General features: G+C 46.4%; 3 protein-coding genes and 1 long non-coding RNA gene across 4 annotated transcripts in view; 1 reads left to right on the forward strand and 3 right to left on the reverse strand.

Moving 5' to 3' along the window:
• Window positions 1–6,165: 6,165 nt before the first annotated feature.
• SLPI (secretory leukocyte peptidase inhibitor) lies at window positions 6,166–8,449 on the forward strand. Its single transcript, XM_026502865.4, has 4 exons — window positions 6,166–6,252; window positions 6,901–7,062; window positions 7,551–7,700; window positions 8,285–8,449. The coding sequence occupies exons 1-3, from the start codon at window positions 6,171–6,173 to the stop codon at window positions 7,697–7,699; spliced, it is 393 nt and encodes a 130-aa protein (XP_026358650.2). The 5' UTR covers window positions 6,166–6,170; the 3' UTR covers window position 7,700; window positions 8,285–8,449.
• A 17,287-nt stretch (window positions 8,450–25,736) lies between these two features.
• On the reverse strand, window positions 25,737–31,539 carry LOC113258285 (antileukoproteinase-like). The gene is made up of 4 exons (XM_048222102.1): window positions 31,455–31,539; window positions 29,879–30,040; window positions 29,334–29,483; window positions 25,737–25,801 (listed from the first exon to the last, which is right to left on the reverse strand). Exons 1-4 carry the CDS (start codon window positions 31,537–31,539, stop codon window positions 25,737–25,739), a joined length of 462 nt encoding a protein of 153 aa, XP_048078059.1.
• Window positions 31,540–53,225: 21,686 nt separating this feature from the next.
• LOC130543913 (uncharacterized) lies at window positions 53,226–54,359 on the reverse strand. Its single transcript, XR_008959684.1, has 3 exons — window positions 54,267–54,359; window positions 53,998–54,156; window positions 53,226–53,400 (listed from the first exon to the last, which is right to left on the reverse strand). It is a non-coding gene; the product is annotated as an uncharacterized LOC130543913 (long non-coding RNA).
• A 16,369-nt stretch (window positions 54,360–70,728) lies between these two features.
• PI3 (peptidase inhibitor 3) overlaps window positions 70,729–71,106 on the reverse strand; it is a 2,001-nt gene continuing 1,623 nt past the window's right edge. The window contains exon 3 of the mRNA XM_026502863.4: window positions 70,729–71,106. This exon is cut by the window's right edge and continues 31 nt beyond it. The gene's annotated coding sequence lies outside the window, so the exon portion shown is untranslated.

A 71,106-nucleotide genomic window follows, 5' to 3' on the forward strand; every position in this document is an offset into this window, starting at 1 on the left:
CGCTGGCATCCAGGACAGTCACCCTACTGGACCACAGCCCTAGAGACCCTTCTGATGGATGGGGGGCTGGGGGTGGGGTTTTTGTTGTTGTTGTTGTTGTTAGCTCTGATTGACCTGTGTTCTCCTGGGTCAGACTTGAGCCATGCAGGGTGAGGAACAACATTTCTGGAGCAAATGGACGGCTCCTCTCACTTCCCCCATGAGCCCCTGAAGGGTTGGCTGCCTAAGTTGTAGGACCCAGGGCAAAGTGAGCATGTGGGTGCTTTGTTCAAAAGCGGGGGAAAAGTGCCAATAAAGACATTAAAATACCCCTACCCGACCAAAAACCCCACTTTTCCCTTTTTCCTGCGATTGGTCACGCTAGGTTTCATTTGTCATGTCGTATCGCTCCCCCTCAGGGGTATGCACAGGGAGAGTGCAGGGCCTCACAGGTGCCCTGGGTCCCTGTGGCACTTGCACATCCGCGGGCAGGACCCCCCAGCCACAAGGCCCCCTTCCCACCAGCTGCCCTGGTGGTGACAACAAAGACCAGCCTTCAGAGCACCAGTTGGAAGCCAGGAGCGAGGGGCGGCATGTTGGATGCTGCAGTCTCAGGGGCAGTGGTACAAGTGGCCTTGAAGAAACTGTGCTGGGAATGCAGGGGGAAGGGGCTTGGGTTGGCCAGGGCGCTGTAGTGAGACAGAAGCAATATAATATATGCATATATTAACATATATAATAGGACATAGTATACACATAATATACATGATACTATTATGTGATAGATGAGAGATAGATAGATAGATGAAGAGAGAGAGAGAGAGAATGAGACATTTTATTTCAAGGAATTGGCTTATGCAATCCTGAGACCAAACAAGTATGAAACCCACAGGGCAGTCCAGAAATTCAAGTAAGAGTTCAGGTTGCAGTCTTACACCTGAACTCTGCGGAGCAGCAGGCTGGAGAGTTAGCCAGGCTTTCTAGGTTTCTGTCTTAAGGAACATTCCTTTCTTCGGGAAACCTGCTTTTGCTCTTAAGGCCTTCAACTGATTGGATGAGGCCCACTCACGCTACGGAGGGAAATCTGCTGGGCTCAAAGTCTACTGATTCAAATGTTTAATCACATCTAAAAAATGCCTTCAGAGCGATACCTAGACTGGTGTTTGACCAAACAACGGGGCAAATTAATCATCACAAAGGTCTACATTGTTTTAATACAGATGATATAAAGTCTTGGCCCTCTGAGTCATAACAGGGCTGCCATCTTTTCTTCTGCTTGGAGATCTGAAACTCGTCACATCTAACCATAAGGATAGTGAAGAGCTGGTTTCTGGACCCGTGGAGGAAGAAATGACGCCTGGACACTGAGAGAAAATGTCACATGCTCTCATTGGACAGCAAGCCAATATCCTGGCACTCCCTTTCATTATTCCAAATCTTTCTGGTTAAATCACTGTGCCTGTCATGGGCACAGAGGAATTTTGTTATATATATATATATACATATAATAATACTAATTCATAATTATTATATTTATAATTTATACTATATTATATAGGCATATAATTATTAATCATTATTAATAGATAATTATTAATTAATTATATAATATGTAATAAATTATAATTATATATGTAACAAAATAGAATTACATATATATTTAAAATTAAAATTTAATTTATTATTAATTATATAAATTATAATTAGAAAGTACATATTACAAATATCTATTGTAAGAATGTATATTAGAAATATATATTTAATTAATATACTATATATAATTAATTATATTACAAATACATATATATTTATTTAAGTGGTTTTTAAAATTTTTAAGTAATCTCTACACCCAACGTGGGACTCGAACTCACAACCCCAAGATCAAGAGTCGCATGCTCCACCGACTGAGCCAGCCAGGTGCCCCTATAATATATTTTTTAATCAAATTGTTTCCATAGACAGAGGCCCCTCAAGCAATATTTGCTCAGGCCCCCAGGTGTCCTAGAAGCAGCTCTGTCCTTCAGTTAGGCATTTAATGGGGCAGAGCAGGCGGGGTCCAGGCCCAGGGTCAGGGGCTGTCTGTCGTTCAAGCCCGCAGCTCCCTGGGTACCCAGTGTACAATGTACTGACTCTGATGAGAACCATGTCTGCCCTTCTGAGTGGACCAGACTCTGTGCTGAGTGTTTGCCTAATGCCCCACAGCAGCCATGTGATATAGGAGAAACCAATACGACCCTGAGGAAACGGGCTCAGAGACGTTCAGCGCCTTTCTTCCAGCCCAGGGAACTCTGACTTGTTTAGGTTCTTAGTGACCCCGCGGTATTGACTCCATGTGTCTTCACTGCGCCTCAGGGCCTCACACAGCACCTGGCAGGAGGTGAGAATTCATTAAACAACTCTCCTGTGAATGAATTGAATGAACGAGTGAATCGTAGTATTTAGGAGAAGGTAACAGAGGGTGTGTGCCGCAGGCTTCTTGCATCAGTCTCAGGTTGAGATCAGGTTAGGAGGTGAAGTGTTCACCAACCAAGCAGGTTCTGGGGATCAGCATGGGAGTAACTGGCTTTAGTAAATCTCGGTCTGGTGCTGTGTAACCAACTCCTTAAGCAACTCTGGGCTTGTACCCGCTCCTGAGGGCCTCAGTTCCTTGCTGCAAGCTGGAGGTGTGGCCTAGATCAGGAGGCAGCAAACATTTTCTGTGAAGGACCAGAGAGTAAATATTTTAGGCTTTGCAGTAAGTGCAGGTCTCTGCTGTAACTGCCATTTGTAGTGGGGAAGTAGCCACAGAAATGCATAAATGGATGAATGTATGGCTGTGTTCCAATAAAACTTTATTTAGAAAAACAGTTGTCTGGATTTGCTCTGGGGGCGGTAGTTGGCAGACCCCTGGTCTAGATGACCTCTGAGATCCCTTTTAATCTTAACAGTCTATGATTTAAAGACTTAGGACCCATGGTGTGAAGGACAGAAATGATCACACAATGTTCTTATCCTCCTATGGCACCCATGGCAGACATTGCTAATCGGTCACAGGCTTCATTTCTGACTGGAAAGGAGTCGACTTTCAGAATCAATCACAGTTGGAGAATTCCAGCTGGAGCATTCCCCCTTCCACCCTTTAAGACGCAAATATTTGGAAGACTCCAGACACTCTTGAGTGTGGCATTGAGGAAGATAGGAAGCTGCAGAGAGTGAGAAGTGTGACAGCTTCTCCCACTCTTATCTCCCCCCCTCCTCCGTGAGAGGAGCCAAATTCTCCCCGGGGCGCCGAAGTGAGAGCCCAGATCCTGAACCTGAGCGAGGGCGTCTGAGCTGCCAGTGCTAGTACCCGCGGGTGGAAGTCAGACCCCCCATCTATCTCTCTCTCTCTCGCCCTACTGAGCTCGAGCTAGGAGCGGACACCTGGCGCTGGCTGGTCCCCCTGCGCGCACTAATTTTCTTCCTCTTCTTTTCCCACCAGAATGTTAGCCGTTGAGGGACTCCTGCGCAGCTGGGTCTGCGGGCGGTTGACTGTTGGAGAATACTTTACAAATTAGTTCCTGTGGAGCCGTGGTTGCGTGATAACGCACGGACCTTTCGCGTCTGTTTGAATTTCCACAAACCTTCACTTTGAGGAATGGGTGGGGAAATCCTAAGCATCTAGAAGTCACACGATATAAGGGCGTGGGCTGTGCAGTTAGACAAGTTTGGGTTGAATTTTAGACACATGATCACTCTTGATAATCAGAAGCCATCTCCGCAGGTGGGGTAACGCTCGGACTAAGTTTAATATATGGCAGCCCTATGTTAACTTAACATTAATTTGTTCTTTTTATTTTTTTTAAAAAGATTTTATTTATTTATTTGACAGAGATAGAGACAGGCAGCGAGAGAGGGAACACAAGCAGGGGCAGTGGGAGAGGAAGAAGCAGGCTCATAGCGCAGGAGCCTGATGTGGGGCTCGATCCCATAACGCCGGGATCATGCCCTGAGCTGAAGGCAGACGCTTAACCGCTGTGCCACCCAGGCGCCCCTAATTTTTTCTTTTTAAATCTCAGGAGCTCAGTGAGGGATTTTAGGGTAGGAAGTATCCCTCAAGCATCTCCAATTACACTCTATAACTACATGTTGAGTCTGGTGACCAGGAAGTTCTTTGCACCTTTATCCCTGATTCATTTCAACGTTCTTCAGTTCTAAGGGATAATATTCATTTGTTCTTTTTCTGCCTCTTCCACACCCTTAATCTCACAACTCTCTGCCAAGGGCTGAATTGTTAGTATCATCCCATCATGCAGTTGGGAAAACTGAGCTCCAAAGAGATGTGCTGTGGGCAGCGTTCTTCCTTCTGTACCTTTTTATTTGATAACTGTTTTCAAAATTTAATTTAATTTTAAATTTTTAAAAAAGTAATCTCTACAGCCATCATGGGGCTTGAACTCATGACCCTGAGATCAGGAATTGCATGCTCCACCGACTGAGTGGGCCAGGCGCCCCTATCTGACAATTGTTTAGTGAGCACTTTCATTGTATCGGGTATGGACTAGGCACTGGAGATAGAATGGTATCAATATTTCAGGGAAATAAATATCTGTTGCTTGACTGATCTGTCATCTGAACTTTTGAGAAGGAAATTGCATTGGGCAATTCAGTAGAGAGTTTCACAATCCCCGAGAGTCCAGGAATGTGAGAATTAGGGGGCCTTGCACAAGGTCTTAGCTGAGCACTCACGTCTGTGGTTTCAGCCCCACAGCTAAATAGCTTCTTTGCAACCTGCCGCCTCTTGCCCTCTCCTCCCAGCAGGCTAACGGGCTTGGGGCCTCCACAACATTCACCGTTCACATGGACACATGAGACAGCTTCCTTTTTTTTTTAAATTTAAATTCAATTTAATTAACATATACTGTATTATTCATTTCAGAGGTAGAATTTAGTGATTCATCAGTTGCGTATAACACCCAGTGCTCATTCCCTCAAGTGTCCTCCTTAAGGCCTATCACCCAGTTACCCCATCCCCCACCCACCTCCACCCCAACAACCCCCAGTTTGTTTCCTAGAGTTAAGAGTCTCTCATGGTTTGTCTCCCTCTCTGTTTTTGTCTTATTTTCTTTTTCCTTCCCTTCCCCTCTGTTCATCTGTTTTGTTTCTTAAATTCCACATAGGAGCGAAATCACCTGATTTTTGTCTTTCTCTGACTGACTTATTTCACTTAGCATAATACCCTCTAGTTCCATCCACATGGTTGCAAATGGCAAGATTTCATTCCTTTGGATGGCTAAGTAATATATATATATATTCCTATATATATATATCTATATTCCTATACATATATATCTATATTCCTATATATATATATATATATATATTCATATATATATATATATACCATACACACACACACACACACACCCCACATCTTCTTTATCCATTCATCTGTCCATGGACATCTGGGCTCTTTCCATAGTTTGGCTATTGTGGACATTGCTGTTATAAACATCGGGGTGCATGTGCCCCTTCGAATCATTATGTTTGAATCCTTTGGATAAATACCTAGTAGTACAATTGCTGGGTCGTAGGGTAGCTCTATTTTCAACTTTTTGAGGAACCTCCATACTTTTTCCAGAGTGGCTGCACCAGCTTGCATTCCCACCAACAGTGTAAGAGGGCTCCCCTTCCTCTGCATCCTCGCCAACATCAGTCATTTCCTGACTTGTTAATTTTAACCATTCTGACTAGTGCGAGGTGGTATCTCAGTGTGGTTTTGATTTGTATTTCCCTGATGCCGAGTGGTGTTGAACATTTTTTCGTGTGTCTGTTGGCCATTTGAATGTCTTCTTTGGAGAAATGTCTGTTCATGTCTTCTGCCCATTTCTTGGCTGGATTTTTTGTGTTTTGGGTGCTGAGTTTGATACATTCTTTATAGATTTTTTGGATACCAGCCCTTTACTGAGATGGCCTCCTTATTAGCCTGGTGACATCTTCCAGGCCAGCCTCTTCTGTTTCTTCCCTGGCAGTTACTGTTGGCCTCGCAGTCTTGCCTGGGACAGGAAAGAGCCGCTGTGTCCCTGGTAGTAGCATTGCTGGTCTCACCTAGCTTCCGTATGTGCAATCACAGCTGGGAGGGGCCAGGGAAATTCTGTTGGGGCCACACCCACTAGCAAAAGTATAAATAATGAGGTTTGGCATGGACCCTCAGAGCCACACCTCCTCTCATCATGCAGTCCAGCAGCCTCTTCCCTCTTGCGCTGCTTGTCCTGGGAAGTCTGGCACCTTGCATTGCACAAGGTGTTGGAAATGGTGAGTTGAAGCCATCCTGGCACAGTCTTGGCTGCAGGGCAGAGGTGGGGGCTCCTGGGGAGTGGGGGTGTCTCCTTCTAGAGGCTCTGATGTCTCAGCCTAGTTTCAAGAGACCTCCCTGAGGGTGGGTTCATGTCCATCTGGGCTCTGATGCATTGGGATGTGCTTTTATGAGAATCCAGTCAGCCCAGGCCCCACTCCCTCTGGTCTTACCTCTCTCTTGCTTCACCCTGTCTGTGAGCCTGCAGTCATCTATCTCTGGTTCCTCGTCTTTCTGTTTCTATCCTTTGGTCTCTGTGTCTCTGCCTCTGGCTCTAGCTTCCACCTGTCCTGTCGGCTCTATCTGCCTTGTCTCTCTCTCTCCATCTCCCTCACCCCCAGACTGCCTCTTTGCCTTTGTGGAGCCTTGTTTTCCCTGGGGGAGGAAACCTTGGCTGGGAGCCCTCTGCTCTTTTCCAGGATCTGCCCACATGTGTGGCTTAATCAAGCCTGTCACTCCTTGTGGAAGTCAGACAGGCATTTCCCTCTGGTCTGTGTGGACAGTCATCTGGGTGAGGGTCTCTGCTGGACAGCAGCGTTTTGTCCAGGAGTCATGATGGCTACTTCGCACCCAGCTCCGTCCTTGACTCTTGACATTCTCTCCAACAGCGTTGAAAGCTGGAGCTTGCCCTTCTATACGATCTCCGCGGTGCCTTTCTGGCTACGAGCAGCCTGAATGCCAGAGTGACTGGCAGTGTCCAGATAGGCAGATATGTTGCTCTGATGTTTGTGGATTCAGATGCCTGGACCCCGTTAAAATCTTCAACCCAAGTGAGGAGGTGGAAGGGCTGATGGGGAGGGAGTGAGCCTGAGAATGCAGCTCCTAGGGGGACAGGACTGGGTGCTGGGCCTGCCAGGTCTCCTCCTTTCCAGGAATAGTTGAGTCAAATTTGTTAGCTGGCCAGGGAGTCACACTGCCCCAGACAGGAACTTACTCACCTGGCTGGTGAAGCAGCCAGTCTGTCAGAAGTCAGTTTTTTGGGCAGTAGTCATCTGGCCATTCAGGTAAGCAGACAGATGACAGCCATCCATCCAGTCAGTGCTGGACAACTGGTCACCTCTGTGGACAGGGGGCCTGATGTGAGAGGAGACCTGGATCCTGCCTTGAGGGGGATATGGAAGCCCTGGGAAGCAAAAGGTGGTCATGGGGATGGAGAAGATATGATTCTCCCCACGTGGGCTGGGCTGGGGCTGGGTCCAGCAAGCAGGAATGGCACAGAAGATGCAAAGCCTCTGACCTGTGACTCTACTCTCACCAGATAGGGTGAAGCCTGGCAGGTGTCCGGTGGTCATTGGCCAGTGCCTGATGCTCAACCCCCCCAACCACTGTGAGACAGACCGTCAGTGCGTGAGTGACTTCAAGTGCTGTAGGGGCATGTGTGGGAAAGTCTGCGTGGCCCCTGAATAAGGTAAGGAGGGGCCCGGCCCACCCATCTCCCTCCTGCCAGTCCTCTCTGTCCCAAGCCTCTGGCAGCCGTGACCTATGAGCAGGGGGACTCCTGGTCTCTTCCCCTGAAACAGCCTCTGCCTGGCCCCCTTGTCCTTCAAGGGCACTGCTCCCCAGGCCCCAGGGCCAGGATTTCTGTAGGATCACTCATAGCTTTGATTATATTCCAACCCTTCTGGGTGAGGGCCTGGGTAAGGGGCTCTCTGAGTCTCAGTTTCCTTATCTGTAAAATGGACATAATGAAACTGAGAGTGCTTTGTAAAGCACCATGTGTGTTAAGTATTTCTTATTAAGATCATCTCCAGCATGTTGTCGAGGGTCAAAGCCCAAAAGATCAACGGATTTTGAGGCTAATCGAACTCAGTGCTCTGAGTGCAGAGTTCTACAGTAACATTGAGACGTGAACTCAGTCTCCTGACACCAAGACTTTTCCCACTATACCATCACCTTGCTATTTCCTCCGTCTTGGGGGCTTCTTGGGGGAAGAATGGGGAGATAATTTGGCTGGTTCCTGTATTGAAGCTCTGATCCGATTTTCTCTCATAGCCCAACTCCTGCCATTTGGAAGAGGCCCTGGATTCCTACTCTGTGGTCTGGGAACTCAGCTCTCTGCTCCCGGGTTTGGAGTGATGGGGCCGCACTCCACGGTCAAGACTTGGTTCTAACACCAATATCTCTTTTGGGGAAAGGCTTGGCACGCACTCGTCTTTCAGGAAATGCCTGTTGATTGGTGAATAAATAAACAAGCACATTTCTTTCTATCCATATGCTTCTGTGGTTTGCTGGTGCTGTGAATTGGGTGGGAGGTGATGAGGGAATGTGTGGCTGTGTGGCCTCCCTGCGATAGATACAGAGTGGAAGGGAAACGCTTCGGGGCCGGGCAGACATGAATCTACATCATGACTCTGAACATACTGGTCTGCAATTTTGCACAAATGACTTTATCTCGCATATCTCAACCTCTTTACCCACAAGTGGGACCGTGTTTGGAGCACTGGGGTATGCAACGTGTATGAACGAAGAGCAATGTTGCTAGGCCATAGCAGGCTCAGCAGACGGTGGATACTCGCCTTTTGGGGTGATTTTGAGCTTCTTACATTTCTTCCCTCTCCCAAGACACTCTTTCTTCCACCTGAAGATAAGCGTTGAGCCGAACCACATGCACTGATTATCGGTCCTGAGAGAGGACCCCAAACACGTCTGCCCATGGCATCTTGGTATCAGAGTCCCCAAGGAAAGCAGCGTTCAGTCAAGCACTGGGTAAAACAACGCTTTACTTACATAGACAAGAAACAAGATCAGCTTCCACTGGGGGCCTCTATTTCCCACGGCCTGCAAGTAGTCTCTCCCAGGAGCTGATGCGGGACAACTTACCCCCACACGCCCCTCTCAGGCCACAGTAGGAGGCCCCATCCCCTCCTCACGGAGGACAGACATGGCAGTGGGGTTGGTCAGAAGCCACAGGGCACGCACACCTACACGCAACAGAGGAGCACACGCTGAAGCTTCAAGTGCGGCCAGATACTCCCCCACACAGCCGTAACCCGGCGCAGGCTCGCGAGCTCTTCCTCCCTCAGTAAGTAGGGGTTCCAGGTCCGAGGCCTCAGGCGGCTGAGTGGGGGATGCGTGCACGAGGCTGCCTTTCCCCCCCATGAGAGGATTGCCAGGGTGGGTCTCGTTATGACACGCGGCTGGCCAGTAGCCACACGAGGACGATGTTGTTCTTGACCCCATGGAGCAGAAAGAGTGACAAGAGCTGGACTCCCAGAGCTCAGAGCAAGCGGGGAACCGGGCTCCCCATTTCTCTGTGCCCTTCAGACTCCAAGGGAAGCAGAGAACTTGAGTGGATAGTGACACAGAGAAAGGACAAAACACAACTGTAATTCAATCCTTTCCTGGAAAATATCATTGATCTAAAAAAAACATTCCACACACAGCATTCAACCAATGTTCCAAGAGCAACAACAGCCTGTATTCAATTAACTGCTTGAGGGAAGAGGGAGAAGAGGGAGCGCCATTTTATTGATGTTGTGAGTGGGGTAGCCGCCCTCCGAGCTGCCTCCCGGGGACCCTCACTTCTTGGGATTCCCGGCCTCGTGTGGCCCCTCCGATGGTTTAGCGCGGTGGAGTCTGTGGGACCAATGAACTATGGCAGAGTGAGAGGGAGCTGTGTCCTGATGAGAGGAGAGGAGTAGAGGATGGCGCCTTCCATCCGGGGAGCACGCGCCCTCTCTCGGATCACCTGCGCTGGCAGAACTCAGCTGTCATGTCAGGAGGGCGCTCAGCCATCTGTGGAGTGGCCCGTGGGGGAGGAGACAACGGTCCCGCCGACAGCCTGAGGGGAGCTGAGCCCCACCAACAACACGAGAGGGAGTGCGGAGGCAGAGTTTCAGCCCCAGTCTAGTCTTGAAAGGATTGCTGTCCCAGCACATGGCTTGATTCTGACCTTGTGACAGACCATGACCCAGAGCCATCCAGGGAAGCTGCTCCTGGCTTCGGGAGATGGTATTTATGATTTTAAGGTGCTAAGTTTGGGGGCCATATGTTATGCGGCAATAGACACCTGTTACAATGAGGCCAGCAAAAATCCACTACCAACCAAATATGGACAGTTCAAGGAAAGATAATTATAAGGCAATGTCTTTGTCTCTGAACAAAGTTGGGAACATCCTAAATAAAACGTTAAAATTAGAAATCATGAAGGCTTAAAAAGCTTTCATAGAAGTTCAACATGAATTTTTAAAAATATTTTATTTACTAATTTGAGAGAGAGAGAAAGAACATGAGCAGGGGCGGGGCAAAGGGAGAGGGAGAATCAGACTCCCCGCTGAGCAGGGAGCCTGACGCAACAAGGGGCTCAATCCCAGGACCCTGGGATCATGATCTGAGCCAAAGGCAGACACTTAACCGACTGAGCCACCCAAGTGCCCCCAACACGAGTTCTTTATTAAAATTAAGAATAGACACGAAAGTATAGAAATTAATGAAAAAAAAACACAACAGAAAATCTACCTGAAACTGTAACAAAACCTACATTAAGTTGAATTTTCAGAGGTATCATCACTAAAGTCAGAAACAGAATAAGGATAAACACTTTTTCAAGGGTGTATGAGCCAGTGAGATGAGATCTGGGGATAAGGTGTGTAAGAGTAGAAAGAAAGATACCATATTGTCATTATTTGCAGATAGTATCATTTCCTACATAATAACTGAACACATTCAATAAAGTTGATGAAGTAAGTTTCATCAGAGTTGCCGGGTATGCACAACTTTACAGCATTTCTATACATTATTCATAATGAATCAGAAATAATAGAAGGTAGAAATAATTGGTCAAAGAAACAAACGCTACAATACACCCAGGAAGGAACCTAAAAATTATGCCAGACCTTTGTGGATTAAAGAAGCAATTCGTTGAAGGTCTAAAATAAGAAATGAATAAACAAAGAAACAATGTTTATGTTTGTAAAGACTCAATAAGGTCAAGATTACAGCTCGTTAAAAAAATCATTTGTAAATTCAATGTAACTGTAATAAAAACCCCAACATCATTTTTAAAAAACAACTTGACAAAGTGATCCTATGTTAATATATTAATAGAAAGTTTGCAGAAGAACCCGGAACATCTTTGAAAAGTACAACAATAGGAGTTATCCAGACCAGGTATCAAAATCTAATTGATTATATGAATTATTAATTATAATAATGAATGGAATATGACGTTGGTACAAGAATAAACAAATAGTCTAATGGAACAGAACAGAATGTCTGAAAGGAAATCTGCATTTGTGGAAATCTGTTATGTAACAAAGACAAATTTTTTTAAGGTTTTATTTATTTGAGAGAGAGAGAGAAAGAGCATGAAGGGTGGGGAGGGGCAGAGGGAGAGGGAGAAGCAGACTCCCCCGCTGAGCAGGAAGCCTGACACCGGTGGGGCTCGATCCCAGGACCCTGAGATCAGGACCTGAGCTGAAGTCAGAGGCTAAATCAACTGAGCCACCCAGGTGCCCCAATAAGGAGGAATTTTTATAATTGTTTAGGGCAAAACTCAAACTAATAATGAAAGCAATTGGCTTTTTTTTAAAGTTCACACTAACACCTTTTACTGAGTTCAATAGTAATCATTAACATAAGGTTCTCCTGACTTATGCTTGCTTGCTTTCTCTCATTCATTCCTTTATGATGAGGAGTTTGCTTGCGCAGTTACAGAGGCTAAGTCCATCATCTGCTGTCGGTAAATTGGAGACTCAGAAAAGTCTGTGGCTTAATACAGTTCCTGTCTGAAGGCTTAAGAACTAGGGGAGCTGATGGTGTAAATTTCGATCCAAGGGCAGGAGAAAATGAGGTGAGATGTTCCAACGCAAAAAATGGAGGAGAAAAGGTGTGGATTCCTTCTTCCCCCACCTTTGGTTCTATTTAAGCCCTCAGCACTTTGGATGAGGGCTACCCACACTGGCGAGGGGATTCTGCTTGACTGAGTTCACAGATTCAAGTGCGAATCTCATCTGGAAACATCCTCACAGACACACCCAGATATAATGTTTAATCTGGGCATTTTGCAGCCAGGCAAGTTGGCACAGAAATTACCCACCCCAGAATGCAAGTTGGTACAGCCACTCTGGAAAACAGTGTGGAGGTCCCTTAAAAAGTTAAAAATTGAGCTACCCTATGATCCAGCCATTGCACTACTGGGTGTTTACCCCAAAGATACAGACGTAGTGAACAGAAGGGCCATATGCACCCCAATGTTCATAGCAGCAATGTCCACAATAGCTAAATCGTGGAAGGAGCCGAGATGCCCTTCAACAGATGACTGGATTAAGAAGTTGTGGTCCATATATACAATGGAATATTAGTCAGCTATCAGAAAGAACGAGTTCTCAACATTTGCTACAACATGGACGGCACTGGAGGAGATAATGCTAAGTGAAATAAGTCAAGCAGAGAAAGACAACTATCATATGCTTTCTCTCATCTATGGAACATAAGAACTAGGATGATCGGTAGGGGAAGAAAGGGATAAAGAAAGGGGGGGTAATCAGAAGGGGGAATGAAACATGAGAGACTATGGACTATGAGAAACAAACTGAGGACCTCAGAGGGGAGGGGAGTGGGGGAATGGGATAGACCGGTGATGGGTAGTAAGGAGGGCACGTATTGCATGGTGCACTGGGTGTTATACGCAACTAATGAATCATCGAGTCTTACATCGAAAACCGGGGATGTACTGTATGGTGACTAACATAATATAATAAAAAAATCATTAAAAAAATAAAAAAATAAAAAAAAAAGAAATTACCCACCCCAGGCCCAGCCCATGTCAACTTGGAACCCATCTGCATCTCCTTAAACCCCACTGACCCTCCAAAGAAAGACAATAACAAGGTCATAATTCTGCCAAACATGACACAGTTATTCTTTATACAACCAAAAACACACTCACTCCTTCCCAAAAGAGGAGCTAAAGTCCATGAGTGGTGTTTGATGTCCTCCTTGATATCCAGTAACTTAAATACAATAATGTAAAATTAACAAACACTATGGTATAAAGTCTATACAGCTCATGTTGCACGATAAGGCCGTAAGAGAGACAGAAGAAAGAACACACGCAAATGTATTCAGAGCAACATAAGGAGGAAATGTCATAACAATTACAGTCCTCATTTCTGTAACTGGTCATGTGGTTGTAGCTGTATTTATAACTACCCTCTTCCACTACCCATTGTATATTCCTTTGCCTTCAGCAAGGATCTCAGCCGGTTCTAGTTCTCCGTCACCCGATAGGGTGACCCAAACGTTCATTCCTGAAGAGTCTGGGCCATTAGCAGCCTTGCTTGGATTGGGTTGTTGTACTTTTCTAATGACCTTACTTACACAACATGACACTATCAGGACCCCTAAGGGATCTCCTGTCTTCCAGACATACCCTTCCTTACTTCCTTACTTCCAGAGTTCTCGAATTTCCCCTGGAAGTCAGGATCAATCACCCTGGCCAACACCATAACTCTCTTCTTCCCCCACTGATTTAGAGGCATGAGGAGCCCAAAGCGGCCAGGTGGTATCTAACTTCCTGCTCAATGGAATCATTGTGGTGTCTCCTAGTGGACACATTTCTCCCTCTGGAACGAACGCCTCTAGGCCAACAGCACACAGAATCATGGGAACAGGAAGCAAACATTTTGCTCATGGGTTACTAGGGGTGATCATGCGAGGTACCACCCCTGTTTCCACCTCTTGATTCCTGAACCCATGAATCCTGGCTACGGGAGAAGCGGCATTATATATTAGAAACTGAGCGCGTAGACAGCCTTCTGGAGAACCCCGCCCCAGCCCTGCAACGTGCTGCCACCTAGCGGGCACTACGACTGAGTCTGCAAAAGGCCACTCCACTGCTCTATGAAGCCGGCAGCCCCAGGGCAGGGAACACGGTAAGACCAGTGAATTCCATGAGCGTGCCGTGCCCATTGCAACACTTCTTTCGCTAAGCAGGGAGGTCCAAGGTTGTGTGGAATACCATGATGGTGGAGAAGATGCTCTGCTGGTATGCGGACGGCGGTTCCGGCAGAAGCCTCACTGGCCGGGGAAGTCAAATGCATACCCAGAGGAAGTGTCTATTCCAGTAAGAACAACGTTGGGGGGCACCTGGGTGGCTCAGTCGTTAAGCGTCTGCCTTCGGCCCAGGGCGTGATCCTGGGGTCCTGGGATCCAGTCCCACATCAGGCTCCTCCGCTATGAGCCTGCTTCTTCCTCTCCCACTCCCCCTGCTTGTGTTCCCTCTCTCGCTTGCTACCTCTCTCTCTGTCAAATAAATAAATAAAATCTTAAAAAAAAAATAAAAAGAACAACGTTCGGCTCCTCCCATGACGAAAGTGGTCTGATGTCATCAACCTGCCATCAGGTAGCGGATTGATCACACGGGGAATGGCTCTGGATCGGGGGTCAGTGTTGGTCTCCGCTGCTGGCCGACGGGGCACTCGGCAGCGGCCGTAGCCGGGTTGGCCTTGGTGAGTGGAGTCCATGTCACTGAGCCTACGCTTAACCTCCAGCCCTGCCCCATGGCCGCTTTGTTCCTGAGCCCACAGGGCGATGACAGGGGTACCTGAGGAAAGAGGCTGATCAGCATCCTCAGAGCGGACCGTGCTACTCACCTGCGTGATGAAATCCTCCTGCTGAGGTCACCCTTTGCGGAGCATTCACATAGGACACAAATACCTTCGCGGGGTTTTTTGCCCGTTCAGAGAGGTGTATCCATGTAACTCTCCTCCAGATTTCTTCGTCATCGATTTTCTAGTCATGTTTCTTCCAACTTCAAATTCCCCCTTCGTGGTGACTTTTCTGAAGTCCAAGTCACCCGCACTCAGAGACTCCAGCAGCTGTCAGATAAGGCGGCTTCCTGAACATCGATGTTTCTGCTCAGCCAGATGACCAGCTCTGTCAGGACATCTGCAGCCAGAAGGCAATGAAGCTCTCCCTTGCTGACCACCCTATGCCTCTGTGGGGGAAAGTCTCCCACCTGGGATCGTCCTACGCTGGGACGGTGGTGGGAGTTCCACGGTGGGTCTGTGGGATGGTAAGTGAGGCAAACATCGAGATGCCACATGCCACCTGCCCCCAAGCAGGTGTTATCAGAGGCTTAAAAGCAGAGGTCAGACAAACAAAAATGCACAGCAAATGGTCAGCAAGATGCATCAATCTTCCATCCTCTCACCACCGGCTCGGACTGGTGGCAGCTGAATGTTACATGGGTCTGACCTCAGGACAGGGACTTGTGCAGAGGCCTAGAAATTAAAACAACAAAGAGATGTCACTTACATCATTATACTGGCAAACATTAGAAAGCTACATTGTACCAAGGTTTGGTGAGAACGTGGGGAAATAGGAATGGTGATGGATGACTTGTGGGGACATAGATTATGCAACTGTTTTGGAAACAATCTGGCCATCTTCAGTCAAACTATATTTTATACAGTTACATCAGATTTTTGAGAATTGAAATTATTTGGGATATGTTCTCTGATGAAAACACGATTGTGATAGAAATAAATAATAAAAAGACAGCCAAAAGGCCCATGTGTTTAGAAATTTAAAAAATGCACTCAACACAACCTGCGGGTCTAAGAAGAACTGAAAATGAAATTGAGAAAATATTTTGAACTAAATGATTATGATGAAACTATATATCAAATCTAATGGGATTCACCGAAAGCAGAACTTACATGGAAATGTATCCTTTTACACGCATATATTAGTAAAGAAGCAGCCATCTCAAGCATTTCCAAATATAACAACAAAAGAAACCATAGGGGCTCCTGGGTGGCTCAGTTGGTTAATCGAACTGCCTTCAGCCCAGGTCATGACCCCAGAGTCCTAGGATCAAGCCCCGCATCTGGCTCCTTGCTCAGCAGGGAATCTGCTTCTCCTTCTCCCTCTGCTTGCTATTCCCCCCTGCTCGTGCTCTCTCTCTCTCCCTCTGTCCGTCAAATGAATAAATAAAATCTTAAAAAAAAACAAAAACCCAACCATAAAACGTAAGGTAAGAAATGATAGAGCAGAAAACAATGAAATAAAACAAGGAAGAGCAATTGAGAGATCATCTGAGCCAGAAGCTGGTACTTTTTTTTTTTTTTTTAAGATTTTATTTATTTGAGAGAGAAAGAGAGAGAGCATGAGCAGGGGGAGGGGCAGAGGGAGAAGCAGATGCCCCCACTGTGGGGTTCTCCATGGGGTTCCAAGCAGGGCTCAATCCCAGGAGCCTGAGATCATGACCTGAGCCAACGTCAGACTCTTAACTGACTGAGCCACCCAGGCGCCCCAGAAGTTGTTTCTTTAAAAAGGTGTTCAAAATAAAATAACCTCTGGCAATACCAATCAAATAAGTAATAGAAAAGGTATAATAACCATTATCAGAAATAAAAAGTGGACATTCGGGGCGCCTGGGTGGCACAGCGGTTAAGCGTCTGCCTTCGGCTCAGGGCATGATCCTGGCGTTATGGGATCGAGCCCCACGTCAGCCTCCTCCGCTATGAGCCTGCTTCTTCCTCTCCCACTCCCCCTGCTTGTGTTCCCTCTCTCGCTGGCTGTCTCTATCTCCGTCGAATAAATAAACAAAATCTTAAAAAAAAAAAAAAGTGGACATTGATGGGGTTTTGGAATATCGGTGAGGTTCGGTGGGCTGGAGTCCGGAGCCGACGACCAAGAAAGAATTCTTGAGGGTCTTTGGTGCAAAATTGGTGGTTTATTAAAGCACGGGGACAGGACCCGTGGGCAGAAAGAGCTGCTTCCCCCGGGTTGTGAGGGGTGGCTGATTATATACTATGGGGTTGGGGGAGGTAAGGAAAAAGGGAGGTTTGAGAAAGAACTTTCATATGTTAAAGAAGACTCACAGGATTCCGGAGGCCTTGCCATGGTCAAGTTAAGGTTGTTTACCCCTCCAGCAAGGCATTAGCTGTAAGATAGTTGGGAGCTTCCTGGAGGAACATTACACTCTGCCCACTCCAAGTATCTGTGGATGGGCTGCAGGTTATAAGGACATTTACTTGTTATTTACATTCCCTTCTGGAAGCTAGAACATTGATAGAAATGCTTTGTTCTTGTAAATTGCTAAGACTTTTGTAAACTGAGGGAGACTCGGTCTTGCAGGATTGTGATCTCTGTACGTTAACTACTTGTTTTTCCTTTGCTCAGCTTTAGGGCAGCCTGGCGTGACTGAAGAATGTCTCATATATCCCATCTTGGGGGCGAGGGGTTGTGGGATATCAGCTTCTGCTTTGTCCTCAGCTTGCCTTCTGTTCCCTCAACAAAAATTAACCGGGAATTTTATCGAGGTCCCTTGAGCACAAAATCAATATTTTAAAAAATCAAGTATTGAAAAAATTAATTATATTTCTACATTCCAGCAAGAAAAAACTGAAGATGAAACTTCTTAACTTCTTTTTTTTTTTTTTTAAGATTTTAATTCATTATTTGAGAGAGAGAGAGAGCAAGAGAGCACAGGCAGGGGCAGTGGCAGACTGAGAGGGAGAAGCAGGCTTCCTGCTGAGTAGGGATCTTGATGTGGGGCTGGATCCCAGTACCCTGGGATCATAGTCTGAGCCCAAGGCAGACACTTAACCAACAGAGCCACCTAGGCGCCCCCAAAATGAAACTTCTTACAGTAGCAGAAAAAAATCAAATGAAAAGAGAATAAAACTAAGAAAAGATGTGCATGATCTTTATGTAGAAAATAGTAACTTTATTGAGAGAAATTGAAGAAGATCTAAATAGAAAGAGAGCTATACCATATTCATAAATTGGAAACCCTAATACTGTAAAGATGTACTTTCTCCCCACATTTATTTATAGGGTCAATGCAATCCCAATCAAAATCCCAACCGGTTGTTGTTGTCTCGTTTGCTTGCATGTGTACGTTATCTTGCAGAAACTATTTTAAAAATTCATTTAGAAAAGCCAAGGGACAAGAATAGCAAAGACATACCCTTGAAGAACATAAGAATAAGGCAGAAATACTTACTCTACAAGCAATTCAGATTTTTTTTTAAAAGATTTTATTTATTTATTTGACAGAGATAGAGACAGCCAGCAAGCGAGGGAACACAAGCCAGGGGAGTGGGAGAGGAAGAAGCAGGCTTCCAGCGGAGGAGCCTGATGTGGGGCTTGATCCCAGAATGCCAGGATCACGCCCTGAACCGAAGGCAGACGCTTAACGACTGAGCCACCCAGGCGCCCCCAAGCAATTCAGATTTTTATAAAGTTAGAGTAAGTAAAATATTGATCACGATATTTGGCCAAGGTTAGACTCAGACTAATGGTGTATTAGCATCCAGTGAGAAGACAGAAAGAACACAGTGATGTGAACAGGACACATTGAATATGACTATTATTCATGGTTACAGGGAATTCACTAAAAGGGAATAGAAGAGTAGGCTAAAGAAAACCCTAGAGCTAAGGAAGAGTAGTCAAGGAAGGAACACATTTTCAGGAGAGTGAATCCTCTCTAAGGTTAGGATTCAGACTCACTGGAGAGGGTGTGGTAGCAGCCTGTTGGCTGGCATACAAGTTGGCTGGGTTGTCCCAAACCAGAGCTGGTGCACAGCCCCTGGGCAGAGGCTTGCTGGGGAGCTGGAGAAATGCTCCGAGAAGCTGCCTGCGGGGGGTGCTGTTAAACTAACTGGGAAGCGGTACCCAGGAAGTCACCAGGAAGCGAGCTCGCGCACCTGCAGGACTCACGCTTAGGAAGTTTGCCAGGTTATCCTAGGACGTCTTCTAGGAGTTGCCTGTGTGGGCCTTCCACTGACGGCACCTGCTGGGTAAGCTCCAACGGTCTGTAGCAGCTCTCCAGCCCATCTGAAGGTTTAACTTGCTTCCAGCTTATGCACCTGCCACTTCACTCAAGTCCCTCAGTCTGTAGCAGAAGGAACTTTCCTTGAGATTTGCAGACCACTGACTGGCCTTGAGGAGTGAAGGACCAAACTTTCCCAGAAGATAAGGCTGGACCACATTCGAAAGCAGCTGCCGCCAATGCCAGCAAGTCTGTTCAGGGTCACATTGACATAGGACTAACCGCCCCGGAGAATCTGCTTTTCCTCCCCTTTCCACGCCTTCCCCTTTACAACCCTCTGGCTTCCTTGCACGGGGAGGGTGGTCGTTGAGATATTAGTCCACCATCTTCCCAGGTTGCCAGCTTCTGTATAAAGCAAACTTTCCTTTCTCCCCATCACTTGTCTCTCAAGTATTGAGTTTTGAGGGGCCAGCAGCTGAACCCGAGTTCGGAATCGGTTCTCTGGTAAGAGTACACACACACCAGGGCAGCAGTGCGGGAGCAAGAAAAAGGAAAGCACGTCTAGAACAGAAGAGAAGCCCCTTCCTCCTCCGATGTCTGTCCTGCACCTGCTACTGACAAAGATGAACGGTGGGCCAGCTGGCAAGGGAGACATGTTCCCATATTCCAAGCCGGCAATAAGGACGGCTTTGCAACCGAGAGTCAGTAAGTTGGAAAGCAGCAAAAACAGAATAGGACAGAGCCCTCAGATGGTCCCCTACGTCGATACAGGAAGTTGATTTATGTCACAGGTTGTCTTGCAGACCAGTAGGGACAAGAGAGTCTTTTCAATAAATGCCCCTGGGACAAATATCCTTATCTGTATTTTTATTTTTTTTAAGTAGGCTCCACACCCAGTGTGGAGCCCAACACAGGGCTTGAACTCACGACCCTGAGATCAAGACCTGAGCTGAGATCAAGAGTCAGACCCTTAACTGACTGAGGCACCCAGGCGCCCCACATCCATATTTTTAAAAAAGAAAAAGAAGAGAAACCTGATCACTACTTCTCATCACGGGCACAATCAATTCTGACCGGTTGTAGCCTTAATACAAAAAGGAAAACGAAAAAGATTTTAGAATGTAATAGAGGATAGTATTTGCATGACCAATTTTCATCCACCAAGTTGGCCAACACTGAATTGTCTGGCAACACTGAGTTGTTCTTTTCAAGGGTGAGGAACAACTGGAACACTCATCCGCTGGGGTGAGAGAGCGAGCTGGGGGCAATTCTTTGGAAAACAATTGGTTGTGATCTTATAAATTTGAGAAAACACATCATTTCTGATGCAACAAACCCCAAGAGAAATGCATTTCCATGTGTACAAGAGACAGGTAGGGAAATGTTCGTAGCAGCATCACTCAAAATAGCCAAAATCTGGAAGCGACCCAGCTGTCCACCAGTATGCGCTAGAAGGATGGAGAGAGTGTGGTAAGTTCATACTACTGGATATCAATGTGAATGAGCAGTACAGAGCTATGCTCAACACCTTGGATGAACTTCGAAGCATAATGGTGAGTGCAAGCAGACAACTGACTTGAAAATACTGATATAAAGGTCCACTGCATAACTAAAAGCAAGGAAGTGATTACCACAAAAATCAACTTACTGGTTCCCTTTGTCTGAGGAAGGCAATTACGGCTGGGAACAGGCATATAGGGGCTTCTAAGTCACTAGAAACATTTTTTTTTTAAGATTTTATTTATTTATTCGACAGAGATAGAGACAGCCAGTGAGAGAGGGAACACAAGCAGGGGGAGTGGGAGAGGAAGAAGCAGGCTCCCAGCGGAGAAGCCTGATGTGGGGCTCGATCCCAGAACACAGGGATCACGCCCTGAGCTGAAGGCAGACGCTTAACGACTGAGCCACCCAGGCGCCCCTAGAAACATTTTTAAAAGCTTCATCTGAGCGGTGTTTACATGGGGTTTGTTTTAGAACAATTCATTACATTTGCGTGTTTTATGTTTTAGACACTTTTCTCCCTGTGCTGCATTTTACGACAGGTTAATTAAAACATACCTAGGTATTATGAGTATCTCGGCAAATTACATATCAAGTCTGTACATTAGAAGTATTGGAAATAAGAAGTTACTCAGTGAAAAAACTGACCAGAAAAATATAGAAAAATCTCAGAAGTAGGCAGACACATCCCTCAAAGAGAATGCAGACATTCTCTCAAGCGCCTGGATGTATTCGTCACGTGAGACGTTGTCACATCGTCATAAAGAGGCTTCTTCGTTAGACAAACTCGCGTTAGGGGAATTCACCGGCTGGAGCTACAAGGTCAGCTGAGAGGAGGGATGCGGGTTCCAAAAATGGGGACCAGCGCTTTCTCCTTTAAGGGCCTCAGTTTCCCTATGAATACACTGCGGAGACTGGATCACATGATCCCTGGAATATCAACTGAACCAACCACAAAGGTGCAGAGTGTCTGAGTTGGGGGCGGCAGAAAGGAAGGACGACATGGGGCAGGGAGGGTGATGGGTCTCACGCTGGTGCAGAAGTGGACAGATCGGGGCTTAGAGAAGGGCAAGGTCTTGCCCTCTTGTTCACAGGACATCCAGCGTGGGACAGAACCAGAGCCACAGTGCCAACTGCCTCTTTTCCTGACGCCGCCAGCCTTACGGACCCGGGGACAGCTGAGGAGCTTAACGCGGTTTAAGGCATGGTACTGAGGAGGGGAGAGCTGCCGGGTTCCAAAGAGGTCAGAGCCGACGTTTCAGGAGGAATCCAAGCCCCACTCGTGGGAGCAGCACTTCCTTCAGGGAGAGAATGTCCCGATTGTCCTGTCCTGTCCTTCTCGGTCCCACCCCGCCCTGGCCCTACTGAACACTGGCCATCGCTTTATCTGCTCCCTCCTCTCTCGGCAAGGACCAGTAGGGGTTTCGGTGCAGTCCTAACGATCTCACAGAGCACAGCTTTTCTTGGCTTCTAGGTAGGTGCTAACAGATTGTTTCCATCAAGCGTGGATCCCTGCCCTCGGAAGTCTGACTCCTGTTTCCGAGCGTATTTCTGAGATTGTAAATTCGCGTCCATGTGGGCGTTTTTACTTAGGTCTACGTGTGTGTTTCTCTGTGCCTGTGGTGGCTTTGTGGCATGCCTGCTTGCCAGCCATGTGGTGGTCCCCAGGCCAGCAGCCACGGCCTACCTGAGAGCTTAAGACATGCAGCTGGGGCCCCATCCCAGACGCACTGCCTCCAAATCTGTATTTCACGGTTCTTGTGCACGTTAGTATTTGACAAGCCCGTCAGGCCTGTTTGCAGATACCCAGGAAAACATGTACTTCCTGTGGGCGAGAAGCTCCCTACCAAGGGGATGGGTGCATTTGTATTACAGATCTGGGTGTTTACAGGCACACTCGTGCGTCTCTGTACGTCAGTGTGATGTGTCCCTTGTTCAAAGGTGGGCAGCATTTCTTGAGCGCTGACTATCTGCCAGGCACCCCCGTAAGTCCCTAACACAATCATTTCTATCCTCTGCCTCATTTGATTTTCATAAAGGCCTTGCAGGGACCAGAGAGAGGGAATGTTTTGTGTTGAAAGCCTTAAAAATATCCAAACCCTTTGACCCAGTACATTCCACTTCTAGACATCTGTCCTAGCAGAAAAATCTGAAATAAAGAAACAATGATTCACCTACAAAGATTTACATATGCATGTAATCTACAACAGAAACCAAGAACCGGGAACAACGAGTTTGTCCTGCGGAGTTACAGAAGTGATGACAAAGCCTTGAAATGAGCAACAATGTGGTCATTAGCTGAGTTCAGCGGAACACGCTTTTTCTGTCCGTCCAAGTGCGTGCTGTGCAAAGGGTTCATAGAGCCGATGGACGTGGCCGCTGCTGTCGTGAAGATCAGGATATTTATGAAGTTTATATAACACTGGGATATTGTGTTATAATGTAAACCAAAAAAAAAAAAAAAAGAAGAAGAAGAAGAAGAAGAAGAAGATCTACGGTTGTGTATCTGGGGCACTTGGGTGACTCAGTCCATCAAGCATCCAGTTCTTGATTTCGGCTCAGGTCATGATCTCAGGGTCATGAGATCGAGCCCCGCATCAGACTCATGTGCTGGGTGTGGAGCCTGCTTGAGATTCTCTCTCTCTCTGCACCTCCCTCCTCTAAAAAAAATTAAAGAAATATTTGAAACTGTGTATCAGGTGTGATCACAATCAAGGGAAAAATGCATTTGAATCAGAAAGAACAAGCCACACCTTCCCTCCAGACAGGGAGCCGGAAGAGGCGGGTGACCTGCCAGTCCGTACACATAGTCCTGTGAAAGTCTTGGCTTATTTTCTGTATGAACTGGTTTTGATGCCCCATAGATTGCAAGAGTCACGGTTTGAAAGGAATGAAAGCGATGTTTTGTCAAGTAACGTGAATACTAGCTCCTTTGTGGAGAGGATGGCTTTGCAAATTATGGGAGAATTTTTGGAAAATGTTTCTTTTTCTCTGTGTAGATTTAGACCGTGCGTTATTTGCGAATTGTTTATGCTTCGGGAGGGGGTTGTCATAAGTCTGTCTGTCACCTGGACGCTTGGAAAATAAAGATCACCTGCATATCGCAGCAGGTGGAGGGCTCAAAAGGACTAATCACGTTATGTCAATGACCGCTCTGGATCTTTTGGGGAAACTTGGAATGCCAAAGACCTCCTAGACCATCCCGCCACACACTTTCTTCACGTCCATCAGGGGCGGGTCCAGACTGAGGAGCCCAGACGCAGGGAAATACGGTGCTGAGATATGCCCATGCATCACCTTGTAGGAGAGGGAGGCTGAGCCCCGAAAGGAGAGAAAGCTCTGGGCTGCACACAGAACTCGTGCTGCAAGAGTGGTGCTTGGTTCTTCTTGTCTTCCTACTTTTCTCCTCCCATTGTTTGGATAATGATTACTTTGTTTAAAAAATGCAACTCTTACCAATGAATTAAAAAATATTGAAAGAGTTCAGAAATCAGATTTGATTCCCTAGTTCTTTTTTTTAAGACTTTTTTTTTTAAGAGCAGTTTTAGATTCCCAGCAAAATTAAGAGACAGGTACAGAGATTTCCTGTATACTTTCTCCCCCCACACACAGGCACAGCTTCCCCCACTATTGACATTCCCCCACTGGAGTGGTCCATCTGTTACAATCCACGGACACATCACAATCACCGGGAGTCCAGAGTTGACAGCAGGGCTCACTCTTGGTGTTTGTCCATTCCATGGGTTTGGACAAACGTATCATGACATATGTCGATCATTACGGTATTATACAGAGTAGTTTCATTGTCCTAAAAATACCCCACCAATTTATTTCCCCCTCCCTAAGCCCTGGCAACCTCTGATCTTTTTACTGTCTCTGTAGTCTTGCCTTTTCTGGAATGTCACACAGTTGGAATCATATAAGATGTAGCCTTTTCAGATCGGTTTCTTTCACTTAGTAATACATATTTACATTTCTTCCGTCTTTCCATGGCTCAATAGCTCATTTCTTCTGAAAAATATCCCATCGTCTGGATGTACCACAATTTACTTATCCATTCACCTACTGAAGGACATCTGGTTGCTTGCAAATTTGGGCAATTACGAGTACAGCTGCTATCAACATCCTTGTGCGGTTCTTTCCTGTGGACGTAAGTTCTCTTTTTCTTTTGGGTAAATACCAAGGGGCATGCTTGCTTAATCATATGGTCAAAGTATGTTTAATTTGGTAAGAAATTGCCAAATCGTTTTCCAACGTGGCTGCACCATTTTGCATTCCCATCAGCAATGCATGAGAATTCCATTGCTCCACATTTGCCTTGGCTGTTGTCAGTGTTGCAGATTTCAGCCACTCTAACAGGTGTCTAGAGAATCTCATTGTTTTTATTTGCATTTCCCTGAAGACATAGGATGCGGAGCATCTTGTGCTTATTTGCCATCTGTATATGTTCTTTGGCGAGGTGTCTGCTTTCAGGTCTTTGGCCTATTTTTTAATTGAGTTGTTTTCTTAAAGTTGATTTTTAAAGAGTTCTTTGTATATTTTGGGTAAACGTCTTTATCAGATGTGTCTTTTTATAATCTTCCTTAGGGAAGTGGGTCCGAGGCAGTGATTTATGTACAAGAGGTTTCCTGGGGAGTATTCGGAGAGCAACAGCCAAGAGGTAAAAGAAGCCGATTGTGTAGAAGGACTAGTGGACGTGGGATGCAGTTACAACAAAGGCTCAGTTTGTTTCCCAGAGTCCACAGTCTCTCATGGTTCTGAGGGCTTCAGAGGGGAGGGGGGGAGATGGGCTAGGCCGGTGATGGGTAGTAAGGAGGGCACGTATCGCATGGTGCACTGGGTGTTATACGCAAGTAATGAATCATGGAACTTTACATCAAAAACTGGGGATGTACTGTATGGTGACTAACATAACATAACAAAAAATTATTATAAAAAAAACAAAAAAAAAACAACAAAAAAAACCCCTCAAAGGCTCAGCCGATCCCACCGGCAGCTCAGGGGCTGAGGGGCCCCTCGGAGGTGTCCCGAATCAAACTAGGGAGCTCAGCCTTTGTGCCCCAACACCCAGCAGTCAGCGGATACCGGTTCCCCTGGTTGCCCGGGGAGTGGGGTGTACGCTCGGATGCAGCAGCGCGCTTGGGCGGGGACATTCCCGGGGAGCGGCTCAGCTGCGAGCGTCAGCGGCCAGGCCTCCCGGCGCGTGGAGGCATCGGCGCCTCAGGCCTGTGAGAGGATCCGGACGGCACACCACAGCAGCCGCTCTATCATCTGAAGAACAGAAACTGGAAAAAAGACAAAGAATGCAGGGCTTGGAGTCCCACCATGGACTTGCTGTATGATTTGGGGCATACTGTCGCTGTGAGCCTCGGTTTCCCCATCTGTACACTGAGAAGGTGTTACCAGACAGACGGTCTCTGAGTTTCTAGTCGTGGCTAACTGGGACACTCCTCAGAAAACAGTCAGCAGGCAAGGAGGTGCTCTGGAAGCTGGCCGCAGACACCAGAGAAGATGAGGCTGAGGCGAGGCCGAGACAGGGAGGGAGTTCATGGATCTCAGGGAGTTTCTAGAACAAAGTGAGGTAGTCTATCCTTCCAGGGCTTTCCTTCAAAAGGAATCTATGAATCATTAGTTTTTAAAACAGCAGAACAGAGTGGGACATTGAAAGTCGGCTGAACCATCCCTTCATTACACAAATGAGAGGTCATGCCCAGTGTCAACACTGAGCCAACGGCCGAGCTGTGGACAAATGCTGTTCCTGAAGCCGAGCCAGGTTATTCCTCAATGCCCCTGCTGCCTGTACCTCGAGAGACTGACTCAAGGTTCGCTGTGGCTGGAAGAAAGAGATACCCCTCAAGCTTACTTCCACGAAAGGAGATTTATTTGAAAAGAGGATGAGAGAAGATTTTCTCCACCCTCTTCTGAAGAATGGGAAAAACCAAGGACAGGAAAGAAGTGACTTGAGTATGGAGCTGTCAGGGTAGGGCAAGTTCAGAATGGATCCAGAGTGCTGGAGGGCGAGACGCTCTCTTAGCACAATAAGGTCAGAATGAATAGATCCCACGGAATAAGATCTGATTAATTCATATAAACCTTGAGAGACTTGCAGGGAAAACTGAATCTTGTGGTCCAGATATTTGAGTTTAGATAAGCTTGGTTGAGAGTTGAGCTTGAGCCAGGTGGAACACTGCCACCTTTCCCCCTTACCCACCCCCCAAAAGATTGGTTTCTCCCTCCCCTCTTCCAGACATCACCGCTCCGCCACACAGAATCAATAGACACTGAGATTTGAGTCCCCCACGTCCCCGCCAAACGCCAGAGCATATGTGAGAAATTCGCTTGCTGTTCAGTGGACTGGGGAGTGCAGATAATGTATTGATACATGTATTCCTGTAGTGAGGGCTGCACATCCCAGGAAAAGGGGATGCAGAGGCACAGGGAAGGGAATTGCACAAGAAAGGAAGAGATTTTGAAGAGAAGGGGGAGAGCTGGGAAGGAAGGAACATCTGGGGAATCTTCCAGAGTTCTGGGGATGATCCCCAAGGATACCCCAAAAGGCCCGGCACCCAGAGCAGGGGGCAGGGACATCACTGTGCAGTCCAAGAGAGCAAGGAGGGGAACACCTGACTCTCCTCCAGGAGCCCTGCATGGCTACCAATGGAAACGCCTGGGTGACAATGTCTAGTCCCGGTCAGGGTCTGTTGGGCATAAACTTGCATCAGGAAAGTTCCTCACCTATAACTGACAATCTGGCCAGAACAGAGTAAAACAGGTTTCAGATTCTTCAGATTCTTCTCATTTCGTTTCCCACCCCCAATCCCACCCAGAGATGGACCAGAAACATTTTCATATGGGATCCATGATGAAATGAAGAACTCAGAGGCAGGAAGTGGAGCAAGGCCATCCAGTGGGCTGACATTGGACTCCAAACGGTGGTCAGGAGCAGTACCATTCATGTCATGCACAAATTCCAAATCTCAGTGCCTTAACCCGGTACACATGTATTTCTAGCTCATGTCATAGTCCCAAGCAAGTGCAGAGGACAGCCTGGGACCCACACAGAAATTCAGAAGGCTGGGCTCCTTCCTCCGGGTCCTTGACGTCCTCTCCATGCAGCCAGCAGGTGCCGAGAGAGTTTTATGGGCCAGGTCCAGAATCGGAACACAGCACTCCTGCTCCCATTTCACTGACCAGAGCGTACAAGTAGCTACACTCAGTCGAAGAGGGAGGTGAACAACTCAGCCTCTCCGTGTGCCCAGGGAAAGGCAGACACCGCGGGTAGCGGCGCTCCCTAAGGTTAGTTACCTTTCCACCATCTGTCTCTTGCTGCAGGATCTTTCCTCTGGATCAGTTCAGTTTTTCCAGATGAGGATCCCCTCATTCTCTGCCTGATGGCTTTATGCCTGGCTGTGCCACCCTGCAGCTAGGTCGGGAGCGAGGGTGAGGTGCTGGGGGACCTCGCCATTGGCGAGCAGCTTTTCACCTCTTCCCCTCATTAGGTGACAGTCGAGCTCCTCATTTCCCACGTTATACCTCTCATCCTCAGCTTTATGGAATTCGCACTGCCATTCTCCTCCCCATGTTACAGAAAACAAAAGTGAGGCTCAGTGGGACAAAGTCCCTCAAATTTGTCCCAAATTACAGAGCCATTAATCTACGGGTGCAGGATTTAAAACCCTACCTGCTTGGCTCTGAAATGCTCTGTTTTTCCACTTCCTAGCTTAGGGGAGAAACCCACACATGCAGACATGTCATCCTTCACCTCACCCCTCATATTCTAGACCAGATGCAATGAGTCAAGGAAGATGGAAATGCAGAGAAAACCTTGAGTATTTATTTATTCACTAACCAACAGTCATTTCCTCTTGTGCGCCAAGCCTCACGTTGGATGCTGGGCATACACAGATAAAACAGGCCCACACTTAGACCCTGGAGGTGTTGGTCACAGAGCCACACCTTCGTCAAGACACTTTCATTTTTCTCAGGCTTGGGGAACAAAGGAATCGTCAGACCATGCGTACTGGGAAGTCCTAATAATCTTGTTGAACTGGCAAGAATATATCTGTGGAAAGAAAATAAAACAGAGCCTCAGCACAGGAACAATCCCAGAGACCCTTACATTCCTCCCAGCCAGAGGGTCCCCCTGTCAGTGAGCCCTACATCCCTTGGGATAAGAAGAGAGAGAACATGGAGCTGGATTAGTCAAAACAGCTCTGGCCTTTGATCTAAGAATCAAGAACAAATCCAGGTTGCTCATGGACTGTTCCCATCTTCATTATGGCAAAATCTGGGCATCGGGCTAGATCATCCTGGAATGGTCTCTCCATCTGGGCATTATACCGGGTGTTTCCTGTGGTTCCAGATAACCTAGCCAATCAAGGCCATCACCGCGGCAACACTCTCCACGCACACAGCGCTTCGAGGTTTAAAAGGCACTTTTACATGTGGTATCTCAGTGGATATACTTGTGTCCATTTTACAGCTGGGGACACCAAGGCTAAGGAAGACACAGCCAGTTGCTTGTAGTCACACAGGGGGTCAGAGGCAGAGGTGCTATGAAAAGATAAAATTCTGGCCTCTTGTATCATGGCTCCTTTCTTCTGGCTCATTCCAAGAAGCCTTTCCTCCCAGGACCCAGCACTAGCAGTCACAGGTGACCGTGGGAACTGCTTGCTTAGAAAACTGGGGGTGAGTGGTATTGAGGGGTAGTGGATCTACTTGGGGGGGAGTGGTGCACCCTCCTTCACAGGGCAGGGCACCAGGAGCTTGTGAGGCCGTGGCAGGACACTGGGGGTGTGGATGGGCACCAGATCTCACCTTCCACTGGCTCAAAACATGAGTTCCCACACACCCCCTTGCAGCACTTGAGACCATTCCGGCAATGGCCGTCATTCAGGCAGAGGTCTGGGGGGTTGGGCTTCTTGCACTCGCCAGTGTCTGCTAGACACTTCCCAGGATTGACCTTGACTGGTGAGAACGGGGCCACAACTCAGAGGCTTGCCCTCCTAGACATCACCCCAGCTCCTACCTCATCTCTAACCCATGCGTGCCGATCACTTCCTCTCTACCTCAGGACCCTAACTGAGCCCAGCGCGTGTCCTGAAGGAGCCCCTGTTCCACCAGGGGACCCCAGCCAGTGTTGTAAGTGTCTGACAGACAGAGTGACTCATTAGCTGAATGAGCGGCTAACTCATTGACTGGCTCACCAGCCGTTGGACTGACTCGCCCAGAACAGCAGTCAGTCAGCTGTGGCTCTGCTCCACCCTCCAGCCAGTTCCGGGGAGTCCCCCCCACTTCTCCAAGATGTGTGTCCTCAAGCTAAAATCGCCCTGGTCCCCTCTTCCCGGGCTGTGTTTCCCCACCTGGCTTTGATGGGTCTACAGGATCCACGCATTTGATGCCACAATATTCACGACAGCACTTCTGCTCCTTTGGACACTGCCAGTCGCTCTGGCATTGAGGGGGTTCAAACACAAGGCACAACACACGAGGCGTGAAGGGGCAAGCTCCATGCTTGGCTTTTTCTAAGGGTAAGAACAAAGGAGGAAGAGGGAGCTGATTCTGAGTCATGACTACAATTCCGGACAAGGAACCAGCTTCCCAGGAGGGGAGAGAAAACCTAACTCAGGCAGCCGACCCCAAAGGAAGAGCGGGAACTGTTAGGGTTCCAGTTTAAAGGCGGGTGTGGGGCGGTGCTGGGCTCAGCCAGCCACTCAGCCAAGAGGGAGTCAATGGAACGGGAAAGAAGGTACAGATGGTGGTGTGCTGGTCAGTGTTTTAAGAGAAGCCTTTTGGCGTTTGCCAATTTCCATGGTGTAAATACCGCCACTATGGCTGATTTCAAGCTACCGACACGACGCCCACTGGCTCGCAAAAGTCTTGAAAGTGTAACCTTCCGCTGTTGTGAGCCTGTATAAACCAGCTCCGGCACACGGCTGGGTAGAGCGCACCGTCGGGAGCTCCTGGCCCGCGGTTGACTGGGAGGGAGGCGGAGAGGGACCGCGATAGTAGGAGAGGCAACTCATCAGGGCCTGAAGGAAAGATTGCAGATCAAATGACAAGTACACTGAGACAGAGTGACCGTTAAAAAGGAAAAGTAAGAGAAAAAGAGAACATTCTGGAAAATTAAGCAGAGATCCGAATAATGTGATGGAGCAAAAGACCAAACAGTAGAGAAGGAGCTGTGGAGAGAACGATAAGCAGTACAGGGGCTGGGGTCACCGGGTCCATGTGGCGAAAGGTGGGTTTCTGGACACTCAGAAGCTCTTAGCTGAAGTCCTCAGAGAGATGTTTGAAATTAGGGGCCATGGCCTGCAACAGATGACCGGATTGAGAAGTTGTGGTCCATATATACAATGGAATATTACTCAGCAATCAGAAAGAATGAGTTCTCAACATTTGCTACAACATGGACGGCACTGGAGGAGATAATGCTTAGTGAAATAAGTCAAGCAGAGAAAGACAACTATCATATGATTTCTCTCATCTATGGAACATAAGAACTAGAATGATCCGTAGGGGAAGAAAGGGATAAAGAAAGGGGGGGTAATCAGAAGGGGGAATGAAACATGAGAGACTATGGACTATGAGAAACAAACTGAGGGCTACAGAGGGGAGGGGGGTGGGGGAATGGGATAGACCGGTGATGGGTAGTAAGGAGGGCACATATTGCATGGTGCACTGGGTGTTATACACAACTAATGAATCATCGAGCCTTACATCGAAAACCAGGGATGTACTGTATGGTGACTAACATAATATAATAAAAAATCATTATTAATAAAAAAAAAAAGAAGAAGAAGAAATTAGGGGCCATGGGCCTGGCCCACCACTGGAAAGGTGACTTCAAGGTCAACCCCTGGACTAGGAAGAGACTACTGCCATGCTGAGCCATCATGGACCCTGGCACTGGATATGGCCTGAGAGACTCCAACTCACCTTTGCTAGCACCTTCCACAGTCCAGGACGTGAGGATTTGGAGGGCAAGGAGCACCATGAAGAGGATGAGGCTGTTGGGTTTCATAGTGACGGCAGGTGGGGTGGTGATGGCCAGTGCCTGCCTTTCCCTTTATACCTCCCTGGGAGGGTGTGTTCCCTCCAGAAGCGCCCAGGGCCCTCCCAGTGTTCCTAGGCTGGAAATTCAGGGGAGGACAGTAACTCTGCCACCCAGGGTATTGATGGCAGGAGCCTGAGGCCTAGGAAGGGATACGTGGAACTTGAAGGGGGAGGTGTCCACGGGCTGGTCAGGAGGCCATTCTGGAAGCACCCGCCTTGGGCCTTTGCCATGCAGCGGGGGAGGGGCCCGGAGGGGAGCATACAGGGCAGAACAGGAGGACATTACAAAGGTGCCTTTCTCCGTGCCTTGACCTTCCCACACTCCTGGACTTGCTGCCAATTACCCAGGGTCACTCCCTTTCCCAGACCTCAGGTGACGCCTTCACCTGCTCGCTGCGGACTTGTGTCCACGTAATACCCGCAGTTCCGGGCGCTCTGCCAATCCCACGGGGGGTTCTCAAAGCGCCCATGTGGCATGACTGGTGAAGAGGGGACAGCAACCCAAACTGCTTCAGGCCTCTGGCCTCCCAGCTGTGAGGTGGGGCTAGTCCTACCTGCCTGAGTCACTGAGCAGGATCAGAGATTAAGGGGGTGGAAGCGCATTGAACAGAGTGAAGACGCTGCCCCTCAGCGTCGGGTAGAAGTGAAGTGGATGGGAAGCCACATTTAAGCCCCTTTCCCGCGATGAACCAATAGGACTCTTCCCAGCAGTCAGCCGGACGGCCAGGTAAGCAAAGAATGTCGTTTGACGTGCTCAAAAAGTTTTCCCACACCCCAAGTTACCCCCACTGTGCTTTCATAATTATAATGAAGGTTCTCATTAACCGAGCGTTGGCCACGTGGCAAGGAGTTCATGTGGAACATTTCTAAATATCAAAAGGAAGCCATTAAGGTGTAACCAAGAAAAAAAATGCAGGGGATAGAGAAGCCAGAATGTAGGGGAGAAAAGAAGGGAGCCCCCACGATGGCAGGGGACAGAAGGTCCCAGAGTGACATCTGAGTGCCAGAAACACAGGGCAGCCAGTCCAGACTGGAAACGGTCACGGGGCTCCAGGAAATTCATCTTCTGGAAGGTGAAATTAATAGCACATTTGGCTCACATGAACATGGGGAGGAGATTTTGGCCACCAGAGAAGAGTTTGTGGTTGAAAAGTGATATGTAAGTAGAAAACCAAGCAAACACAAAACCTGACCATTTTTCATGTCAAAGAAAATAAAAAGTAGTGCCAGAAAGGAAAAGTAGTTTGGTTTATTACCTAGTTTAGCTGTGACAAGTGTCCACATAGTCATAGTGATGTGAACAACAGTGCTGATCTCGTCATATTGTCACATAACTCTATCTCTCTCTCTAAAATAAATAAAGACGGCTTTTAAAAAAATGGGACGCCTGGGTGGCTCAGTCGACTGGCTGAGTGTCTGACTCTTGATTTCCACTCTGACCATGACCTGGGATTGAGCCCCGCCTCGGGCTCCATGTCCTGTGGGGAGTCTGCTTCTCCCTCTCCCTCTGCCCCTCCTCCCACTCGCACTCTCTCTCTAAAATAAATAAATTAATTTTTTAAAAAGCCTCATAACTAATGGGAGGGGGGTTTGGAAGGGTGAGTCTGTATACTAGAGGTATAGGGAGCAAAGCAGTAGACAAAAATCTCACCTTCACTCATGGGAAGTCAGTAGATTATTTCTAAAACTGCAAAGTCACGTGTAACATAATGTGACTATTACTTAGAGACAGGGAGATAAGTGACAAAGTCTTATCTAGACAAAAGTGGTTTCCTCTGGGGGGTGGTAAGCAACCGCTCTTTGTCACAACAACTTTTGTGAGATTATGTGACTCTTGAGTCTATCCGCATGTGTAACTTTGATAAAAATAAAGATATTTAAAATGAAAGCCTATTATCTCCCTTAGCTTACCATGAAGATGTACACCCCTCCAGGTAAAGCACTAAGCATTATTCTTATTTCAATAAGGTCCCTTTGGACGTAAGACTCTCTGAGTTGGGAGCCCGTCCTCTGTTCCCCATCTTGCCCTGCACTTAGCACTCTCTCAATGATTATCACTGAGGACTGTCAGTGCCCGTTTATGAAGATGCTTCTCCATGAGAAGATAAGGTCCGAAATAGGAAGGACCGTGTGTATGTTGTCTGTAAAAGTCACCAATTTAGTGTGCGGTTCTGAGTCATCACAAAGGCTTGCAGCCCCATAACCACCCCCCAACCAAGAGAGAGAACAATTCCACACCCCTCTTGAAATTCTAGTGTACCCTTCGAAGTCGATCCTGTATTCCACCTTCAGCTCCTGGCAACAGTCGATGTGTTTTCTGTCCCTATAGTTTTGCCTTTTTGAAGGTGTCATTTGAGTGGAATTGAACAGGCCATAACCTGTTGAATTTGCCTTCTTACACTTAGCAGAATGTCTATATTCCCAGGAGTTTGTTCGTTTCTATAGCTAAGCAATATCACGTTGGATGGAGATGCAGTGTCTAAATGGGATGTCTCTCGATCAGATGGGAGTCCCCAAATGGGGGGCAACAATCAGGTGAAAGTCAATGGCTCGGGCGGTGCAAGAATTCACCAATGGCAGAACGAAAGAGATAGAAGTTTATTGAATACACCAGTGGGCAGGACAGCAGAGGAGAGGCTGTCTGCCGTGGGGTAGTGGGTGAGGGCTGCTTTTAAAGGAGGGAGAGATGAGGATGTCTGGCCATGTGTGGAATCTTCCCTGTTTTGGTAACTGTGCCTGGTTGTAAGTAGCCCATTGGTTAGTCAGGGCCTGTGGATATTCCGAGGTGCGTCGTCCGATGGGTCTGGCTGGATTCCATTATTCAAGCCTGTTTGCTTAAAAGGGCCCTCTGCAGAGATGGCCCTGTTGTTTACGTTTTCCCCAGTTGAAGGATTTTGGGGGTTGCTCCCAGTTTTTGATGATAATGAATAAAACTGTCACAAGTATTCATGTACAGGTTTTTGTGTGCATATGGTTGACATTTCTCTTGGGTAAGACCTAGAAGTAGGATTGCTAGCTAGTGTGGTAACATACATTAATTCTAATAAACTCCCAAATGATTTCCAGAGTGGCTATACCACTTTGCATTTCTCCCAGCAGAGGATTCCCACCAGTTCTCATCGCTTTGCATTAGTGACAGCACTTGGTGTTGTGCGTGTGTGCGTGTGTGTGTGTGTGTGTGTGTGTGTTTGCTTGCTTTTGGCCATCCTGATAAATACATAGTGTATTTCATTGAGCTTTTACCTTATATTTCCCTAAAGACTAATGATGAACGGATTATTTTCATGTGCTTATTTGCCATCTGTATATATTCTTTGGTGAAGTGTCTGTTCAGATCTTTTACTCATTTTTATTGGGTTGTTCGTTTTGTTGTTACTGAATTTTGAAGTCGATCTTGAATTTTTGTAAATGATGTGAAGTACGGATCAAGGTTCATATGATCGTGGATGTTCAGTTGTTCTGGTTATTATTTGCTGAAAAGACTATTTTTTCTCCAGCGAATTCTCTTTGTATTTTTGTCAACAGGTCAATTGACTCTATGTGCATGAATCTCTTTTTGCAGTCCCCACTGATCTGCATGTCTGTCCTTTGGCCAATACCACAACGCCTTCATTACTGTAGTGCTATGGGCTTAATATTTGTGTTTCCTCAAAATCCATGTGCTGAAGACCTAATCCCGATGGTGGTGGTATTAGGAAGTGGGGCCTTTGAGAGATGTTTAGGTCATGAGGGTGAAGCCCCCATAAGTGGGATTAGTGCTGTTATAAGAAGAGATATGAAAGAGATGATCTCTCTCTCTTTCTCTCTCTGCCCTGTGAGGACACAGTACGGAGGTGTCCATCGGCAAACCAGGAAGAGGGCTCTCACCAGACACCAAATCTGCCAGTGCCATGGTCTTGGACTTCCCAGGCTCCAGAATGGCATGAAATAAATTTCTGTTGCTTAAGCTACCCAGTCTGTGATGATTTTCTTATAGCAGCCTGAGCAGATTAAGACATGGAGTGTTACAGTAAATCTTGAGTCCAGCCCAAATTGTTTTGGCTGTGGTTTACCATCAGGTTTTATAGCTGACCCTGGCTGTGCCCTGTCCATAATCTCGGGGTGCTCACTATCCAGTACTTGCCAGTGGCATTTCACATAAGCACTTGGGCTACCCTGCCTGAGGATTTTCTCTCAGCCCAAGTCAGGGGAGCCAAATGCCTCAGGGAGCAGCCCTCAACCAGTGACAGATAGGAGCTGGAGGATAAATACCCCATCTTTTCACCCTGGATGGGAAATTCTATACTACTTTCCAGAATTTTCCAACAGTATTGAGCCCCGATTGCCCATAGCAGCAATATTCTCAGTACTGCACCCTTTTCAGGTTCCTTCCGCCCTGTCTCACAAACCTATTCTCTGAATAGTGTTCCTTCGATCAACTCCCAAATCAATTACTTGTTCTTAAATTATTGCCCCAGGGTTTTGCTTCCAGGAGAACTCAACCAAAAAGATATATCCTAGCACCTAGCTCAATGACTGGCACAGGTAGACTGCAACTGTTGTCAGAGCAAAGACAATACCTCTCTGTTTAGTTCAGGAACTTGACACGGTACATGTTGAATGAATGAAACAATGAATAATTCACTGAATGAACTAATGAAGGAAGCCAGGAAGAGCCTGGCTTAGCCAAGTTTCAATCCTGCGTTCCCAATTCATGGTAGTCCTTGGGGACACACATTTGACCAGATTTGTAGTGTTCCTTTCTTATATTGGAAAAGGTTCTCTGAAATATGCTAGCAATCTCTAAGGGAAATGGAGGATCCCTCCCCCAGGAGGCAGGCCACTTGAGATGGTGGGCTGGTGCCGACAAGTTGGTGGTGGGCGTCAGGACAGAAACCTACTGGATTGAAATGGAAGATAGTGATTGAGAAACAGGGTAAAAGTAAGGCAGGGTTACATCGACCACGCCCCTCTCTACCAGTGATCTCATGGGTCACAGCAGCTGTCACATCTCCTCCCAGTAGAAAAGAGCTTCACAGATGATTCCTTCCTGCTGGGGTTTTCCCTATGCATCTCTTCCTAGATGGATCTTTTGAAACTTACAGAAGGTTTGAATGCCCTCTCAACCATCTTGTTCATCCAACTCAAATCCGTTGAGTCTGTGGAAGTAAACGTGCACAATGCCATGCCATTGAGACTTTGCAATTGCTTGCTCATGCAGCACTACGTACATGGATATTAATTATATCATGATTATTTGAGTGTTCGAATATATATTTGGCCTCGTAAATAATCCTGTGTGCAAATTGAAAGAGAACATCAGTTTTCATACAGCAATTGATAAACGTTTGAACGTCTGGCCATATCTGATCATTACTTTTTAAGGCAATGGATATTTTTTTAATTTCAGTCTGAGATGGATATAGGTGCAAACATGGATAGAGGTAGTTGAAGCCCTTAACGGCCTTTTCCAACCTGGTTCCCCCGAGAGAGAATGAAGCGGTGGTGTCTAACAGCCACGATGCTATTGGACAGAGGACCGGTTCTGAACTCCGGTTCGGCTGCTCGCCACCTGAAAATTGCTACTGGAGAGACAAATGATGGTGGGAGAGCAGAGGCTGCTTTACACAGGAAGCTGGCAACCTGGGAAGATGGTGGACTAACGTCTCAAAGGCCGTCTTCCCAGTCCAGGGGCAGCCAGAGAGTTTTAGAGGAAGGCAGGGGAAAAAAGAAGGGGGCTACGTGCAGGAGAAGCAGGTTCCCCGGGCGGTTAGTCGTGTGTCACCGTGACCCTAAACAGACTTGCTGGCATCAGCCACGGCTGTTTTCAAGTACAGTCAGGCCTTATCTTCTGGGAAAGTCTGGCCCTTCACGCCTCAAGGCCAGTGGACTGCAAATTTCAGGGAAAGTAGGTTAGTTCTGCTGTAGAACTCCAGAGGGACTTGAAGTCTGACCACATATTAATTAAGTTACAGGCAAGCAAAGGCTCAGATACCACTGGAAGGAGGATAAATTGGCCCATTTGGTTGGCAGTTATTGATGTTTTCTGTAAGAACAATTTAGGCTTGCCAAAAGGAAAAACCTAGAAGCAATTTAAATTCTACGTATACAGCTTAGGGGGAAAACATGCCCAAGGGTATGAGGATTCATGCTGTGGGAGGGAGGTCTCTTTGCTCCCAGCGACTCCCAGCCTTCGGGCCAGACTGAACCACAGACACCGGGGTGTACCGAGAGAAGCATGTGCTTTTATTCATCTTCTAATCAAAACCCATTTTCTATGCCCAGTCCTTTTCTGGGTATCAGGGGTACACTAAGGACCGGGCACAAAGAAGTATCTGTGGTAGAACCCAGCCTTCAGCTTGGAATGCCTGATATTCTGGGCTTGTGAGGGGAATGGCCTCCTGGGCCCCCCACCATGGGAATCCTGTTTCACCACACTGGCCGTCATCCAGCTACAGACAGCACGTTAGGGCTGGGCTTCCCCCCCATGGTGCAGCGGCCTTACCCCCAGATCCTCCACCTCGAGGGGGACCTCTGGCCATCAAGTTCGAAGGCTACTTGAGGCAGGAAAGAAAGAGCATGCGGTGGCAATCCTAGCTGCTTACTGACTCAGTATTCCCGGTTGTAAAATCAGGACACTGGCTGGCTGATCTTTGCAAGTTCCCCAACGCTGGCACTCCTCATGGGCTTGAATCTGGACATTCCCGAGGACCCAGAGGAGCCGTCACGGAGGGGCCCTCACTGCCTCAGTGCTTTATGGATTACCAAGCCCTGTGTAGGATGTTGTCCTGATCAAAGTGACTGTGTCTACTATACAGACGAGAAAACTGAGCCCGAGGAGATACAGTCATCCTCATTGTCATACTGTAAGAAGCAGGTTTTTATTGCTTTTTTATTTAAATTCAAGTTAGCTAACATATACTGTGTTATTAGTTTCAGGGTAGAGTTTAGTGATTCATCAGTTGCATATAACACCCTGTACTCATTACATCATGTGCTCCCCTTAGCACCTGTCACCCAGTTTCCCCATCCCACCCCCCGCCCAGCAACCCTCAGTTTGTTTCCTACAGTTCAGTGTCTCTTAAGGTTTGCCTCCCTCCCTGTTTTCGTCTTATTTTCTTTTTCCTTCCCTTACCCTCTGTTCATCTGTTTCTTAAATTCCACACATGAGTGAAATCATATGGTATTTCTCTTTCTCTTATGGACTAATTTCGCTTAGCATAATACATTCTAGCATCGGGGAAATACAAATCAAAACCACAATGAGATACCACTTCACACCAGTCAGAATGGCTAAAATAAACCACTCGGGAAATAACAGGTGTTGGAGAGGATGCAGAGAAAGGGGAACCCTCTTACACTGTTGGTGGGAATGCAAGCTGGTGCAGCCACTCTGGAAAACGGTATGGAGGTTCCTCAAAAAGCTAAAAATAGAGCTACCCTTTGACCTAGCAATTGCACTACTGGGTATTTACCCAAAGGATACAAACATAGTGATTTGAAGGGGCTCCTGCACCCCGATGTTTTTAGCAGCAATGTCCACAATAACCAAACTATGGAAAGAACCCAGATGTCCATCGACAGACGAATGGATAAAGTAGTTATGGTATATATATATATATATATATATATATATATATATATATATATATATATATAAAATAGAATACTACTCAGCCATCAAAAAGAATGAACTCTTGCCATTTGCAATGATGCAATGACCTTGATGGAACTAGAGTATTATGCTACAAGAAGTAAGTCAATCAGAAGCATTTTTTAAATGATTTTTTATTATATTATGTTAGTTACCATACAGTACATGCCCGGTTTCCGATGTAAGGATCGATGATTCATTAGTTGTGTATAACACCCAGTGCACCATGCAATATGTGCCCTCCTTACTACCCATCACCGGTCTATCCCATTCCCCCACCCCCCCTCCCCTCTGAGGCCCTCAGTTTGTTTCTCATAGTCCATAGTCTCTCATGTTTCATTCCCCCTTCTGATTACCCCCCCTTTCTTTATCCCTTTCTTCCCCTACCGATCATCCTAGTTCTTATGTTCCATAGATGAGAGAAATCATATGATAATTGTCCTTCTCTGCTTGACTTATTTCACTTAGCATTATCTCCTCCAGTGCCGTCCATGTTGCAGCAAATGTTGAGAACTCGTTCTTTCTGATAGCTGAGTAATATTCCATTGTATATATGGACCACAACTTCTTAATCCAGTCATCTGTTGAAGGGCATCTCGGCTCCTTCCACGATTTAGCTGTTGTGGACATTGCTGCAGAAGCATTTTTTTATTCCAACTCCAGGCTCCCGTGTGCTGTACCAGAGCTGCCCGCTCTTGCCCTTCCATGGCCCCCTCCCTTCCAGGGCCTTGGGAGGGGTCTGGGAGAGAGCACTGTCCAGGTAACCTTGTGGGCATCCTTGCCTGCAGGACGGGGGCAAGTGGGGTTAAATGCAGGGAGGCTTCGCAGAGGCTGAGCCAGAGATAATGAGGCGTGCAGCCCTTCCCCATGGGTCTGGGATACCAGAGTATTGAGATCCAATGAATCAAAGGACTTGGATCTGAGCTTAGACTTCCTCCTGACTTTCTCTGGGGTAAATACATTTCTTCCCTCACAGGACCTCTCATCAGGTGAAGACACCCCTGCACGATTGTCATTGACACACTCATCTCTGCACGGGCACTTTCTGCTGTTGCTTTGTACCACCCGACATCTTCCAACCTTGTCCTTAACTAGACAGAGCAGAGCTGCCACTTATAGTCTGGAAGGAACCTCCTCACCATTCAAAGTGTCCTCTCTTCCAGGGCCCATACCAAACGTGTCAGTGTATCGAATATGGTCAGTGCTGTGCCCATGTTCCTTCCATCCCTTTGATCAGACGTCCCCGTATGGCCGTGACCCAGATGATGGTTTTGCTGCTAAGGGCTCACCTTGGTAGTACCTGAGATTGCTTCAGAGGCATATGCTTGGCTTTTGAGGCTCCCTTATCCACACGGGGCACCAGAAATACCTGGGAGTTGATGTCCCCTCCCATCAGCTCTTAGTCAATGTCTGGCCAGGGGGGGTGTACAAAATCCCTGTGTTATGTTCCAGAGATCCCTGTGGGATCAGGCTGAGGCTGGGACTTCCCCTGAAATCCTATCATTGCTTGGCTACTTTCCTTCATCCCCTTACCACGTTCCCCTGAGCCACCCAGACGCCCTGCAAGGTTTCATTCTTTTTGATGGCTGAGTAATATTCCATGGTATCATATCTATCTCACATCTTCTTTATCCAATCATTTGTTGATGGACATCTGAGCATTTCTGTGATTCTGCATACGGTTTATTTTTCATCAGTGTATCTCAATCATTCTGTTTTATTTTCTCCCCTTTGTGAGTTATCTGCCATTCCTTTCCTTCTTCATGTGCTGTGAGAAGTATTAACAATAGTGTTAGAAGTTTAAAGAAACCCTCCAGGCTGGACATCTCTTTTTTGTCCTCTATGTTGTAAGTGATTTTAGAGCAAAGAGGGCAGAAGGGTTTCACTTGAAATTCTGAGATCAGAAACTTGTTTTAAAAATAACAGACCACTAGAAGCAAAATAAAGGTCTCCTTGGCCATGACCACATTCATTTTTGTCTTCCCCTCCCAGAGGCAACCACAAACTATAGAACACCAGCGGGGCTGAGGGAGTCAAGAAATTCAAATATTTATAAAGAAGTAATCAATTTTCTATTCGCAATGCCTCCGGGTGAATTCCATAATCAGAGCACCAGCTCAGTCAGTGGAGCATGCACTCTTGAACTCGGGGTCGTGAATTCAAGCCCCATGTTGGGTGTAGAGCTTACTTAAAAAAAAAAAAAAAAAGAGGCAAACCAAGACAGACTCTTAACTATAGAGAACAAACTGATGGTTACCAGAGGGGAGGTGGGTGGGGGATGGGTGAAAAAGAGGGCGAGGATTAAGGAGCGCACTTGTGATGAGAACCGAGCATTGTATGGAAGTACTGAATCACTATATTGTGCACCTGAAACTAATAGTACACTGTATGGTAACTAACTGGAATTTAGATAAAAACTTAAAAAACAAGTTTCCATCATCAACTAGCAGACTCTGGGCAGCTCCTCTGGACATAAGGCATATACACCAGGGCTGGTCTGGAGAGAAGAAGGAAAACCCAGAGACCCAGAACTACCTGAGGCAGCTACAAATTTGTGGGGCCAGCGCACCATGAAAATGCAAGGCCCTTGTTCAAAAACCGCAAGGATTTCAAGATGGTAGCAGCAGAGCGTGACTCCAGGGTGACTGTATATGTTCCCACGCCCATGAAGCTGGCCCACCTTCTGGAAAATCCCAGTTCTGCAACTAGCCATCTCTGTGATGCTGGAAAAATCACTTTGCCTTCTGAGGCATAGTCTCCTCTCGTCTGAAAGGAGGGGTTTAACTTCCTCACTCAGTAGAGTTGTTCTGACACAGAAAGCTGTCATTAAATACTGGGTGTTATTTTTACTACCTTAGGGGTCCTGCACACGTCACCCCAGCAGGTGCTGCTGGGCCGCATTCTGGGCCTGAGGCCATTGGGTCTGCACTGCAGGTGCTCTGGGGCATTCCCCCTCTGCTCTACTCTGACCAGCACATGCCCTCTTTGCCTTGGATAAAAGTCCCTTCCTCATCCAAGCCCAATCAACACTATGTCACTGACTTGAGGCTGTCCCCAGGGCCACCTGACCTTGTTCAGATATTGTCATTTTATATCATGCTATTTAAAAAGGCTATTTTTTAAAAGGCATTTATGCCCATTTAGAGATAGGACTGGTAGAAACTTCTTCCTTCGGGTCAAGATCTGAGTGGACATGGAAATTCTAGGAAAGAAACCCGAGACCATTGCCACCGAGAGATTTGGAAGGAGTGGAAAAAACGGGGGGTCTTATAGGTAAAATTCTTCCCAATACACCATGTTAACTATGCTGAAATTCACATTAAATTAAATTAAATTAAAAACAAATAAGTAAACAAAATTCTTCCCAATCATCAGAGGGAGGCAGCTGGGACCCCATGATCTCCTCCCATTCTCACAGCCTAATTTCCATCCCTGCAAGAATTCCCCAGCTAGCTTCTTCCTGGCTTGAATTTTAGAGGTTTCGACAATGCTGAATTCCCTCCCCGGGCACTGCCACGATTCTCTGCTGAAATGAGAACTGAGAGCCATCCCCAGGGGAGTGGCCCTGGAATGTGGGGAGGGGAGCAGAAACCATGAACATCTAGGGAAGAGGTGGGGGAGGATGTGGGCGGACTGGGGAGCACAGCCAGCTCCCCAGCCGTATAATCCCTGGTGCGGGCGCTCCGTGAAGGATGCCAGCCAGCAGCAACACTGCAGGACTGTAACCTGGGGGAAAGTATAGTGAGAAAGTAAAACTTGCCAACTGTTTCATTACAAACAGATACTCAATAGTAATATTCTAATACACTCACCCCAGCTTTTGTCCTGTGCATTATTTTACGAAACTGGAACTATACTGTCTAGAGTATTTTCATTTGTTTTAATTTGTTTTCATTAACCTAGCCATACACGTACACAGATTGAAGATTCAAATAGTATTTTTTTCTTAAAAAAAAAAAACAACACGTCAGTGGGGCGTCTGGGTGGTTCAGTCAGTCCAACTTGGAGTCAAGAGTCCAACTTGGAGTCCACTCTTGGAGTCAAGAGTCCAACTCTTGATCTCAGCTCAGGTCTTGATCTCAGGGTTGTGAGTTCAAGATCCACATTGGGCTCCACACTGGATGGGGAGCCTACATAAAAACAAAACAAAACAAAATAACCAGCAGTACATTTAGGGCTCCCTGCTGAGTGTGCCAGCCCCCAGCCTCTACCTCCCTGCCTTTCTGCTCCCTCTTAAGTAACTGCCATCAACTCCTCGATTTTTTGTGACATTTACTTTCATGTTATAATTGTATGTATATACTCCCACCGTTCACTTCTTCAGATGTAGACCTTATCTCCTTAGTTCCTGTTACGGATTTTCACTCTTCTATAGATCTCTATACCCTCCCAGAATACATATATCACAATTTCAGTAAAATCCATATTTAAGGATAACACTATTGTAACTCAATGTATTGTTACTGCTGAGTCGAGTTGTATGCCATGATGACATTTCATTCTTTTTTTTTTTTAAGATTTTATTTATTCGAGTGAGAGAGAGAGTATGAGCGGGGGTGGGGGGTGGGGGGAGGAGCAGACGGAGAAGGAGAAGCTGGGATCATGACCTGAGCCAAAGGCAGAAGCTTAATCGACGGAGCCACCCAGGCGGCCCACATTTCATTCTTCACACAATTTTTGTTTTTTTTTCCTGAGATGAATTACCTTATTATTTCATTTTTCTTTCCCTTAAAGAAAAACATCTCTAGCTAAGTCTGTGACTCTCCAACAGCTTGTAAAATGCCTCCCATCAAGACAGGGAAGATGTGGAAGAATACACAACATAATTAATACAGCACTCTTATGGATGAATGTTGAATTCTGGGTACTGGTAACAGAAACTATGCCGTTTCTCAGGCAGTGGAGCATTCATAAGTTCGTGTTATACAGAATCACAAAGAAACCCCCAATACGTTCTCACAATACAAAGGATAGTCTCTAATAGCCATGCAACGTGGTGAGAGATTAACACTAACTTTTTTAAGTGTCTTTCTTCCCAGAAATTTAGAAACTCTCTGTAAAACAACTATTAGGCCAAAGAGGGAATAAAAACTAGAATCGCAGAATTTCTAAAAAATTCCTGATAATGAAATGTTACTTATGAGACTCTAAATGATGTAAGGTAAGCAGTAATCAGAGGAAAATCTATAGTTTTAAATATGAATAGCAAAAAAAAAAATTGAAAGGGTGAAAATAAGTTAAATACACAGCTCAAAAAGCGCAAAAGAAACACGAAAGTAAGCCAGAGCAAAACAAACAAAAAATATTAATAAAGATAAAAGCAGAAAATAACAAGTTAGGAACCCCCAAAGTAGAGTTGAACTAATAAATAAAATGCTGTCTTCAGAAAAAGATGCATAAACATAAACAAATGGCTAGTTAATTTAATCAATGAAAGTCAGAAAGCACAAATACACAACATGAGACTTAGCCAGGGCAAACAGCTCTCCAACAGGGGAAATTTCTAAAATCGCGAGAGACTTATTTGCACAGAATTATACAAATAGATATAAAATTTTGGGTGAAATAAGTAATTTCCTAGGAAAGTACCACGTACCAATTTTCCCCCCAATAGAGATAGAAGGTGAAAGTAGACCGATTTCCCTAGAAGAAATAGAGACCATTGAAAAACCACCCCCTCTGGTTCCACTGGGGCTGCTCTCAAGCCTTCAAAGGACATGACGCATTAAATCCAATGTCACTTAAACTACCATTCCGAAGTATAGAAAAAAGAATTTCCCAGGTCTTTTTATGAAGTAAGTATAAAATTGACACCCAAGCCTGGCAAAAGTTACATAAAAAGAGAAAACTACACATCAATTTCACTCATGAATGTCAATTCAAAAGTCAGAAATAAAATATGACTAAAGAGAATACAATAGCATATTTAAAAAGTTAAGACATCATGACCAAACGAGGGCTTTTTCCCCTGAGGAATACAAGATGGCTAAGCATTAGGAAATCCTTAATATAACATATATATAAGCATATTTAAGGAGAAAAACAATGATAGGATTCATTCTTATAAATGCTGAAAAGACCTTCCAAAAAGTAAACTCACTCTCATTTATTATTTTTAAAAAATGTGTACACATTTGATACACTAAAAAATTGACCAATACCTTCTTCATGGAGAAACATAAAGCCTTTTCCATTAAAGTTAAGAAGAAAGATATCCACTAACTTCTCTACTATCTCCTATTATACTGGAAGAAGTAGCCAGTGTATTGTACAGGATTTTAAAAATTAGACACACACAAATTAGTAATAAATAATTAAAATTATCATTGGAGGGGCGCCTGGGTGGCACAGCGGTTAAGCGTCTGCCTTCGGCTCAGGGCGTGATCCTGGCGTTATGGGATCGAGCCCCACATCAGGCTCTTCCGCTATGAGCCTGCTTCTTCCTCTCCCACTCCCCCTGCTTGTGTTCCCTCTCTCGCTGGCTGTCTCTATCTCTGTCGAATGAATAAATAAAATCTTTAAAAAAAAATAAAAAATAAAAAATAAAATTATCATTGGAGATGACATGGTAGTGTATGTATCAAAGCCAAAAGAGTCCATGCTACGCCTAACATAGAATTTTGTATTAACATTTGAAAATCATTGCTCTTCTTACATGTAAACAAGAAGTTAGGAGATTTAATGTGAGGGAACATTTCATTTACAATACAACAAAAAATTTAAACACTAGAAACACACGCCATAAGGAATAACCAAAATTTTAAAACATTTCTGAAATACTCAGAAGTATTCTTAAATTGGAAGACATCCCTTGTCTTTGGATGGAATGATCGCAGCATAATAAAAAAAGTCAAATTTCTTCAAGTTAATTTAACATGACCGCAATAAAAGTACAAGTTGTTTTTTTTTTTCTCCCCCAGGGCTTAGAAGAGTTGATTCCAAACTTCATATGAAAAGCAAACAAGCAAGAATAGCTAGGAAATCCCTGAAAAAGAAAAGCATCAGAAAGGACTCACCTTACTGTATGTTAAAAGATACCGTCGTGCCTCTAGAGTGAAAGCAGCATGGTACTTGTATACGAATAGACAAATCAAAGGAACAAAACAAAAGGTTCAAGAATAGCATCAGCTTCGGGGCGCCTGAGTGGCACAGCGTTTAAGCGTCTGCCTTCGGCTCAGGGCGTGATCCCGGCATTATGGGATCGAGCCCTACATCAGGCTCCTCTGCTACGAGCCTGCTTCTTCCTCTCCCACTCCCCTTGCTTGTGTTCCCTCTCTCGCTGGCTGTCTCTATCTCTGTCGAAAAATAAATAAAATCTTTAAAAAAAAAAAAGAATAGCATCAGCTTCAAATGGAAATATAATGCATGATAAATGTGGCATTTCAAGTCACTGGAGAAATATATACTTTGTAACAAATGATATTAAGAAAGCCATAATAATTTTTTAATGCATGGCAAAAAAGAATAGAAATTATAGTCAAAATCAAAAGACAGGAAAAATTAGGGGAAATATTCTCAGCTAATATCATAGAAAAACAGCTAATCTCCCTCATATGTAAAGAGCTTTTGAAAATAAAGAAGAAAACTATCAAAAACCCAAGAGGAATGTGAGTAAAACAAAGGAATAGAAAATTCACAGGAAAAATTTAAAATGGCTCCTGAAGTAAGGAAAAAATAAATATCAATCTCTCCTATAAGAAAACGGTACATTGAAATTGCGCTCTGATACCCTTTTCTACCAGACTTGCAAAGATCTTAAAGTTTAACAACTCCATTGGCACAGCTGTGAAGAAACAGTCTTCCTCAGACATAGCCGGTAGGAATCCAAAATAATGCTGTCCCTGGGGATGGGAATTTAGTAGTGTTTAACCAAATCCTGTGTCTATCCTGTCAGCAGTCACATTCTAGGAATCTACCCTGAGGACATATGTCAACAATCATGCTAACATAATTTGTGACATTTGTAATAGCAAAAGACTGCTTATTAATGCAAGACTAGGAAATGAGATAAATAAACGTATGACATATCCGCACAATATAATATTTTAACATCATTTTTAAAAAATCGAGTGAAGGTCACTATGAGCTGAGATGCAGTAATTGTCAGTTATACTGGTATGTATGTAGTAAGCTATCCTTCACATAAGAAACAAATGCAAATAAGAATATATATATACATGATGAAAATGTAAGAAGGATAAATTAAAAAAATAATAAAATTGTTACCTATAAGGCTTGGGTGGAAGTGGAATGAAGGGCATAGGGACAGGAAAACACTGCTATAACTATGGCCTTTTATAGAATTTTGATTTTTCACCCCCAGCTTTATTGAGACATCATTGACACGTAGCGTCGTGTAAGTTTAAGGTGTACAATGTGATGACTGGATGCATGTATATGTTGTAAAATGTTTCCCACAATAGCACTAGTTAGCACATCCTTCATCTCAAATAGTTACCATTTTGTTGTCATTGTTACAGCAAGAACATTAAAGCACTTCTCTCCTCGCAACTTTCAAGTATATGATACGGTTTTGTGAACTACAGTCACCAGGCTGTATAGTGATCCCCAGAAGCTAACTCATCTTTTCTTTCCAAACTTAGTTATCTCATGGCTGTTTGTACTCGTTGGTTTGTACTCTTTGGCTAGCTCCCTTTTCCCTCTCCCCTCAGCCCTGGCAACCACTGTTCTAATCTCTGTTTCTGTAAGTTTGATGTTTTCAGATTCCATACGTAAGTGAGATTGGACAGTATTGGTCTTTCTCTCTCTGGCTTATTTCAGTTAGCATAATGCCCTCTAGGTCCATCCATGTTATCACAAATAGCAAGATCTCCTTCTCTTTTAATGGCCAAATAATATTCCATTGTATACACGTACCACATTTTCTTCATCCGTTCAACTGTCAGTGGACACTCAGGTTGTTTCCATGTCTCAGCTACAGTGAATAATGCTGCGGTGAACATAGGAATGCAGATATCTTTTTGAGATAGTAATTCAATCTCCTTTGGCTATATACCCAGAAGCGAGATTGCTGGATCACGTGGTAGTTTTGTTTTTAATTCTTTTAGGACTCCTCATAGAGGGCTCCATAGTGCCTGTACAAATTTACATTCCCACCAACAGAGCACAAGGGCTCCCTTTGCTCTCCATCTTGCCAACATCTCTTCTCTTTTATTTTTTTGACGATAGCCATTCTATCAGGCGTGAGGTGGTATCTCACTGTGTCTTTGATTTGCATTTCCATGTTGGTTAGTGATGCCGAGCACCTTTTCATGCACCTGCTGGCCACTTCTATGTCTTCTTCGGCAAAATGTCTGTTCCAGTTGTCTGGTTTCCTTTTTTCTGCTATTGAGTTATAGGAATTCTTTATATATTTTGGGTATTAACCCCCTTATCAGATATACGGTTTACAAATATTTCCTTCCATCCTGTAGGTTGCTTTTTCATTTTGTTGATTATGGATTCTGCCACGCAGAAGGGTTTTAGTTTGCTGTAGTCCCACTTGTTGATTTTTGATTTCATGCTGTGGGTGTTGTAGTAAAAAAAATCGTTGCTAAGACCAATGTCGAGAAACTTTTTCCGTATAGTTTGTTCCAGTAATTTTAGTTTCAGGTCTTATGTTTAAGGTTCATTTCAAGCTAATTTCTGTGAGTGGTGCAGATCAGGGTCCAATTCCATTCTTTTGCATCTGGATATTCAGTTTTCCCAACACCATTTATTGAAAAGATTATCCTCGCCCCACTGAGTATTCTTGGCTGCCCTGTTAAACATTAGTCAACCATATATGCAAGCATCCATTTCTGGGCTGTCATTCCATTGGTTCATGTGTCCACCTTCACGCCAGTAATACGTTCTTGTCTTCTATGCTCGAAGGGGCTTGAACTCATGACCCTGGGATCAAGAGTCGCACATTTCACCAACTGAGCCAGCCAGGTGCCCTAGGAATATGCTCTTTTTATCCCTATGGCTTTGCAGAAGAGTCTGAAATCAGGAGGAGTGATGCTCCCAGTTTTGTTCTTTCTCAAGATTCTTTGATGCTTCGGGAACTTTCGTGCTTCTGTAGGAATCTTAGGGTTGTTTTTTCTATGTCTGTGAAAAATGCCACTGGAGTTTTGATAGACGTTGCATTGAATCTGTAGATGGCCTTGGGGAGTATGGACATCTTAACAATATTAACCCTTCCAACCCGTGAACGCAAGATAGCTTAACATTTATTTGTGTCTTCTTCAATCTCTTCCCTCAGTGTCTTGTAGTTTGCAATGTATGGATCTTTCACCTCCTTGGTCAAATTTACTTCTAAGCCCTCTGCTCCTCATCCATGACACTCCACATGCTTTTGCAGGGGGACCACACATGCAGATGTCTTGTCACTCACTTCCTCCACCCAGCCACCCGACCAATGAAGCTGGATATGAAGAAGCAGCACGTTCACTTATTCCTTTTCTAATCAATAGGCATTTCCAGAGTGTCTACTGTATGCAAGTCCTATCCTGGCTGCTAGGGATACACAGATGAATCAGGCCAAATCTGAACCCAAAGGAGGTCCTGGTGATAAATCCATGTCTTCATTGGGGAGCTTTGGAAGTTTTTGGGCTGAGTGGGGAGAGAATTCAGAGACCACATACACAGGGCTTAGGCTGTGGAGAGAAGAGCAGGTCAGAGCTATAGCACTAGAACCAGCCAGGTGACCTCCAGGTCCACAGGCACCCCCAGCCGCCAGTCCCCAGCATCACTTTAGGCCAGGCAGAGAGGGAGAATGGTGGTGGCAGAGTTAAATGAGCACTGTTCATGAGGTCAGGATCCCGAGTTCAAATCCTAGCTTTTTACTGCATTAAGGCCCAAGTTTTCCCATCTGTAAAATGTGGCCATTGGACCCATCCAATCTGGTGGTCCTTTTGGGTTTGACCCTTGGTATCAAGCTAGAGTCCATTCAACCTGGAGAATAACCGTAGGAACAGCCCTCCAAGTACAAGTGCTTTACAGCACACAAATTCCCTGGCCTGCACCACTATTGCTCTAAAGGACATGATTACGTCCACTTTAGTAGTGAAGAAACCGAGTGTCACTGAGTGGCAGGCAGGTTCTGCCACTGCCTGAGGCAATAAGCAAGTCCGAGGCAAAGCTGACATTGAAACCTAGTCTCCTGAGCCCAGCAACAGGGCTGCTCCTCTGAGCTCCTCCCAGCTTCTCCCTCCCAGGGCCCAGCGGAGAGAGACCAGGCACAGGAGCACTGGCGGGGGAGGCCCTCTAGGCTCTGTGCCTGGAGGACAGCAGGAGGCGGTGGGGAAAGGCAGAGGTTGTGCCAGCTGTGACACGGGAGGCAGCCCCCTGCCAAGGAGGGCAGAGGGTCAGTGGATTTAGGCTGCATTAGGGGAGGGGGATGACCGGGGGTCCTCCAGCTGAGCCTAGCTCATCTTACCTTCCTCCGGGACCACACACCGTTCCCTGCTCTTGCCCTTGTCCCGCTTCAGGCTGTGTCAGCCCGGAACACGCTTTTCACAAAAGTTTGGAAGGTTGAGCATCCTACACATGCCTTTCGCCCCTGAAGACTTCCCAGGCTTCACCTGAACTGGAGAGAGCAGGTGCAGAGCTCAAGAGCCCCCTGCTGTCCAAGACCCCAGGACACCTCGCCGGGCTCCAGAGAGGCCAACCCCTCTGCCCTGCCTCCAGGGCCCAAACAGGCTGACCAGGCTCAGAAAAGGAGGCCTGATTCCTTTAATCCAGTGGGCCCCCTGGTGGACTGACTGGTAGCTGACCCTCAGTCAAGAGCCACCAGTAAGATTCACAAAGTTGACAGCGGCAGGGGCCTACCTAGGCCTTGTCCCCAGCCAGATGCAGAGGGAGCCCTGCAGCACCCCCAACATTCTCTGTCCTCAGTCTCAGCCTTTGCCCCTTCCTTGTAGATGGGACCTTCTCACCCAGGTTCAGAACATTCGTGGGATTCCTGCATCTTATTCAACAAGTGCTAGGCCAGCATGGCTTCTTCTCTGAGCATGGCTGGTCATCCTGGCACGAACCTGAGGCCTGACCGTCGTGGTACCCGTTGGGGGTCATGGGGGAGCAGGCTCTAGCTTTCTCTTCCTCTGAAGAGAGACAACACAGACAAGGAAGGAGTGCATGTGACAAATGCCCAAGAGACCATCTTCTCAGGAAATGAAAGGAGTCCCCAGAAGCAAGAAGGAAGGTAGTGGTGGTGGGGGCGTTCATGGCCCAGACACGGGCGAGGGGAGAGTGCCAGGGACAGCCTCATAGGTGGGCGGTGAGAGTCATTGGCCCAGGAGGGAACACATAGGGTTCACGCTCAGGTGTTCTTGGCCCGGGAAAAGACAGACACGCGGAACAAGGACTGACAGGAACAGAGAGAGGGAGAAAATAAGGACAAACATCTGGAAACGTGATGAAGACTGAGTGTTAGAAACAGAGGGACAGGCAGACAGATGGGCAGAGAGGGAGAGAGAGTAAGATACAGTAATAAAAATTAAAATGAGCCAGAACTTAAAAGAAATCCAGATAGCTATCGAGAGGGAACGAGGTGAGGAGTAAGGGCACTAGGAGGTGGAGACCATGAGAGTGAGGTGAAGGACAACAGGGAGACAGAGGGAATATGGCGGACAGAGCTGTTTAGTCAAGGGATGATTTCAGGTAATCCAGACACGCTCTCAGATGGGAGTCCTCACGAAGACCCTGCCCAGTGTTTGTCTGAGTGCCTTTTCCTGCCATGCTCAATGGAAGGGCTTGATTGAACTCCTGCCTTAGGAAAGGAAGAAGAGGCCACCCCCAAGCTAGCCAGGAGCCCTGCCATCTCTGACCTATTATTCAGAGACACACGGGACTCCCGTGGTAGGTGACATCCATTCAGGCGCTCCCTGTCAGCATGGCTGACACTTTCTATATCGCCCTGTCTTCTGAGACTTCCTCCACCCTGCCCTCCTCCTCCACAGCAGGCAGCCTGCTCCATGGCCTGGTGGCTCGCTCTCCTTGTCTCCTTGTCTCCCAGGCATTTCCTCCAATAAACTCTTGATGATCTCATCTCATCTTGACATCTGCTTTTCAGAGGCTCTGAAGAACACATGCATCTATTTGTTTGGGCTTGAATTATTCAGGCAGTGAAGGAAAACGACGTGGGGAGGCAGAAGCAGTTTCGGAAAAGAGAGAACATGTTTTTCTCTGATACATCACTATCGAATGAAGATGGTAATTAGATTCCATTAGAAACATTGAAAAGAGGTCCCCACTTTATTTAAATGACTATATTCAGCACATACCTAAAATTTTAGACCTTGTGGCCATGTTAACTATGATGAAAAATATTCAAGGTCAACTTAAAACCTTCTAGGCCATAGTAGCTTTACAAAAATTGGTTTCAGATGTATGTGTCAAGGAAAAATACATTTTTTGAAGACCACTCTCCCAGGCCTGAAACCCTTGTGTGACCCCTAATCAAGACTGAATCACATAGCAGAAGGTGGAAAAATACAAGGCTAAACTAAGCAGTTCAGTTTTAGGTCGATCAGGGGCTAAACGCCCAAACGAAGACTCAAGGTAGCTAACGTGGGTCACAGACTTTCCTCTTCCTGCTTGATGATGGGTCTGTATTTTAGACCCTACAGTAGCTTAGAACTAAGGCATGGCCTGTTCCATTTCCAGCCCTCAATTCCAGACCTGGCTCTGGATCTTTCTACTCCAACAAGCGGAAAGGCTGCCAGCAGCTGTACCAGACACAATGTAGCCAAAAGCCTTCCTCCTCCATCTCCGGGTAATGTGTGCACCTTTCATGGGATCCACACTCAGAGGACAGGACTCAAAAATGCCCCTGGAATCTGACCAAGAGAAAATCCGACGGTCAGGAGACATTGAAAGAGAGAAACATATCAGAAAAAGAGAAATGCAACAACCGACCAAAATTAAATGTGGAACAGTAACCTCAAACTCTCTAAAGGATCCCCCCAAAGAGCTGAAGACAGAGAAACCAGGGTGGGTGGCTATCCAACAGGCTTAGGTTTTCATGTACTTTTAAATACGTAACACTTTATTGCTTTGTGTTGTTTGCATGTTAATAAGCATTTAACTCCTGATAAAAGGAAGCTTGGGAAGTAAGGAGAGCTTGGAGGAACTGGGGATCAGTTATCCGAGTCTGAGCCGAGTCTGAGCCTGTCCGACGGATCTTCTCAGGTCTGGTTAAGAAGAGGTTTCTCCCTGGGGAGAGACGAGGGAATCAGAGATGTGCGAAGGTGCCAACGGTGGGAGGGATGTACACTGGGTCCCAGGACCCCCGTGGTCCGTATGCTCCTGGGTTCTCTCCTCCCGGGCGCACGGGATGCGCTGTCCAGGAATCAGGCCGGGGCCAGGGAATTCTAGGAGAGCCATCCTAAGGAACTAGAACCTTACAACCCCTTACCTCACACGTTAAACGTGGAGAGGAAAGTGGCTCATGATTACAAACTGTAAGAAAAGAAAACAATGGCAATTGAAAATAGTCATCATCAGCCTTCAACAACGGTCGAGGGGCTTCCGATGATCTTGTCCGAAGGGCCCCGTCATTCAGAAGAAAGGAGGGATGCCCACGGCGGGAAATGGAACCGTGCCTTTTTGAGGAAGGGGTCTTGGGCCTCCCTCGCTACGGCCCCGACCCACGGGCCTAACGTCAAGGCGGACCCCGGTGGTAAAGCTCTGATCTCAAAGATTTCGAAAAGCCCTGAGAGTTCCCGACTCCCTCCGAGACGCCTTGTTCTTCTGGAACCTTCCCGGGGCACCGCGAGAGCGAGCGCGGCCGACGGGGGAGGGGGCGCTCACCTCACTCCAAGCTGAGCCACGGCTCCATACACTGATGCCTGCAGTTGTAGAAGCAACACTTCTTGTCCCCGTTGCACCCTCCGTCGCGGCGGCACAGGGGTAAGAGGATGAAAGGGCACCTGAGGAAGAACTCTGGGCAGTATCCGGGCTTCTTCACAGCTGAGGAGGAATGGCACAGCGTGAGCCGGGGGCGGCGGCGTGGCCGGGCAGCGGGGCCGCCCCCACGAAAGTCCCCCACCCCCGGCACGCGCCGGCCCGGCGACACGCACCCTTGGGCCGCCCCTGCCCCCCGGGCCGCGCCGTGTGGAGGCCGAGGAGGAGGAGCAGGAGCACGGCGGCGAGCGCGGACCGCCCGAGCAGCTTCATGGCGCGGCCGAGCGTGTGCGCAAGGCGCGCGGGCCGTTCTCGGCTTATATCGCCTCTGGCGAGGGCCCGCCGGCAGGGGGAGCTGTGGTTCCCGGGGTCCGGGGTCGCAGGTGCCTCCCTCGACCTGGGAAGAGCGGCGGTTTCCCTCCCGCCACCCCCCAGGAGAGGCCGGGCAGTAACCCCTCGGTGGCGTAACTGCCGAGAGCCCGCGACGGCTCCCCCTTTTTCGGGGGCGGGGTGGGGGTTAGGGCTGGCCTGGCCCTTAATACTTCTTGCTTCAGGGAGTGGGTCTGGAGGCCGTAGGGGGGAACCGGCTTTTCCGGGGCGCTCGTGAGGTCTGACACACTCCGCTCTTCTCGCTGCGTGTCCAGAACAATTTAAAGCCGCCGATTTCAGAAATGGGTACATTTGAAGCGCTTACTTGGAACAGATGAACATGTGACACATGCACACGGCACAGAGACGAGGCAAGAAAATGAGCTATTAGCAAAAGCCTATCTAGACTTAGGGAGAATATCACTGCGGCGGGCACCGGAGAAAGAGCTCGAAGTTGTAGGAAAGTTTTCTACCTTAACTCCTGTGTTTATGCCTCCACGACTTTGGATACACTTCATTTGCTGATCAGGTCTAACTGGAGGTCACTTTGGAACGCGAAACCCAGGCCCCAAGACCCTGCTAGCTCTCTCTGCCCTCCTATAAAAAGTGTGTGTTGGTCCTGCTTGCGTGTGGCAGAGAACATACCCATCTTAAGCATCGGGAAGAAACAAATGTATAGATGCTCACGGGAGAATCCCACCAGCTGCAGGAGGCAGAGAGCTGCTGAGAACGGTCAGTCCACAGAGCAGCCACTATCCACCTATTCCTTTCTTTCCTGCCATCTCCTAGCTACCTCCTGGCGTTTTTCCACTGTGCATCTTCCTTTCTAGCTCTAGCTTGGCCTGTTCTTTGTGAAGTTCAGTCCAAATTTAGGAAAAAACCCTTCCAATGAGTTTAACAGGGCAGTAACTTAAAGCGTCTGTGCTTTTATTCTCGAGATTTTTGTTTGCAGTCCCACATGCCCACTCCTGACCTTTCTGTTTTCAAAGAACGTTGATATTCGCTGCAGTTTTATGCTACTAAAATACGACAAAGATGTGACATGCGAGGGAAACTATATGCCAGTGTTCCTATAAACGTAAGGCAAAAATTCTAAGCGCAATATTAGCTAGTGAATTTTGTTATATAGGAAAATGGTGATGCACCATGAATAAGTGGGGACTTATTTCAACCGTATATGGTTGACTTAACATTCAAAAGTCAGCCAGTGGAATACTCCTTACCAAGAAGTAAAGGAAAAATCCTATGATCATCTCCACATCAGCAGAATATGTAAAAAATCATTCATCTATTCATGATAAAAGAACATAATGGTAGAGGATTAGAAGTTCACTTAGTTACTTTGACAGCAAGCCTCTGTAAAATCCCCAGGGCAGAAGGAAGCACTTTCAGAATGGTGCGGCCAGAGTGGCCCCTCCATAGAAGCTGTTAGAATATGAACAAGTATTGTCAAAATCAGCCTTTTCAGAGCTTCGGAACTTACTTACCAAAGGCGGGCAACAATCCATGAAGTGTTTATTCAAGAAGAACAGGTGCGGCTGGGCAAGAAGAGAGAGCTTTGTGGCCATCTGCCTTGCCCCGCTCGCACCCCTTTCTTCCTGGCTGGGAGGTAGCCTTGAGGCCAGCGGGCTGGCACTGCAGCGGGTGTGAAACCAGTGGCATGGCAGTCACGGAAGAACAGGGTGCATTTGATGCCACTCAAAAGCTCCCCCGCCAAAAAAGGGTCGCTATTTGACCTGTCTAGCACCTTCATAAAAAGACCCTGTTTTCTTTCACCCAACTCAGAGCTTGGTCTTTGTGGTCAATCCTCTCCCTGGGTCAATTTTTTGACAGCATGGCATCTTCAGACATTGAGACCGACTGGAACTAGTGAGAAGCTGACCAAAAAACATAAAAAGGAGAAGTGGGGAAGGCCACACACACGTGTAGGGGTGTGTCTAGGCCTAGTGCTGTGTCCATGCTCCAGGGACAGGCCCACTGCTCTATTTACATGTTGGCCACATCCTTCGTCTGGGTTAGGATTTTATGGTTGATTACGACTGCTGTCACGTACTTGCTGTTTGAGTTGGATGCAGTCACTGTTTGGGGATCTAGCTTGGTGTCCGCCTTGTTGTGTATGGTTGAACGGTTCTCTAACTTGATATGAGCCGGGAATGTCACTGCATATAGGCCACATCCTGGATCTCAATTAGCATGTGTCTGATCATATCATTGTCATATACTGGCTTTAAAGTTAGGGTATAATAACTGCCTTTGAAGCCAGCCTGGTATCTGACTTTCTGTCCAGAAGAGCGTGGACCTTGTTTGCCGTTTGGAAAACTGTATGATCCATCTGGTGACTGATAATAAGAAGGTTTGGGCTCAATAATCTCCAAAGTTCGCTTCCATCTCTTACCCCTCCTCATCTGCTCCCCACCAACTCGTGATGTTCCCCAAAGGGCTGTGGCTTGGGTTGCAGAAGGATTAGCTCCCTTCAGGAAGAAGGCTATGTACCTGGATAGGTCCTCTGCTAACACCCAGAATACCCTTAAAAGTCATTCTCCTGGACAGCTTTTCCCCAAGCCTACCTCCCACACCCACCACTGAGTCCCATCATAACTCCGTGCTTCTCAAAACGGAGGAGCAAAGAAAGGACAAAGATATTGGATTTCATCTTGCCAGGAAAGCCTTGGCTGAGAGCCGAATTGAGTTTCTCATGCATGCCTTCCTTGACTGTGTGTGCCAGGGGTTGGCTGAAGTCACAAAAGGCACTGCCCTTTCTTAGCTTATCAATAAATCCACGCCAACTTCCTCAGTCTTGCTCAACAGGGGACATGGTCAGAGTCCCCAGGGACTGCACAGAGACACAATGTCAGAGGCCTTTGTGTTCCCCTATAAGCTCCAGCAAATCCTTATCGATACTCATAGGTCATCATGCTAAGCCTTTGTTATTTACAGAAGAAATTCAATCCAGAGAGAAGAGGCTTACTTCAGGTTATAAAACTAATCCTTCCGTGATGCCATCATTTAAATACTCCATCACACAGGGCGCCTGGATGGCTCAGTCAGTTAAGCGTCTGCCTTTGGCTCTGGTTACGATCCCAGGGTCCTGGGATCGAGCCCCGAGTGGGGTTCCCTGTTCATCGGAGAGCCTGCTTCCCCCTCTGCCTCTGCCTGCCGCTCAGTCTCTTTGTGCACTCCTATCCCTCTGTCAAATAAAATATTCTAAATAAATAAATAAATAAATACTCCATCACAAATATAACCCTGTACTTCTCCTTGTTTCAAAATGGGCTTGAAATAACATTCTATTTTACCTGAGAAGGAATAGTCACAGAGGTAGAAAGACACTGAAGGCAATGCAACTTTATGGAAGCCAAATAAAGAAGGTTTCAAGACGCAAATAGTATGCACCAATTACACAACTGTCTGTGAGGTTCATTATGATAAAGACTGACATGTGGAGGCACCTGGGTGGCTCAGTCGGTTAAGCATCTGCCTTCGGCTCAGGTCATGATCCCGGGGTCCTGGGATGGAGCCCTGTGTCGGGACCTCTAATCAGTGGGGAGTCTGCTTCTCTCTCTTTCTTTGCCTCCCCCCCGCCCCACCCGGTCCTCTCTCTCTCCCTCTCGTGCTTGCTCCCTGCCCTCAAATAAATAAATAAAATCTTAAAAAAAAAAAAAAGACTGGCACGTGCCCGAAGTTTTACTGTTTTCAGCTGCTGCTACCAACTTTAATTACAGAAGATTAATACAGTTGCTATGTTGAGTTGTCAGTTGGAGAATAGAGAACAGAAGTAGTGTTTTCAAGAAGTCTGAATTTGCAGACTTGGAGTGGGAGTCTGGGCCATACTTGTGCGCAAGACGAGCTCCAGAGAGATTTTCAAAGGATGGGAGAAATTGAACATGTTTTAATGGTGATGGGAATGAGTGTTGGATAAAGAAGCAAGAGCGTTGGTTTCCTTATTGGGTTCTTTTCAGTAAATCTACTTAAACAACAAAATTAATTTTTGTGACAAAAAATTTCCTGCATAAATAGTGAACAGCTACAGCCTAAGAGTCTGTGAGGAATATTAGCCACCATCAATGGATTTATTCATGTATTGACAGACGATGCAAAGAGACTATTTCCAACTTATCTAGAGAAGTGCAGTTTCCTGCAAATGTGAGAACGTCCTGAATAGTCCAAAGAGCATTCCTTGACTTTGACCCATGAAAATCGGCTTGTAGGCAGACCACAGGACCAGTGAAGCATCCCAGTAGTGACTGTGTATGCATTCAGAACACCATGGAGGGTAGTTCTGGAGGAAGGATGGTTTGAAAACATATTTCCAATCACTGTATATTAAAATCCTAATCTCCCTGTAGGGAATGCCATATGTAAGAGAAAAAGGGAAAGACCAACCAAGTTTTTATGTAAAGAACATACATTAAAAATTACTAAGTTGTCAGACATAAGGCATGTGAGCTACTGGCTTCACTGAGCCATTCTGAACGCCTGCCAAGGTTATGTGTGTGCCCCAAGGGTGCTAAGATCAAAAGCTGAGGGGCAATATTTCCCTCGGGCAGAGACCTGAGCAGATTAGGTTGAAATGTTCCTGAACTATAATTGCCTACAGTGCCTACTGTGCCCTAATTACCTATGCACGCCTTCCCCCCATTCCCTCAAGAAAACACCAGAAATGACTCTATTCCAAGCTGACTAGTAGAAGAAAAGATCTGACAGCATTAATCCTCTTTATGGATCAAAGAACAAAACCTTTGTCTAATCCTGTGTGCAGAAGGTACAGATAAAACAAAGGGGCTGAAGATTTGCAAAAACAGACCAGACGATTGCAAACTAAAAATAGCACAAGATAATGATACTCCTATTAGAATAGAATTGGGGGAAAGCATTTCAAATTTAAGAGGGAGTGTATTGATAAAAATGAAAGAAGCAGTCAGTGCTTTCAAAAGCAGAGAAATGGCATGATTGGTCAATAAATCTTTGGTATGGTATCTTGATAGGGGAAGGAAAAGCTCCTCCTGGAAAAAATAAGAAAAGGTTTGGAAAATATTAAGATGTGTAAAATTTCATATGAGAGTGGGAAAATAATATGCTCAAAGAATAAAAGAGGGGAATTTTACAGTGTTTTGCCAATTCAATGCAAAATTACTTGACAACATAGCAAATGTAACAAAATTAATTACCTGTTGCTTTAAGAATAGATAGAAACCCAAACTGTACAAATATCATGAAAAAAAGTACAGAAATTTGTCTCTCTCTCTCTCCTTTTTAGAAGATTTTGTTTATTTATTTGACAGAGAGAAAGAGCATAACCAGGGGAAGCAGCAGGCAGAGGGAGAAGTAGAAGCAGGCTCACTGAACAGGGAGTCTGATGTGGGGCTCGATCCCAGGACCCTGGGATCACGACCTGAGCCGAAGGCACACACTTAACGACTGAGCCAACCAGGTGCCCCTAACTATCTCTTGCCTTAGCTCCACAAAGGGCTGGGCCCAGATGATTTAATATAGAGCAATAAGATGAGAAAAATCATGGTAGAAATTTCCTGCAGAAATTTCAAGATGGTGGAAGAAGAAATGATGGGGAGAAAGTACAAGCCCCACATTAATGCATACAGGGGCAGGATGGGGGACAGGGACGTTCCCCAGGGTGATAATTTGGATCAGTTAGTACAGCAAAGTCCAGTCCTCTCCATCACTTGTATTTGGAGTAGCGTTCATCTCCAAGAGTTCTATACCCAGCAAAACTACCCAGCAAAAGTGAAGGAGAAATTAAGACGCTCTCAGAAAAACAAAAACTGTAGGATTTCGTCATTACTAGACGTGACCTACAAGAAATGCTAAATGGAGTCCTTGAGGAGAACTGAAAGAACACTACACAGTAATTCCAAACCATAAAAACGAAATAAAGAGTAACAGTAAAAGCAAATATTTTATCCACGTTCCTTGTTACAACTGCATAGCACTTCACCATATATATGTATGAATGTACGGATATATATGTATGGAATACATACACATATCAATGAACAAAAGAGAAACTTGGCGCCTATAGGAGTTAACAAATGATAAAGGCAGAATTCCACATCGCCAGAGAAATGTCAGAAAACTCAGTACATGCTATCGAAACAGATCGTCAGCAATTCAGGGGGAAATACTGGATTTCTGTCCCATCCATTATCTCAAACTAAGTTTTAGATGATTAAGGATTTAATCCATTAATCCAATCACTCTCCTTCCCGTGTGTAGGCATCTAGGCTGTCTCCAATATTTGGCTCTTACAAACAATGCTAAAATTGATGCATGTACTTTAATTCCACACTTTGGCTTGTATTATTGGTCTGGAATTGCTACCAGAAATGTAGCAATTGCTACTGGAAAGCATAACGTATACTTTCATTCAGAGTCAGGCCAAGCCAATGGGTCCATAGTCTTTTTCAAAAGACTCCTAAAGCCTCTTGCTTTGGTCTACATCCTATGGAAAGAAAAATGATTTTAAATCAGAACAGACAGTTCCTATTCCCGGCTCTGCTCCTGACTCCGAAACACTTTTCCCATCTGTAAAATGGAGGCAGTTTTCTGATTCTTTCAACAGGGATTTCAACTCCAAACCCAGTGTGAGATTGTGGCCCAGGGCATCTGTTACAAGCCACAAAGAACCCAGCTCCTGGGGACAGACACACATGGCTGGCTACAACAGAGCCTGCAAGGTCCTGGAAAGTGGCTCAAGCGTGCCTAGGCTTAGAGTGACATTTGTCACGCTACTGATGTAGTGTGCGAAGACCCTGGAGAGATGGTATCGGTTCCTGTGTCAGCAACAACTAGTGGGTACTGCGGAACTCTGGGTGTGTGGGGGAAGGTGGTGTCAAACGATGACCTATTTTCTGGTTTCTTTACTCACAAGCCACACTGAACATTATCTCCAACGCCGCTCCATAGCAGTAGCTCAGAGATTTTGTCCAGGGTAAGAGGCGGTCTGTAATAGCAGAGACCTCTGAAGCTCTCCCCCTAAGAACGGATTTTATTTGGAACAGAGCATGGAAAAGTTCAAGCCTATAGGCGCTCTTGAAAATAGTGGAGATCGTAGTTTTCAGTCTATTTTAAAGGCTCTTTATTTTATTACACTTTTGATTCTTTGTGCAATCTACCCTTGGGAGAAGCTTTCTGAAATGGCCCTAGTGCGTTTCTTGCTTTTCTAGTGCTCTCAAGGCCATTTTAAATCCTACATTACTGTATGCCATAGATCAAGTAACTTTTCTACAATCAGTAACCAATGAGAAAGCACAGTGAAAGAAAACATTGAATTCACAAAAAAGCAGACACACTATTTCTTAAGCTATTAATTTGATGCATTGTGATGAAATAACCAATAGTTGGGGTTTATAAATGATTTAAAATTCTTATAAATACCACCTGATAAAATAAGCATTTGAGATTGGCCAGGAAAAAAACTAATGATAAATTATCATGGGAGGAGTTACCCAATGACACATTCCCCACCCCCCCGACCTGTGCTAGGCATGGTCAGTAATTTTTATTTTATTTTTCTTGAGGTATAATTGACATGTAACATGTAACATTATATTAGTTTCAGGTGCACATATACACTATGAAAATGATGACCACAGGAAGCCCAATGACACATTTTAATGCAACCAAGATTCTCATAAATATATCAACATAATTAGAACATACAGGAATGGTGAGGGAATACATACACATATCAATAGAACAAAAGAGAAACTTGGCGCCTATAGGAGTTAACAAATGATAAAGGCAGAATTCCACATCGCCAGAGAAATGTCAGAAAACTCAGTACATGCTATCGAAACAGATTGTCAGCAATTCAGGGGGAAATACTGGATTTCTGTCCCATCCATTATCTCAAACTAAGTTTTAGATGATTAAGGATTTAAGCTATGAAAATACTCAAAGAAAATACAACTGCATTTTTGTATAATCCTGATATGGAGATGATCTTCTGAAAGCCGGTTGATAAAGCTAAACGCCTACAAATGAAAAACTTTTGTAAGGCAAAAATCAATCATACTGTACAAAAAAAAACTAGAAATTGGAAAAATATGAGTAAACACATATGATGGGAATCTGTATTCTATAATGTAGGTGACGGACTGCTTCCAGCAAAATAAAGAAAACAGATGCCCTAATAGAGAGATGAGTACGGACCATGAATATATGGTCTATGGAAAAAATAATACAAGTGGATACTTCGTTTATGAAAATAAGTAAAACCTCCTCCATAATTAAGGAAGTACAAGTTAAGACAAACACGATTCCTTTTTTATTGGGGCCTAAGAGGCTGGTTTCCCACCACTGACTGTGGGAAATTCCATCAGCCACTGACCTCTGTCTCAGGGACTGTGAACTCAGTGGCTTGGTCTTTGAGGACCTTTCTGCTGGAGAAAAACTCCGAGGATCAAAGCAAAGGTCTCTGCCTGGTGAGGACTACATCGGCAAGAGAAGAGCCGAAAGGTCATTGGGAGGACACTAAAATGATACAGACGCCTCTTGATAAGGGCTGACTTGGCATTTTGTGGAGCTGACTTCTCTCCTCCCCAAGCCAACACTAGCTTTGATTCTACGCTTTGGCTTCAGTCATCCCAACACCGTGGAATGCCTGCTGCGAACCTGATTTCTGGTACAGCAAGATGAATGATCAACAAGTCTTTTTTGAAAGGCTCCCCGTCTTCCAGGGTTAGTGAGCATCCTATGGAAAGAGAAAAAACGTGGGACCAGGGTCGGTCGGTCCGGGCGCAGCTGTGCCCTTGACTCCCAGTGTGAACTTTGATGTCTCCGCTAGACTCCAGTGTTCCCATCTGCAGGATGAGGGTGCTTAGCAGCATTATGTCAAAGGGGACTTCCGACTCCACATGCCGTGGAAGGCTGTGGCTCAGGGCATCTGTGACAAGCTAAGAAGCACACGGTGTCTGTGCATGACCCTTGTCATGCCGTACTCCTTGGGGCAGACCCGCATGGCTGGCTGGAACAGAGTCTCCTCCTCTGAGAAGCTTCTGGACAAGGAGAGCCTAGGAAGCGGCCAAAGGGTGTGCACAAATTATCAGGGACCCTGGCTGCTCAACGCCCAAAGCGCACACAGAGCCTGCAGCTATGACATCAGGATTTGATCTCAGCCCAGACTTCCTCAGCTGCAGAACGCTGTGTCTCTGGGACAGGCGTGGTAGCCGTTGAGCTGCTCCCAGGGAACCACGTGCCTCTGACCGTGGGCCCGTCTTGGGCGCGTCCGCCAGCCTCTCTGGGTAATTTCCCTAATACTGTGCAGCCTCCCACATCGTGCTCGCTCCCTCTCCTCGCCATACGGGCCGGGTTGAAAGCGCGTTTATGAGGCAGTAGGTGGTTTGGAGAATGTCAGCCAAGAGGCCTCGGAGGCCCTACTGCTCCAACCCCCTTCTTTTTACCTTTGGTTAAACTCCAGGCTGGAAGTCGGGGCTAGACACGGAACGGAGGGGAGGGTGCTCACAGTGGGAACGGGGGTGGTTTAGACAATACTCATTTCTCAACAGCTAAGCATACAAACACCATTCCTATAATCGGAGAGTCTCCTGTCGGGCTAGTGTGGGCGGTGGGAGGCCGAGCCCGGGTCCCCCACGGATGATGGGTCCCCCACAGTACACGTGCACCGGCAGTGGCCCAAACAATGTATGTGCGGACTGTCGTAGATGTGGGGGCCAGTGGGAGTGAGCAGACCCAGAGATAGGAAGAAGCCAGAATTTCCTCGAGCAGCTAATGGCTGCAGCTCCTCACCGCCAGGGAGGGGAGTGAAGGTGATGACCGAGGCTTTGGCAGTGTCAGCTGACAAGAGGTGACCTCAGCTTGCCTGGAGGGCAGCAGGGCTGTGCTTTACTGTGATTCGGCAGTAAAAGACCTTGGGTATTCTAAAAGAAAAAGACAGGTGTTATTGAAGAAGAATTCGTGTCCCTGTGAAAACAGGAGGCTGCAGATTAGGGAGGACCAAGCATCACGTAGCATGGAGAAGTTGAGAATGTAAGTTGGAGTTAAAACAGGGCAGAAAAGTGAGCCGGGTTTATTAAAAGTGACCTCGTGAAATAAATTACTGCGGAGGGAGACACTGGTAACAGAGCTGTCTGCTGCTGAGCTCAGGCTGGGAAGGCACTTTCCCAGGACATCCCCACGGGGACTAGGGAGTGTGGTCTCTGTGGCAGAGGCTGTAACATTTATGCCGTTCCCTTTGCAAGTGTCACCTAAAGGAGTTTCACGGGGGAGTTTGGAACCTTATGGAAATCCACTGGGGAGAGGCTACTAATGTTTGTTGCCTGCCCACTATGTGGACTTCCCTTCTTATAGGTTTGGCACCTTTCTTTTTTGAGTCTGTATTTAGGTCTGGATGAGAGACAGAGACGGCCTCCCAGCATAGAAACTGAGCAAACAGGTTCACTTTCATTCAACCCCGGCACCTAGCGCTGCTCAGCAGACCCCATATTCCCCCTGGCACTGCAGGTCTCCCCGAGGGACTCCACGCAGCGAGGATGCAGGGCTATTCTTTCCCTGGGCCACACGGTAGCCTTGTCCACAGCAGCACCAGAGTCAGGGGCATTGGTGGCCACGGCGAGTGTGCAGCAGCCCGCTGTCCACATCACACAGTTGTGGAGATGAGCTTCTGGCTGTGCTCACGCTGCCTGGAGGCTCTCTTTCTGACGATACCCCTGGAGCTTGAACTTTCACAATCCCGGAAACCACATTTTGCAGATTGGGTTCTCAGGGGAGCAGGAGCTGAGACAGAGTGCGGCGTGCATGTTCCGTGGCAAAGTGCCACCGGTGAAAGCACCAGAGAGGAGCAGGACTGGGCACGGACAGGGAGCCATCGCTATGCTGACCTGACAGCATCTCCGCCAGCCTAACCAGGAGCTCTGGAGCAAGCATTTTCCACTAGAGGAGTCCTCCCTCCAGCGGAAAGCCCCACAGCCTTACCCTGTCCCTGGCTGGGGGTCCCCAGCTCGAGCACCACGGTAGAGCCTGAGAAGCACTCAGCAGCACATGCTCCCTGCAGCTGGGTGGCCAGGGGCTGCTTGAAGGGGATCTGAGCTGCACCTGTCCAGACAGACCCTAATGTCGCCCTTGTGCTCTGGGATGCATGTTTCCACCCACATTGCCCGTTCCTCCCGGTGGGCGCTCTTCCTGCTGGAGAGCACAGAGGATGGGGTAAGCGGGGCAAACTTCACCACCAGCCCCTGCAGCTGGTGTCAGGCTCGCAGCCGCTCCTCCCCCTCCCCCTGCTGGTCACTCCATTCCACAGCTTCCTTGTCCTCAGCTATCAGGGTACGCTCTGTGGCTTACCTGGTGGTGAGACCCAAACCCTCGTTCTGAGGGGTCACCACACCCAGCTCGGGCCAGGGCAGCTGCACCAGTCCGTTCGCGGTCGCACGGGGAAGATGCCGAGAAACTCTGTGCCGCTCCTCTGGGCATCTTCCCTGCTGTCTCCTGGCTCTGCCGGGCCTGTCCTTGCTGAGATCCGGTCTAAGTTTAGGAAAAATCTTCTCGGATTGGTTTTGCAGATCGGATCCTTAAGAGCCTGCACTGGAATTCTCCTGATGTTTGTCCCCAGCCCGGCTCTGTAAAGCTGAAACAGCTTTCCCTCACCAGCCTTGAAAATAACAGCCCTGCCCTGCATCAGTGCACCGGGGAAGATAGTCGCTGGTCCCCTTTGTCCTCCCGCTAACAACCACCACCCACCCCACACCCCGCAGCCCGAAGGGGTGAGGAAAGAAGTTGGTCTGCCGAGTGGTGTCAGGATGAGTGTGTCTCTCTCAACACTGGTTCCCACTGTAGCGCTTCATTTTATTTCTTTCTGCTTCCTTTCTTTTTATCTAGGCTAAGTAGGTAGAGGTTTGCCTATTCGGTAAATATTTTTTTTAAATAAGATTTTGCTTTAATAATTACAGCTACTGTTTTCCCATCCTCAACCTCATGAATTTATTATTTTACCTTCATTATTGTTACTTTTTTAGATGTCCCTTGGTTCACTCTGTCCTTTTTTTCCTGAAATTTTTAATGTAAATTTTGATGTACTTATTTTCATTATTTTGTTTTTATTGACATATTTCGGGTTACTCTCCTCTGATCTTCTGTATCCTTGTTTTTTGTTGTTCACGCAAACTGTCTTACAATGATAGTGTGTTAAATTCTACTGTTGGTGAGCTGCAATCTTGTCTCCTTGCATCTCCTGTAGTTACTTTTTTTTTTTATTGAAGTGAAGTAATATGGTACTAGTTTCAGGTGCACGACAACTGTACCTTATGTAATTCCCTCCATCATAAGCACAGTCACCACCTGTCACACAATGTTCCTCAAATGTTATTGACAATATTCCCTACGTATACTTTTCATCCCCGTGACTTACTTATTTTATAACTGAAAGTTTGCGCCTCTTTACTTCCTAATCCCCTTCCCCTGGCTTGCCCATCCTCCACTCCCCTCCCCTCTGGCAGCACCAGTTTGAGCTTTGTATGAGTCTGTTTCCGTTTTTTGTCCGTTTGTTTTGCTGTAGGAACTTCTTTGTAAAGGAGAGTGGTATCTGTGTTATGTGGCGCTTGTACACTGAAAACGCACATCTTCACAGTGAATTGTGGTTATTAACACTAAAAGTGCCCTTCCGACAACTTGAGCAACAAAATAAAATGCAACCCCAAGTATCAGATGTCTGTAAGTCCACACTGATATAAATAGTTACGTGAAAAAGCAAGGAGGATAGACAGATCTCCCATACAGATTAATTCCAAATAATGTCTTGAGCTTCCTCCCCCTCAAGGAGTATCTTTTTTAAAAATTTATTTATTTTTATTTAAATTCAATTAACATATAATGTGTTCTTGGTTTCAGAGGTAGAAGTCAGTGATTCACCAGTCTTACATAATACCCTGTGCTCATTACATCAAATGCCCTGCTCAATGTCCATCACCCAGTTACCCCATCCCTCCACCCTCTCCCCTCCAGCAACCCTCAGTTTGTTTCCTATGGTTAAGAGTCTCTTACGGTTTGTCTCCCTCTCTGATTTCATCTTGTTTTATTTTCCCCTCCCTTCCCCTATGATCCTCTGTTTTGTTTCTTAAATTCCATGTATCAGCGTCAAGGAGTATCTTAAGTGTGGGATATGCATAGTGACTTTCTCCCTGAGAGAATAATATGGAAAGAGGGAGGGGAAAAAGTAACTTTACGGCGTGGAAGCCTGACGAACCCAATAGCCTAATCATCAGATCAGTATCACCAGTGATAAGTCAAGTTGCTAGTACGTACCCTTGATATGATGTGATGAGAAGGGCACTCCGAGGTGGTCTACCTCCAAAAAAACCTATACCCTAGTCTAACCATGAGAAAAAAACATCAGACTTCCCCAACTGCCTAATCAGTGCCCCTCTAAACTGTCAAGGTCATCAAAATGGGGAAGGTCTGAGAAATGTCACAGCCAAGAGGAGTCTAAAAACACCCAATGGCTAAATGTAACATGGTATCCTGGGGGGATTCTGAAAAATAAAAAGAACATAAGGTAATATGAATGAGGTCTGGACTCTAGTTTACACTAATGCATCAATATTGCTTCATTAGTCGTGACACCTGTACCAGAGAAACCTAGGGTGTTGTTAATACTGGGACGAACGGGGAGCTAATCCACAGGGTACTGTGTTCAACTCGGACTCCTTTCCAGTATTTTCACACTTAATGGAGACATCCTCCCCGGGAATGATTTTAATTCAGTCCCGGGCTCTCCATTCCTCTCCTCTTCTTGACACAGATATTTCTGGACCTCAGTTTGCTCTCCGAAAAGGGTCACGGCAAGAGTTAAGAGATACTTCCTTGAAAATCAAGAGTCTTTCCAGTAAAGGTAATTTGAAGTTTTTGCTGTTCCCTGATTTCTGACTATAGTGATGTCGGGGGGGTTATTTGGTTTTATTCTTCTTCGTTGAATTCTATAGCTGTGAAAGAAGGTACTTGAAGATTTAAATTGGTAAGAATACCAGCTACCCTGGAAGTCCAGTGAATTTTTTTCTCCAGCTTTAGGGAGATGTGAGCATCCATTGACGGATGAATGGATGCAGAAAATGTGGTGTAGACGATGGAATATTATTCAGCCATACAAAAACAGGAGTTCCTGGATTTTTCACAGCATGGATGGATCTTGAGGGCATTATGCTAAATGACATCTGTCAGACAGAGAAAGGCAAATACTGTATGAATCTAAAAATATCAACTCATAGAAACACAGAGTAAAATGGTGGTAGCCGGGGCTGGGAGGGTGGAGGAAATGGGCTGGTCAAAGGGCACAAACCCTGTTACAAGACCAACACATTCTGGGGATTTAATGTGGAGCATGGTGAATATAGTCAACAAATGTGGTATTGTATCCTCGGAAGTCGCTATCAGAGAAGAGCCTTAATGTTCTCACTGTAACGACAAAATGGTAATTATGTGAGGTGAAGGATGTAACTACCCTTATCATGGTAACCGTTTTGCAATATATGTGGGAATCACATGATCACAAGTATACCTTAAATTACACCCTATGTCAATTTTTTCACAGTAAAGCTGGGAAAAAAGTACATTGAAGAGGTAGTCGTTGGTATCTTCACCATGCGGCATCTTCTCATTCAGGACCACAGCATTTATTCAATAAAGCCTTTTCTAAGCCACCTTGTGAACAGTTGTATAGGTTTCTTTTTTAAAGTTCTGCCTGCCTCTTGTTACGTTTATTTAAAGGAATGGTATGATTTTGTTGATATTATAAGCGGAATTTTATTCTATTTTTTTTATTTAAATTTTAGTTAGTTAACATACCATGCAATATAGGTTTCTGGAGCAGAATTCAGTGATTCCTCACTTACATACAACACCCAGTCCTCATCACAAGTGCCCTCCTTAATGCCCATCCCCCATCCAGCCCACCCCCCACCCATCACCCTCCAGCAACCCTCAGTCTGTTCGCTATCATTAAGAGTCTCTTATGGTTTGTTTCCCTCTCTCCTTTCTCCCCTCTTCCCATATAGTCATCTGTTTTCTTTTTTAAATTCCACATACGGGTGAGATCATATGGTATTTGTCTTTCTTTGACTAAGTGGAACTAAAAATTTTTTATTCTGATTATTGCCTGTTTTAACAAAAATAGGATTTATCTTGTACTAACTATGTGACTGAAGGTGGTTACTGAACCTCTCATGGCTTCAATATTTTAATGAAATTAAAGACATGAGGTAATACCCATGGGAGAGGGTTCTTATGAGAAATAAATAAGACAGTCCATATCACACAGTTAGTGCAGGATCTGGAACAGAGAAGAAGTCAACACCTCAACTAATCTTACTGCCGGTGGTGTATCTTGTACTTGTCAGGCCAGACATTTGGGCATGGCTCTTGCCTACTTTCCAGGCTGTCCTGGTATCACAGGTCCAGTGCAGTGCAGCCAGTTCCCTGGAGAATGAGAGGGAGCCCTGGCTTGCATGCTTCTGGAAGGGGCAAAGGACACAGTGCTCCCTGTTCTCTCACCCTGAGGCTCTGTCCCCTCCTTCCGCTCACAGAGGGAACTCAACACAAAAAGAAGAGTTGTCTCAGGGCCAGAATGTCAGGGCTAGACTGTACTCCCTGAATAATTACATCCAAGCCCCTCAAATTGAATAGACAACTGAGGCTCAGAGAGGGAAAGACCTTTGTCTGAGGTAATCCAGCAAGTGGGGAGCCTGGGGTGGGACTAGAACACAGGCCCCCTGACTCCTAAGCCTGTGCTCTTTCACCCCCAAACCAAATTCTCTTTCTGTGAGAGCTTCTTGTTCAAGGGCCGTGGAGCAGGTGGGTCAACAGCAGAGCCATGAGGTCATTCGAGTTTGCCTAACACACACCCTCTGTGGTTTGCACCATTCGAATCTGCCTGCCCCCACCCTGTGCGTCTCCAGAGGACACTATTCACCACCCACGCTGAAGGATCAAGGACTTGGTGTGTCCTTTCTCCTCATTCACAGCTTAAAATAGAAAGCTGGGGGAGGGCATGGCTTAACCCAAAGGAATTAACTGTTAATGGAGGCATCTCAGGCAGGAACAGGTGAAATGCTTCAAGAGCGGGGATTTCCCCCCTGCTTCTTTCTATGGCCACTTGGGAGGATGTGGCTCCCTGGGGAACATGAAAGGAAAGGTGGGAAGGGAGCTACAGGTTTAACCACTAGGGTTGGTTGGTCACGCCGGCAGGGCTGGTGATAGCCGGGTCAGGATGCGGGGTTGATGGGAGAGGAAAGAAACTGCCTGCGGTTTGTGCCACGTTTGGTTTTTTTATTTCCCTGGTCTTCAGCCAAAGGCAAAATTCCCTAGTGAAATGCAGACTCTGGGTCTGGGCTCGATTACTGGATTTCTAGTAGTAAGCCCTAGGAATGGGCCTCTGGTCTCTGCCCCTGCTTTCCTTTACACCCCACTGGGGAGAGGGGTCCCAGCTCTTCACCCATCTCCCCGGGGCTCCTGGGAGCACGGACGTCATAGGCGCCAGAAGCAAATGGAGCAGAAAGTGGTCTTTTATTGCAAAGTCAATAAGAGAAGCAGCCAAGCCCAGACTTGGGCATCCTGAGCGAGAGGTGGAATGTCCACGGCGGAGGAGGGCTGGGGGACAGGGGCTGGGACCGGCAGCCCTGGGGACTT

This window comes from Ursus arctos, unplaced genomic scaffold (assembly GCF_023065955.2).
Source record: "Ursus arctos isolate Adak ecotype North America unplaced genomic scaffold, UrsArc2.0 scaffold_16, whole genome shotgun sequence".
Taxonomy (NCBI): Eukaryota; Metazoa; Chordata; class Mammalia; order Carnivora; family Ursidae; genus Ursus; species Ursus arctos.

Coding starts and splice junctions, on each gene's coding strand:
- SLPI (XM_026502865.4), top strand. CDS start 6,171: ATGCAGTCCAGCAGCCTCTTCCCTCTTGCGCTGCTTGTCCTGGGAAGT. Junction 6,253..6,900: donor TGCACAAGGTGTTGGAAATG/GTGAGTTGAAGC, acceptor TCTCTCCAACAG/CGTTGAAAGCTGGAGCTTGC. Junction 7,063..7,550: donor CGTTAAAATCTTCAACCCAA/GTGAGGAGGTGG, acceptor TACTCTCACCAG/ATAGGGTGAAGCCTGGCAGG.
- LOC113258285 (XM_048222102.1), bottom strand. CDS start 31,539: ATGAAACCCAACAGCCTCATCCTCTTCATGGTGCTCCTTGCCCTCCAA. Junction 30,041..31,454: donor TGTGGAAGGTGCTAGCAAAG/GTGAGTTGGAGT, acceptor TCTTACCCTTAG/AAAAAGCCAAGCATGGAGCT. Junction 25,802..29,333: donor ATGTTTTGAGCCAGTGGAAG/GTGAGATCTGGT, acceptor TCTTTTTTCCAG/TTTCTGTTCTTCAGATGATA.